The sequence below is a fragment of the Pelophylax lessonae genome (genome assembly GCF_965119305.1).
Source record: "Pelophylax lessonae genome assembly, chromosome: 4".
NCBI lineage: Eukaryota > Metazoa > Chordata > Amphibia > Anura > Ranidae > Pelophylax > Pelophylax lessonae.
The window spans coordinates 533,644,490-533,716,578 of NC_138771.1; positions in this window are offsets into that span (position 1 = coordinate 533,644,490).

Below are 72,089 nucleotides of genomic sequence, written 5' to 3' on the forward strand. Positions count from 1 at the left end.
GTCCTTGAGTGGCCCAGCCAGAGCCCAGATTTGAACCTGAACATCTCTGGAGAGATTTGAAAATGGCTGTGCACTGGCGCTCTCCTTCCAACCTGATGACGCTTGAGAGTCCCTGCAAAGAAGAATGGGAGAAACTGCCCAAAAATAGGTGTGCCAGGCTTGTAGCCTCATACTCAAAAATACTTGAGGCTGTAATTGGTGCCAAAGGTGCTTCAACAAAGTATTAAGCAAAGGCTGTAAATACTTATGTACATGTGATTTTTTTTTTTTTTTTCTTTATTAAATTTGCAAAGATTTCAAACAAACTCACATTGTCATTATAGTGTATTGTTTGTAGAATTTTGAAGAAAATAATGAATTTAATAAATTTTGGAATAAGGCTGTAACATAACAAAATGTGAAAAAAATAAAGCGCTGTGAATACTTTCTGGATGCACTGTATATCTATATTACAAGCACCAACAGATCAAATGCTTTTCAAATCCACTGGTAAGTTACAGAAAAAAAATGGTACTTCAGTGGATACCAGCAGTGTGTTGCCATCTTGGGGAATTGTGGTCATCTATAAAATGAGCCTTTTAATAGCTGCCCTTGAAGTTTTCTCCTGACAGTCACATCCCATTATCATCATTTTCAGCCCTTAGAATATGTAAACAGGAGCACAAGCTATGCTTGTAAAAAATAAGAAAAAAAAAGGCATCCAACTAAACGCTGAAGTAATGATCTGCACAAAACAACACAATCAGCAAGGATAGCTCCTAACTGTCTCTCATTTGGAGGCATTGTCTCTCTTTTGAGACAAAAACCCTCTGTCCCTCATGCAGCCTCAGTTGTCCCTCTTTTTGGTCTAAGCTTTTTATCCAGCCTCTATATAACTGCATTTATTTTGAAAAGCCATAAAAATTTAGTGGTAAAAAATGTTTTTGTGTGGGTTAGCCAGTCATTGTCTGCATATTAGATCTTTGTGATCTGTGTATCCCGGGCCTTGGCAGGGATGTGTCCTTTACCTACATACCGTTTGTGCTAAAATGTGTCACATACAGAGTGCTAGTGTAACGCTCCTGCGTTTTACGTATGATGTGGATTTTCAGCTGCAGAAATATTCCACTTCAGTAGTCATGTAGAGAAACGCTGAGACACCATTCCCAACTCTCAATGACTCATCATATGTGGATGATCTCAATTCAGCAAGTAAATACACACACTCAATAAGATGTTTCCTAGAGTGACTTATGTATATAGTAACACAGTGATGATAGGCTGAAGAGACAGGTTGGGTAGAGATGGTAGATGACAGACACTTGAAAGGAAATGTTCTTGAAAGTAAGATAGTAGCAGATGGGATGCAGATAGGTTTAGCAATCATGTATGGTAGCAGATGACAGAGTAGCAGGTGGACATACAAGAGAGATCAACCCAGTGCAAGAACAGGTAGTAGTAGGCTCAAGAGCTAGCAATCTTAGATAATGCAGATGTAGTAATAGTCCTTAGTATGCAGAGCTAGATAGTGTAAGCTTTAGTATAAAGGTTATAGAGGTTTCCCCTGTGGGGTACTTATCACTAATAGCAATGTAGCAGAGGAGAGGTTCGGCAAGAGCGGATGATCCGGTAGCGGGATACAGGGATCAGCGCAGCGTGGTTCCGACAGCGAGGTATGCTTGCAAGCATGAGAGCTTCAAGACAGGTTAGCATCAAGGCACAAAGCAGTTTGAACGAACACATGTGAGTGAGAGCCGGCGATCTAAATAGCCATCCAGTCCGGCGCTCAGTGATGACAGCATCAGTCTTAAAGGTGTATGCGCACCTTACCAAAAGAGAATGGTGGGGCGCATACACTTATGAACGAGTAATTAGGGTACCCAAAGGTACCAGAACATTACAGCTAGGAAGCACTCTACACTTTAAGAGGGCACACTGAGCATTACGTTTACTAATGTGTACAGTATGTGGCCATTTGTTTAAACCTGTTTTTTGAACCAGTTGCATGGTTAATGAAATCACATTTTATTTAATTCTGCTAGTAATTTTCCATCTGAGTATTTTTAATAGAACAATATTCCCTAATCTATACCAAGTCCATTTGTAGAGCCTTGCTTTGATAGAGAGTAAGGTCTGCATCCATTAAAGAGATAAGAAAAGCAGCACTGCATCCAGGATATGGCTAATAGCACCACTAGAGTATTTACTCTGCTCTTATTTTATGCCAGAGTCACTCTGCAAGCTCCAGAGCAAATATTTGCCCAGAGATTGATAAGGCAATCACCTTAACATTAATTTATTTTGTTAACACATGTTGTACTTTTTTATTGCTGTTAATGTTGTAAAGCTTGAAACGATGAAGACAAATTGGACAGAGTGCATTCAAGTATAAGACTGTCATCAGTGTGCCATCAATATGCCTGTTTCCTCTTGACTGCTAATCACACAACTAAAGAGCACCCTTCTATAGTCTATGCTTCTGTAGCTAATTTTCCTATGATCAAGCCTGTGTGTATACTTCGGAGAGCAGTTGAATATACTGGGACAATATGATTGCCCATAGGGTAACACATTTTCCAAGTGCTGCAGATCTATCAAATACATATCAGTAGACTGGTGATAGAGGTAGAGGAGAGTGACACGGGCAGACCCTGTTGACTCTAGTTACATTGGGGGGAGACAAATAGGGATCAGGACAAGATTTCTTCTGTAAGAACTCTCACATCTCCTGCCACCATTGAAGTCATTGCGTGATTTGGCCTTTTTAGGGCTACTGAGTGATTTTTCATTTGTAGCCACAGATGGAGAATTCATAAAGGGTGTCATAGACACCAAAAGTGTTGGTGCTTGTGCCCGATTCTTGTATCTGTCAGTGACTGAGGTCACCCTGGACACTCCTTCCTCAGTGCACATCTACTCTCCCTCCATCATAGCTCCCAACTGTCCCTGATTTGGAACAAAGTCCTTCTGTCCCTCTTTCCTCCTCATTTGTCCCTCATTTTGGTCTCATCTATATACTTGTGTATGAAATTCACTTTTTATCTTTGAAAAAGTGTTTCCCAGTGCTAAACCTTTCATCTAATTTCTAATTTGCTCCATACCCAGCCACTGGACCAATCACACTGACAGGGGAGTTTTGTTCTAGGGTTGGGCAGAGCCTATTGGAGAACTGAGAAACAATCAGGTCCACTTTATTCCTGATTGACAGCCCAAAGCAGTGGGTGGATCCTTAGCTGCTCTTCAGTCCATTATTGGTTTTCAAATCTACCCGCTGTCAAGTGCTTTCAATCAAAAGTAAAGCAGACTTGACGGGGAAGGTAATACAATTTATTTGGTACATTGTAACAGTCCTACTCTTGCTGCTCAACTGTAGGTCTCATTCACACTGGCCATGTTAAACCTGAGTTTAGATGCACACAAAGGACATCTATACAATGCATGTAATGATTTTTCAGTGATGCCATTCACACTGAACGTTTACCTGCATATAGGTGCAAATTGAATTTTATGCATCCAGGATTTAATTAAAATAACAAAACACAGCTTAAAAGCTAGTGTGTAAATGCATGTAAACACATTTATAGATTAATACTTCCACGCAAGCTGAGCTATCAAATCCCAATTGAACCATCAGATTTTATCAGATAAATATATTCCAGATGCACAAAAACAAAATATGCTTAATGAATAGATTATTTTTTTTTTTTTTAAAGAAAAAAAATCCTGTCTTTTAACAGCAACTGCAGAGCAGAACCCTTGCTGTCTGTGTGGAAACAGTGGTCTTATTGCAAAGGTGTAATCGTTCCCATACTGAATTAGTCCTATAGCTCTGCAATGAGCAAAGCTCATGTTCCCCATTGATTGGAGAGCTCTGGTTCTGATTAAGGGTGTCAGAAAAGGCCTCGCCATGTTTCCAGACACACCCATATGCGCATGCGCCAGCCAATAACGAGCTGAACAGATGTGGGCAAGCCGCGCATTTGTCACCAAGGCTGGCGCCAAACTGCCTATTTAAACAGAGCTTCAGCACTGGCTTATTGCTGTTTTGTCTACAGTGTTCTGATTCCTGCATTCAACTTCTGATCTTGACCTGGCTTGCTCCGTCCATTTCTGTCTGCTACTTGTCCTGACTCCTGGCTTCATCTCGAATTCTGTCTCTGCCTGCTGCACCTGTTGATCCTGCATCCGTTGCCAATTCTGCCTGTGACCCGACTACGCTGCTGTCTGCCGTATTTGCCTGATCTGTCCGTCTGTTACCGACACGGCTTGTCTGACCCTGCTTCCAGTTCTTCCAGTCTGCTACAGATCCTTCAGTCTAGCTCTGCATCTTCTGGCACCTGCTTCCTGCTGTGCATCCACAGTCTGTCTTCAGCCAAGCCAAGCCAGTCAGCCTACTACCAGCTATCCTGCCTGCACGTTTACCAGCACAGACTACTGGACTGATCATAGGCGCTCTTACCCCACCGTGCTCCAGTGGCTACTGTGTCACCACCAGTGGCCCTCGAGCCGGAGCTGTGCGAGAGGTCTTCCTCCGCACATCAGGCTCACCAACCAGGTACATGACAAAGGGGCTATGTCAGACCTCTACAAAGAGATCACTGTTTGCCCACAGAAGGTAAGGCTCCCCCTCTGCAGCAATAATACATAACATGTAGCAATCAAATTTAAATCTAAAACCAATATTTTAAAAATCTTAAAAATATCTATATAACATAAAATGAAGACTGACACAGTGCTTTAACATATCACCATTTACAAACAGTCCCTCCTTTTTCCCACATAGAACAATGAATGTATGATTCACATATGTATTAAATACACTGATTACAAACATGGGATTGAGAATGATGCATTCTGTAGACTTAGGGGCTGGAGTGAGAGCCTTGTCTACAAAAATTATACAGGTAGTAATTATAGATACAGTATGGCACAATGTAAACTCCTGTGTGTACATATCACTATGTCACTTTCATATAAAAGGAAAATAAACCATCATATCTGTTAGAGGTAGGTGTATATATGGGTTAGGGGGTGAACTACCATCTGTTCTGTTCTCATTGGCATCATCCCAGTTAGTATAGATAAAATGAAAGAGCACAGAAAGGGTGGGACTTTACATTTGCCTCTGAGAACACACCACATAAAATATATTATTAAAAGTACAAAAATATTTATTAGAGTTTAACACATCTTAAAATGCCTCACGGCATAAAAACATGAAATGTCTACCAAACAGTACAAGATACATATCATGAAGGCACAAGAGTACATATTTGTGTTCAATATAAGCTTGGTCTGGTTGACGTGTCAACTCCCGCTTTTTCAGGACCATATAAGCATGTATAGTATATTACTCTTAACTGGAAAAATTAGACCGAAAATTTTAATACATGTATTATAAACATGAAAGCATTATGAACAAATACCTTAAAACCATTCAAGGCATTATATACATATACATGTATGCTAACCATAAATATATAAATGTATTATATTCAATGTCAATATTCAGTGGATTGATGGACCCTAACATGGATAACAGTAAATTTACAATAAGATGTGGGTGTAAATTTTACCTTGAATAATGATATGTAGCTCTTGTATGCCCCATCAAATAAAATCAAAATTGCCAAAAAGAGGTCTCCAGGCGAAGGTCATGCCTACCAGCCCATAGGAGTAGCCTAACACTATATGGAACAGATAGCATAAAGGAATCATTTATAAAAAATATATATCCCATAGTATACATACTTAACAAAGAGTAATTGCATAGATATATCTGGAATAAGGCATCGCACCATATGAGTGAAGAGATGTCTGAAGGTGTAATAGGAATGACACAGTCCAAAGCCATACATCAAAATAATACGATGTATATAGGGACTGGATATAGCTAAACCACCTGCTACACCTTACATGGCCCAAACGACCATCCCAGGTTCTTAAAAAGGAAAAAAACACACAAGATACCTGAGGACATATGTAATAAGGGTAATCCCCAATTAGTCCAGATACATGCAAAGATACCAGATACATTTCAATGATAAGGTAAAGCTTACCTCCAGAGAGTCAATTACTTGGCACCCAGAGCTCATGCTAGACAAATGTTGGAATGGAAGAGCAATGGCTATATATGTCCAATCACCCGCAAACTCGGAAGTAACTCTGCAGTGACACCAATGTGCGGGCGCCGCTGCGGGGGCTTTGTTCTAAGGTAAGTATTATATAATGAGCTAGTATGCGATGCAATTAGTTAGTATTAGGTACAAAAGCTGAAAACACCCTTTTGATGCTCATGTGTACTAAGCCTAAACAGAGCCTTTTTACTAAATTTAAGAAATACAAACAAAAGATAAATCAGTGATAATTTAAAATTACTGAAATAGGAAGTGAATGCTTCCCAGGAAAGAGTCATTCAAAGTATGAATCATGTAAAGGGCAAAGGGAAGCTTTTACAAAAATAATCTTACTAGTATTTGCCACGTAAAGGCCACAGAAGACTGACAGCAGCAGACTTAGTAAAACAGTCATAAGAAATGCTAATTACTACAAGGTCCTAAATATGAGTCAAGACACCCTTGTCCAAGGTCAAGGAATACGTCCTCTTGCAGTAATATACTCTGTGCAGCCTAGCTGACTCAGAACACAAATTATATCAATACCCAAGCTTTCATCTGTATGCAAACAAATTCTACTTTAAACAAAAATATCGTTTGCATTTTAAGCAGGGCTTTTTTTCTCAAAGACTACGTGCACTCCCCCCCCCCCCCCGCTTCAGTAATTTCTTGTCTCCACCCACTAATTACCTCTGAGCACCATCCCTTGGTTCCACCCCTACCTACGTCCCAGTACTTCACCTTTCAGAGAATACCAAACCAAGTATCATTTTGTGGTGAAATGTAACTGTATGGAATTTGTTATTAACAAAAAAAGGAGGAACGTAGATCCCCAGCAGCAATAACCCCCCCCCCCCCCAGCAACAATAGATCCCCCCAACAGCAATGGACCCCAACAACAATAAACCCCGGCAGCAACAACAGTTTTCCCAGCAGCCAGCCCAGCATCAATAGACTCTCCAGCAGCCAGTCACAATAGACTCCTCTCTCAACAGTAGATCCCTTCTAGCAACAATTGACCTCCCAGCAACAAAAGCCCACCCAGCAACAATAGATCTCCTAGTAGCAACAATAGACCTTCTCAGCAACAATAGACTACCGCCCAAAAATATATGCCCTCCAGCAACAGTAGATCCCCTAGCAGCCAGCAACCACAGGCCTCACTCAACAGTAGATCTGTACCAACAACAATTGACCCCCCAGCAACATGACCCACCCCCTTCCCAAAAGATCTCTTAACAGCAACAATAATAGACCTCCCAAGCAACAATAGACCACCAAACAAAAATAAATCTCCTCAAGGAATAATAGATCCCCCAGCAGCCAGCATCAAAGAACCCTTCAGGACACCCCAGAACCCCTTGCCATTACATACATTCAGTGCTTGAGGTGCCGGAACTGCATTCCCCCCCCCCCCCCGCATTCCCGCTGAAAAAAAGCCCTGATTTTAAGTAAAACTGTCATAAAAGTAAAATTTCCTTGCCCACCCTGTTCCATTGAACTCATAAAAATATTACCTTGTCAAATACCTATATGTCTGATCTTTGCAAATTGTAAAGATCAGAGTTTGGGTAGTTTCATCCCCATTTTCAATAAGGATTACGTGACCCTGGTTAGGTAGACGTGTGGCTAGCCACTTCAGGATTCTGCCACAGTTGTTTCTCCAGTCAAGGTAAACCTTTAGTGGAATAAAGAAGATCAAAGGTCAAAAACTAAAAATTCAATATGTGATAGGATTTAGTAGACTTTAAAATAGGTCTGTCTTTGTTTGTAATGTAAATGCAAGAATATAGTGAAATGTACCTGCTCCCCCTCCAGCTTGTCAGCTTCCTTTATTGTGGGTGACAACACAGCTTCCTCTCCTTCCAAATAGTTCTGTTGTCCTCTTTTGCCTTATGTCATTATTCAAGGAACTAAAAAAAAGGTAAGATGGTCCCAAGGGGTTTGAACGAGGCATACACATATAGGGAGTAAGCACAATAGAATGTAATATTATGTATAGAAATTGGGAAAGTTCCCCTGGGGTGGGATTTTTTAGGCACAAAGAGTTAAACAAATATATTTGAAATACTAATATTTTATTTAAACATAAGTATACAAAAATATGAAGTTTAAAAACAAATGCAAGCAACAAACATTATGCCATCACAGTAACCAACCACATAATACAAAGGCCAAAACCCGACGCGTTTCGAAGACTGTGAATCTTCTTCCTCAAGGGTGGCTCTGAATAGTATTCTGTTAACATAAAATGTAGTAAAAACATGGTATATATAATCCAAGAGAAAATACAATTTTAAGAGTCCATATAGAGATTGATGGCTCAATAAATGCTTTTCGTATATAAAACACATGGTTGACTGTACATGGGATATATGACGCTTGCAAAGGCATTAAAATCAATAGGTTAGCCGTAGTCTAATTGATAGTGCCTCACTTATCATGAACGGTATAAGTAATAATATTATGTGTAAAATAACCTTTTTTTATTTTATATATAATATTACATTCTATTTTTCTCACTCCCTATATGTGTATGCCTCGTTCAAACCCCATTGGGACCATCTTTCCTTTTTTTTTTATACTTACCTGGGGGGATGGCATGACACATATTTAGCCTATACTGTCATCCACATACCTTGTTTCCTATATTATTCAAGGAACTACAGCGCGGCACTGTGAAGTCAGTGGGGGGTGTTGCTTCCTTTCTTTAGAAAGCCCTAGCATGTCCGTCATATTTGAAGACACACCAAGCCTCCGCCCACTTCACGCCTATCTCCCACCTATGCCACTGCCAACTGCCCACTAAATCTAGGGAACTGTAGTTTCCTGTGGGAGATGCAGATGCTAGCTCTGCAAAACTCATCCCACCATCACTATCAGGATCCAGCAGCAGAGATGGGGGGTCGGGTTAGAGCAAGCAAACCCAGGTGTATGCTGAGGTAATTATGGTTTTATTTATGATACTTATTAAAATGTGGCACTTTCATGAGCTTTATTCCAAGTACATAAAAAGACAAGGCGCCTCTAAGTGCAGTAGGCTCTGAGTATTTATTAGGTTAAAAGCATAAAAGCACTCACATTTGGTAAGTATGACATGGGCATAGCAAAGATCTGTCTGGAGTCTGACGAAGGAGCTGAGCTCCGAAACATGTAACCGCCCACCACCCGCTCTATTGGACACCAGCCGCTGCGTCCACATCCTGCCTTCAGGAAATCTCATGCCAACCAGGCTGAGACACAGACGAAAGGACGCATCTACAGGAAGCGGATCATCGGATGTCCCCATTGCAACCACTCAGCACAGCGGATAGGAAAACTCCAGACAGATCTTTGCTATGCCCATGTCATACTTACCAAATGTGAGTGCTTTTATGCTTTTAACCTAATAAATACTCAGAGCCTACTGCACTTAGAGGCGCCTTGTCTTTTTATGTTTATCACTTTCAGAGCAGCTTCTCCTCTCCAGTGCTGCCGAAGTGCAGTGTCTCACCTAAAGCCTGCTGTATTCCACGGAAGCGCCCATACAACAAACCCTTTATTCCGAGTACACTAAAAATACAGTATGTAGGCTGCCTTTAGTTGTACTTTAACTAGTGTTTATTTGTTAACAGAATCTCAAAAATGGGTCCAAAGCTTTATTCAGCAATAACATCATTACAGTAGATCACAAGGTTTCGGAGCCACTCCAGTTCACACTTTATAATTAGTTCCAGCAAATATTTTTTTACCTTTTGCGATAAAGGTTTTACATGAATAGATAAAAGCTGCTCATTGTAATCACCCCTGCCAGTGATGGCCTCATCCATGTAAACTGATATATTCTGCTGGAGAGTTTGTGCTGTGAAAAGCAGACTTGGCCATATCACCAAATGAAAATAGAAGAAAGAAAGCCAGAAAAAGGAAACTAATGAAGCCATCACATCTAAGAATTGGTAAGCTACAATACTGTATAATAAATGTTTGCTTTTGGGTTTAATAACGAATTAATGCAAATAGGGTGTGTAACTGACAAATAAGTGAATTACCAGGACATTTACATTCTCTGTTATCAATTACTCTGAAACTCCGTTCATGCCTGATTCCGGGCGGAATCACTGCAATTCTGCCCGCGATTTCAAATTGCTGCAAAACGTGGGATGCATTAGCGATACAATTACTTTTTAATGGCACCCCAATTGCGCTTGGATTTTGCAAATCGCACTGCAATCGCAACGCGTGACGCTTGTCATTTAAAAAGGAACATGAGCTATTTTTGGGCAACAGCATTGTGCGATGAGATTTGCCGTGATTGCAGCGCAATTTATCTCGCGACAATCATGGAAAAATGGAGGCGCAATTTGGGTGCCATTAGGAGGTAATGGATATTGCAAACCTGTCCTGCAATTTGCAGCAACTTAAATCGCCGGCAGAATCGCTGTGATTTCGCCCACAATTTCAAATCATCAAGTGTGAACCGAGCCCCAGTGTTTTTTGTAGCATGCCTCCATTTTTTCTTTCAGCATCAAAGTCTCTTGGGTATGGATGAGCACCTTTTTTTTCAATTTATGGGGACTTCAAATAAAGCAGTGATGTTCATTACATGCAATTAATTAATGACGTCTGTTAGGCCTGTGCCACACTGGGGATTCTGTCATTTCCATGTGTTGCTCACTTGGTGGCTGGATTATCAAGCTATCACTCCCTCACTGATGGAAATATTAAAGAATGTCACTTACCAGAGGTGGTTAGTTTGTGAAGACAACTACAAAATATGCAGCAATTTAGCAATGTCCCTGTAATACGTGGCAGTTTCCAGTACTGCTATTCATTTTCTCTGTTATCAAGCCTACTGCTCTAGTCTGGAGGAATGAAGTCCAACATACACCATATTACCAAAAGTTTATCTATATAGCTATCTGATCCAATCCTGCCCACAAATTCCAGACGGATGGTAGTTCTATTTTCTATCTGTCTAATGAATCGGATGAAAACAGGCCTGGCAGTCCATTTTTACCTGATTGCCCCATAGAGGAGAGCAGAACTGTGTCCATCTCCACTCTGCTTAGTGAGCAGTGACGGACCTGTCATTCGCCTGCTCAGAGGGGATCACAGGGAGCATTCCCCCGCTGAGCAAGTGGAGTCCGCCAAATGGAGGCGCCCATGTGAAAGGGACCTTAAATCATTTTCAACAAAATCTTATTGAACATTTTTTTTTTTTTTGTTGTACAAGAAAAATATATAGAACATACCCTAACTTTTATAGTCCCAATTCTCACCCTTTCCCTCCCACTTTTTCTCAGCCATGTACAGCAACAAATAGTAAAACAAATAGAATAGAAATAAAGATGTTGTCATGGTGTATGTAGCCCTATCCACGTTGGAGTCCTGGAATTGTTTTGTGATTTCTCTGCACACCTAAAGATGGCACACCTCACTCTCCCAGCACTTACGGACACGCCTTGAGGTATTTCAAAGGAATTATTAGGCCAAGTATAGTCTAAAAGAAGAAAGAAGTATCAAGTGCACCTATACAAACAATGAAAAAGATAATAATGCTACTCTGAGAGATATGGTTAAACACCTGCTGTTTCAGACTAAGAGTAATTAACAAAACTGAACTGCATGAACATAGCAACAGTATATAAAGACAGTACTAACTTGTTATAACAGTCCCAGTTTTATCCCACTAGCCAGTGATTGATGAAAAAAAGAAAATTGTTGGCTGCAAAATTGGGGCCCTTGAAGAAAGCAAAACAACTCCCAACAGACATCAAATTAACTTGTGCAATGTCAGTCTCTTACCAAACCCAGGGTCTCCGGGCATATGCTCTGATTCAGTTCAAGAACTCGGACAGGGATAAGAGTTGCTGAGATATTCCGTCTTTTCCTTCCTTACAGGCAGTAGGAGTGCTCTGCAGTACAATCTGATCTCACCAGGCATCCAAATCACACCTCACACCCTCACAGGGAGAAGGTTCCTAGTCTCTGAGGCAAGGTTCTGTGCGATGAGTAGTCTTTTTGCTCTCATCCGACTGCAGTCAGCTATGGCAGGGTTACGTTCAGCCAGTAGCCCAGTGTCTTTATTTATTATTATTTTCTTATTTATTTATTATGTTCTCCCCTGATAGCTTTAAGACTGTCCTTTCCTTTTCTCTTAGCAGTCTGCAGACACATTTCTTGCTCTGTTGCATCAGCCTATCGCTGTCCTCCAGGATCGATCCAGACCCAGACAAGATGGTTGCCACCTGCTCTTGAGAAACTCCAAAGACGAGCATTTCAAAATGGTCTTCTTAAGGATGGTTGCTGCGCTTCTGCATTAATGAATATTCAGTTTAACCCTGTCTACACTTCAGATAGATAATACAGTAACAACAAAAAAAAAAAAGAAGTTCTGCAGCAGTTATAAGCTACATTCTAGGTTACATGTATATAAACAATTCACTAATAAAGAACATAAATATGAGCAGTGAGCTCAGCAGGAAGGCTCCACAGAAATGGATATTGCATAAGAACTAAATAATGTCTACTGTCAATCTTAGTGCCAGTTCACCCCACAAAACGTCCTCCTCCAAATCCGTTCTGGAGTAGCATTTTTAATGCTTTTTTGATGGTTTTTTTTACCGCATTTCCGTATAGTTCTTTGCAGGAAAAAAGCAGCATGTAGTACTTTTTTCTGGAACTGAAAAGCACTGGAATGCACTGCGCCATTATTAACTATGCTATCGGAACCCAAATTACCTACTTTCCATGATTTTTTGATGCAGAAAAATGCACTGGACTGCATGTGGTGTGAACAGAACCTAAGGGAGAATGAGGGTTGTAGAAGTCCAGAACAAGGGTATTCATGTAAGCTGAGGATGAACTCTAGAGACTAACTACTAGACTGAAAAATGTATGTCAAGTTCTCCATTCAGAGGGACATATGACTGTATAATGAGTCATCAGGGCATCATCAAATCCGTCTGGTTTAACTAAAAAAATCTTTGAATAATTAATGATGTAGGAGCCAGTCTGAGAATAGAGATTAACCTTCTTCATTTTTTTTTTTTTTTCCAAATCCATTAGGACAATCTCTCTTGTTATAAATAAGGTTCTCACAAGTCAAAGCTTTATTGTGTGCATCTAACCACATCTAGCAGGGTCCAGCAATACATTTTTGTGCTTAGAACAATAATCCAGTAGTAGGTATATGGGAATCCATTAGTAATATTTTCTCATCCAGGTGACCCACAACACAGGTCCTAGGTCAACGCTCAATCTTAACCTTAGCAGTTAATAATGGTAGCAAGGGCTTTTTTCCTCAGAAAAAAGGTGCAGGAACTCAACCACGACCCTGTGTTTACAAGTGATAGTGATGAGCAGGGAGCAGAGGGCCTGAGCCGAAGGTGGTGGAACTGAGTTCCACCAAGTTCCAGCTGAAAAAAGCCCTGATGGTAGCTATATCTCCCATCAAATAGCTGAATAATTTTGGGTACCCCTAGAACTTGTGGATAAGGTCACCTGTGCTCTCCTACAGCGAGTGCATTCAGTAGAGGATCTGCACGCATATCTAAATAGATGCTGGTGGGTGCTATATGTTCTATGCAGGTTGATGAATTGAGTTAGTATTTTGAGAAGGAGACAGGTAGGTAGATAGGTAGGTACAGTCTACAAAATAAGCAACTATTGATATCTGTAAGAGACCCCAAGCCTTCCTCCGATTTGCTTTTACAGTGTAATTGCTTTTTCCTCTAAGAATTGGAGAGGGTAACAAATAACATATACTTGGAATACGTCACATTTTGATAAGAGCAGAGCAGAAGAATTGTTTGGTGATGAAGTTTAAAGGTTTTCGCCCCTTGCTGCCAAATAAAGTGGTTCTAAAGACAGAAGTTTTTTTACATTAAAAAAACAAAATATCAAGTAAACTGTGCCACAGAGAAATTCTAATCAGTGCCTGCAGCTGTCAATGAGGAGCAATGAAAAACTCCCAATATCAAAAATAACCAACAAAAACAACACTGACTCTGATTATCCTGTCATTACAAAAAAGATTAAAACAATATGTAGCAAATGTGAAACTAAATTACAAATATTTGTGCAAACAATTAAAAAATATTAACAAAGTAATGTGCTTATTCAATCAACATGTGTTAAACCAAATTCCTCTTATATTTGTGCAATAATCCCATAGAAGTCCACTTAAAAAAAACTTTTTTTAAAACGTGTAATATGGTAATGAGAAAGTGTCTTTATATAAAAGCTTTTACCAAACAAAAATAAAATCGATTGTCCTATATTTGATCCACGTGTCAATCCTTTAAAGTGATCCCTCACCATCCATCAATCCACGGCACCGTATGCTCTAGGTCGGCGGTCACTAAATGGCGGCCCGCGGTCCATTGGCGGCCCGCGCGATGCTTCTGCCCGGACCGCGAGCCCGCTACCTAGGTTGAGTCCTTCCCCTCCTCGCTGCGACTCCCGGCTCCCGGCTCCCTCGCAGCCGGTGTCCTGTCGGGCCGCCGCGCGAGTAGGGGGCGTGACGTCACGTGCGCGTCCCGCCCCCTGCTCCTGACTGCGGCTCCCTCACACTCGGGCAGCGAGCTAGGGCGTGACACTATGTGCACGCCCCGCCCCCCTGTTCGCGGCTTTTGGCTCCTGGCTGCAGTTCAGGACTTCAGGTATGTGGAGCACATTTTAGGGGCATATTTTGCCATATTTTGTTCTGCTCATTAGAGTGCCCCATAAAAAAAAAAAATGTGCCCAACAGAGTGCTCCCTTGACATAAAATGTGCCCATCAGCGTGCCCCTTATTTTATGCTAAGGGACATGCTGATGGGCATATTTTATGTTAAGGGGCACTCTGATGGGCATATTTTATGTTAAGGGGCACGCTAATGGGCATATTTTATGTTAAGGGGCACGCTAATGGGCATATTTTATGTTAAGAGCAACGCTGATTTAAATGTTTTGTTTTGGCCATCAGAGTGCCCCCTAACATAAAATGTGCCCATCAGCGTGCCCCCTAACATAAAATATGCCCATCAGCGTTCCCCCTAACATAAAATATGCCCATCAGCATGCCCCTTATTTTATGTTAAGGGTCACGCTGATGGGTATATTTTATGCTAAGGGGCACACTGATGGGCATGTTTTATGTTAAGGGGCACTCTGATGGGCATATTTTATGTTAAGAGCAACGCTGATTTAAATGTTTTGTTTTGCCCATCAGAGTGCCCCCTAACATATAATGTGCCCATCACCGTGCCCCCTAACATAAAATGTGCCCATCAGCGTGCCCCCTAACATAAAATATGCCCATCAGCGTGCCTCTTATTTTATGTTAAGGGTCACACTGATGGGTATATTTTATGCTAAGGGGCACGCTGATGGGCATATTTTATGTTAAGGGGCACACTGATGGGCATGTTTTATGTTAAGGGGCACTCTGATGGGCATATTTTATGTTAAGAGCAACGCTGATTTAAATGTTTTGTTTTGCCCACCAGAGTGCCCCCTAACATAAAATGTGCCCATCAGCGTGCCCCCTAACATAAAATATGCCCATCAGCGTGCCTCTTATTTTATGTTAAGGGTCACACTGATGGGTATATTTTATGCTAAGGGGCACGCTGATGGGCATATTTTATGTTAAGGGGCACTCTAATGGGCATATTTTATGTTAAGAGCAATGCTGATTTACACGTTTTTTTTTGCCCATCAGAGTGCCCCCTTAACATAAAATGTGCCCCTCAGAGTGCCCCCTAACATAAAATGTGCCCATCAGAGTGCCCCCTAACATGAAATATGTCCATCAGAGTGCCCCCCTAACATAAAATATGCCCATCAGCGTGCCCCTTATTTTATGTTAATGGTAACGCTGATGGGAATATTTTATGTTAAGGGGCATGCTGATGTGCATATTTATGCTGTGGTACACACTGATGGGCATATTTTATGTTAAGGGGCACTCTGATCGACATATTTACGCTATGGGGCACACTGATTTGATAAGACATACGGTGACTACAATCTTCCTGAGTCAGCACCGACTTGAGATTCGGACCTCGGCCCAATGAAAATTTTAGCGACCGGACCTCCTTGAATTTTAATTCATTACCCCTGCTCTAGGTCATTCACCAAATGCAGTTGCTAGTCTGTCATATAAACTAGCACCCACACATAAGGGCAGAGATTTCATCCACTGCACAATTAGAAGAGAAATTTACAATTTCTTTGATTTTTTATGATAGAATAATCAGAGCCAGCACTGTTTTTATTGGCTACTTTTGATAACGTTTGTACTAAAAAAAAATACAACCTTTAGAATCACTAAAGGTACTGAAAGAAGCTATTTTGAGGGGTTCTAAATTCCTAAATTTAGGAACCTTTTGAGGACATTAAATAGCAGTAAATAGTATATGTTTAGAGTCTTCCAAAGATGAAATCCTTCTAATTTTTCTACCACATTTAAATGCTGATTACTCCACAATGAAGTAATGAGGTATTATAACCAGCATAATACAGCAATGTTGTAGTAAAGTTCTAAATTTTATGTTGAGGCACCAGGGTTGGACAATGGAGTTGGTTAGAGAAGTTGCCCACTTTTGGCGCACTAGAGAGGGGGCCATGCCCACCACATGAAAGCGTGATCGCCTGGGTTGTATCTTCTTCGATGGTGGTCCCCTAACCCTCCCAAGTTGTAACTGCAAGGCCGAAAAGTAGTCTTTTGGAAGTTGAATATTTTTAACTTGATTCTGGCCTGATAATTCTTCTTTGTAAAGTCTCTAAAAAGAAGACTAAAAACTATTTCTGGGAGATCCAAATATAATTATTTAAAACACTGTGCATAGTAACTGGAGCATCCAGATCTTTTTAATTAAGTTACATCTGCCAGTAACTAAAAGAGATAGCTGTCACGGTCTTGCACATACTTGGAAGATAGAAAGCAATGGGCTCAAGTTAGGGCCAAATACAAATGAGGGCTGTTGGTAATGATAACACCTACATTTTGCTCCACTACTTAACAATTTTGACCATGAACTGGTAGCGTTTGATTCATGGAAACCAGGGGCAACAGAGTGGACTTATCCCAATTGACTGTCAACCTTGAAAAGGATCACAATCGGCTGACTAGTGAAATAGGAGCAGATAGGGATTGCTGAGTACCTCCGAAAGAAAATAACACCTCTTCCATTTATTTTCTAGTTTGTCAACCCTGTGAGGTCTTTGGAAACCCATGATGGACATTCTTGCTGCCAATGCTAGGGTCTTTATTGTAAGGCTAAAGAGCAAGGACTCTTGAAGGGCACCCTTGACATGTGCCTTACTCAAGTAAAAAAAGAGAATTCATTGTTAACTAGAATGTGCAATTAGTTTTGGTCTGAATAAAAACTCAAACTAATGTTTGGTTATTCAGAGATTTACATGTATCTGAATTAAATAGTAACCAAGTTAGTTGAAATATGTTTCAGTTCTGTTCGTATATTCGTTTTCTAACTAATTCCAAATTTTCGGAATGATTCGAATTTTGAATTGGTCGTAAAGTGATTGATTCAAATTCTGTGTGAAAAAAAGCTGGTTGTTAAGGAGCGGGAAGCCTTAGTCTGAGAAGCCTGCTGCAACTTCCTTAACAACCAATGACTCATCAGCTCTCAGCGGGTTTCCCCACTGACAGCTGAAATGGAAATAAAAGAATGCAGGCAATGAAATATTCTGAAAAAAACCCCCGCGCCGGCAGACGTCGCTGTGGTGGGATGGAGTGCCACCCTCTGCGGAGTTCTTTTCAGCGGAGCCTCTCTGGAGAAGAATCACCGAGACCGGACAGAATCCGCTTCTTCCTGTGGAGGGAGAGCCCCGGTGTAGTGTGTAAGAACTAGCCGCTACCTATATGGTGTCTGTCTGTCCTCTGTCTGCACACTATGGGCAGGAAGGTGACCCTGGCTACCTGTACATTGAATCAGTGGGCTCTGGACTTTGATGGGAACCTGCAGAGAATATTACAGAGTATAAAGATTGCCAAAGAGCAAGGAGCTCGATACCGGCTCGGGCCAGAACTGGAAATATGGTATAAAGATTGCCAAAGAGCAAGGAGCTCGATACCGGCTCGGGCCAGAACTGGAAATATGCCCCGTCTCTAAATTGCTGCTGGAGCCTTGTCAGTTTGCATGTGGTGCGATTGTCCTCAGCCTGGCTTTTAGAATACCGTATCTGCACCCTGCTGGACTGTATGTAGAGATCGCCTGGAAGTGATCTTCAGACACTGGATTCCATGTGGGCCACTTTCCAGACTCTGCTCTGGTAAATATTAGCTGTGGAGCAATGTTATGTCCAGGTTCAACAACAAACTGGACAGGTTTATCTACAGGTACAGGGATCCATTCACTCTCTGGTTGCTGACTTTAGTCCTCAAGTATCCCCAACAAGCCATGTCATGGAAATTTCCCTTAGGACCCACCCAGAAGTGCAGCAGTCCTTGCCACCCTTCTGAAATGAAATCTGCGTTGGATGGCTTTTCAGAGGATGGTTGGCAGGTGACTGAGAGGTGATATATCTCTCTGTTTTAACTTTAAAAAGCCCCTTAATTGGGTGGGTGGTTGGGGGGTGGTAAAATATTTATCAAAAAGATGAAACACCATTGACATTAATTTAAAGCATGTGTGGAGTGTGTGGGTGTGAAGGCCTCAGGAAGACCCAGTGCCTTATTTAGCTGCGTGGATTCAAGAGGTCCCCCATTAATGATGGAATATAAATATTCATATATAATATGTCCACCTCTACCCACTAACTTCTTTCATCTCTTATGGACTCCTGTGGTGAGATATGGACTCTCCTGCTTCTCCTGCTGTAGAGGTCTCCTTTGTGATGCAGTACTGTCCTGAAGATAAATCCGGGAATTAAGACCCCTCATAATGCCTATGGCAAGTGGGAGGAGCTGTGAACACAGCCATTGAGATTTTGTACCCAAGGGACAGAATAGAACTAGTCAATTAACCCGCCAGCATCTACCAAAATGGAAATGTCATTTTCAAACACTAACCCTTCAGCTGAATGAGAACCTAAAATGCATCATTTTATATTTACTATCTATGATATAAAATTGTGAAATGTTTAAATAGATGTCTGGTTTTCCTGTCAAAAAAAAAAAAAAAAAAAACCCCGCGCCAATTTCTTTTTTTTTTTTTAACGGGGTCCCCCCCCCAAAGTCCATACCAGACCCTTATCTGAAGGGCTCCCTTCTCCTGAACTATACCAAGCCACATGCCCTCAACATGGGGGGGGTGCCTACCCCAAAGTACCTTGTTTCCACGGTATTGGGGACAAGGGCCTCTTCCCTACAACCCTGGCTAGCGGTTGTGGGGGTCTGCAGGCAGGGGGCTTATCGGGATCTGGAAGCCCCCTTTAACATGGGTGCCCCCCAGGTCTCAGTCCCCCTCTATATAATTAAGTATGGGTTACATAGTACCCCTACCCATTTGCCAAAAAAGTGTAAAAAGTGAGTAAAGACACAACATGAGTTTTTGACCAAACCTTTATTAAAAAACAAAAAAAATGTCCCCTGGTGTAGATCTATTGTCAATTATGCACCCGTCAACCGCCTGCTCCGCCATCTGACAATTCTTAAATAACTAAGGGGCGGAGTCACCCAATAATGTAATCTAGTGACCCCGCCCCCTTGTGATGTCATCGACCCAGCAAGCCATTTGTTTTGTTTCCATTCTGCTATCAGTGAGGAATCCCACTGACAGTAATGAGTCATGGTTGTTAAGGACGCCAGCGGCCGCCCACTCCCTAAAGGAGTTGTAAAGTCAGGAAGGATTTTTATTTTAATGCATTCTATGCATTAAGATAAAAAGTCTTCTGTGTGTACCAGCCCCCCCAGCACCTCTAATACTTACCTGTGCCACCTCGGCCATCCTGGGACTCTCCTTTCTGATTGGCTGCGGCTGTTAATCAAAGTCAGTAAGCCAATCAGGAGAGAGAGGGGGCAGGGCCGAAAAGCAGCTCTGTATCTGAATGGACACACAGAGTGCCCCCATAGCAAGCTGCTTGCTATGGGGGAACTCGATAGGAGGGAGGGGCCAGGAGCAGGGACAAGGGACCTGAGAAACCAACTGCACAGAGGAGGTAAGTATAACATGTTTGTTATTTAAAAAAAAAAAACAAGACTTTACAATCACTTTAACAACCAGCAATTCTGATTTCTGAATATAAAAAAGGAATGCCGAAGGGGCAGAGTCACCCAATGGTGTCATCGACAGAGGCAGGCTGGGTTGATGACGTCAGAATGGAGAGGGGTCACTCCGCCCCTTAATTATTTAAGATATTTTTTATTTTTGGGGGGGGGACACACTGTTTTTTTTCTGAATTTTACATTCTCAACATTCTTTTGTTCACATTTCAGCTGTCAGTGGGGAAGCCCGCAGACAGCTGATGAGTCATCGATTGTTAAGGACGCGGCAGCCGGCTTCCTGGACCACTCCTTAACAACCAGCTATTCTTCACAGGCCCGACAAGCCCCTTGTGTAAAAAAGAAAAGTGCGCTGGTCTGTGATAAAGCTGCTACCAGAAAAAATGGATAAATAGTGTAAATGTGAATGGTGCGCTAAATCCAAGTAAATATGAACAACTCAATGTGCATAAATTAATATGACCAAAATCATAAATATAAAAGTCCCAAATCCAACGTGATGTGACTCCTCAAATTATATATTCTGGTGATATAAAATTGTTGACAAATGGTGATAGGTTCAAATGGTGACTTTGAAATCCCTCCACCTGGTGAAATTCCTCCTTACCGGACGGATATGTAGTAAGTGCAAATCATGAAATATTTCAAAAACCAATTTCTTGTGCCCACACAAAAGAAATAGTGCTCTTCACCGTGCATGCAATAGCCAAAATCGCCTCTTACCAGAACGGTATAAAAACAGCACTCTGCAAACTCATGGGGATGATCCAACTGCCTCTTTGGGCTCTTTCACACGGGCGTTCCTTTTTTTTTGCCCGATCAGGTCCTTTTTTTTTTGTAACGGACACGGATGACACTTGTGTCATCCGGTCCGTATGTCCGTTTTTCATCCCATCCGTTTGCGGATGAAAAACTGACATAATGCATGTCTATGTAAATACGGATGTCTGCGGATGACACCACTGACATCCGTTTTTGCTTCAGTTCCGTTTTTTGAAAGGAAGAAAAAATAGGGTTCTCCTCCGTTCAAAAAAACTGAACTGAACTGAACTGAACTGACAAAAAACGGATGTCAGAGGATGATCATCCGATGACATTCGTATTTACATAGAGATACATTATGTCTGTTTTTCATCCGCAAACGGATGGGATGAAAAACGGACATACGGAACGCCCGTGTGAAAGAGCCCTTTCCAAGTAGATCAATACGGTCAGTTGACAGGGTTCAGCAGGGTTAATCTCAACATCTCCAGCCTGCATTAATTCCTTTTCTTCTCCGGTAGCTGCACCACCTTCTGGGCCACTGCTTTGTGAAAGAACATACACACTGCAAGCTCTGGTGGTAGACAGGTTTGGCATCATAAGGTGGTGCAGCTACCGTAGAAGAAAAGGAATTAATGCAGGCTGGAGATGTTGAGATTAACCCTGCTGAACCCTGTCAACTGACCGTATTGATCTACTTGGAAAGAGGCAGTTGGATCATCCCCATGAGTTTGCAGAGTGCTGTTTTTATACCGTTCTGGTAAGAGGCGATTTTGGCTATTGCATGCACGGTGAAGAGCACTATTTCTTTTGTGTGGGCACAAGAAATTGGTTTTTGAAATATTTCATGATTTGCACTTACTACATATCCGTCCGGTAAGGAGGAATTTCACCAGGTGGAGGGATTTCAAAGTCACCATTTGAACCTATCACCATTTGTCAACAATTTTATATCACCAGAGTATATAATTTGAGGAGTCACATCACGTTGGATTTGGGACTTTTATATTTATGATTTTGGTCATATTAATTTATGCACATTGAGTTGTTCATATTTACTTGGATTTAGCACACCATTGACATTTACATTGACAAGCCCCTTGCCATGTCATAACTATGACAAATCAGCAGGGAGCATGAGCTTACCTAATTGCAGAACTGTAGGTCTGACTCAGTACGGGGTAAGAGTAGGAGTAGAGTAGGAGTCCCATTTTGTAGCTGCTGGAAGAGGACAAGCTTTTTTTTACAGCTGCCTGGAGTTGGGCTTTAAGAAAGATTTTTCTCTCACACAGTTTTTTAATAAGGGACCAGTATGTCTTTCTTAGATCTGATTTTAGTAGGAATCACTGCTCCACCATCAAACAAGCAGTATGGACAAGTCTACAGATAAAGGTTGCATGTTTATGTTGCATGATTATCACAGTATACATTTGTGTGAATAATGTAATATTATATTACCTAGATCCAAAAGTGACAGTTATATCATTTACAGAACACCAATCACAGCTCATTCATCATGGGGATTGATTCCAGAACACAGGGACAACTGCTCATTGATTGACTGCTACACTCCCCAACCATTCAAATAAATTCCAACCCTGCAGGCATTCAAATAAGAAACCAACAGATCTAAAAGGTGTTGATATGAAATTATATTAAATGCTATGAGATGTGTGCTCAGAGTAATGTATAATATTCTGCATTGTATAAAGTAAGCAGTGAGCTGAAAATGTATAAAATGATACATTTCTGAAATAATAACTACATTTAGACTTAACACATTTATAACAATATCCACACCTTAATGCATTGTGCCCAGTGTCATAATGTACCTACATTTATATATGTTAAAATATAACTAAATTGAACTTTTTTAAAGTTTGGGTAGAGTAAAGAGGGATTAGAACACCTGTCAGTTTTTATTGCTGTCCGTGTCCAAATTTGGGAGATTCACCCTCGCTATTTGCCATGTTTACCATTATCATTGGAAGTGAAAGTAAAAGAAAATCCCATATTTTGGGTTGTGCTCACAAAAGTAGATAGAAGGGAAATCTTCCATTTGGGACACTACTTCTAGTGTTCTTGGTGGATATATACAAAAAGGAAGTGGGTATTGGCCCTGCTCTATGTTACCTCTATGCTGCTCTATTTTACTCACCAAATATTTGGTGAGTGTGATACCAGGAGGGGGGCATGCGTGAAAACACTGGGGTTCACTGCAAGTCATCGTTCTAGCCTGAGTTTAACAGCACCATTGTATGTCGTTTCACTGATGGCACTACAAGGAGCAGCAAATCCACGGGGAGAGTGGAATTAAAGGACACTATACACTTTTTATGAACTTATAGGATTCCACATTTATTTATTTATTCATCTAACATGCATGAATGATATTGCAGAGTCCAGACAAGCCCCTTGCCATGTCATAGCTAGAGCTCACAAATCAGCATGGAGAATGAGCTTACCTAATTGCAGAACTGTAGGTCTGACTCAGTACGGGGTAAGAGTAGGAGTAGAGTAGGAATCCCATTTTGCAGCTGCAGAAAGAGGACAGGCTTTTTTACAGCTGTCTGGAGTTGGGCTTTAACTACTATACACTTTTTATGAACTTAAAGGATTTCACATTTATTTATTTATTCATCATATGCTGAGTTTTACGTATGACCATTGTACATGCAATTTCAGCACTTGCATTTTTGGTGGATTTGCACCAATAATGTTTTGCTCAGATTGTGAACTTTTATGTTAATTGAATTGAAAAAAAATGTGCATATTACTGTTTATCATGCATTTTGCACAATAGGGGTAGATTTTGCACATATATTTTTTCACATAAAGCACATGTTTCTTTTATGGATATAGACATTTAATTTTTTTATATATTAGATTTGTATAGAATGTGGTGACTATTTTAGTTTGAAGTGCACATAGAGTAGTGACACATTTTTATCCCTCTAAATATTTTATCAATTGGTATTACTTAGGTGGAAGCTAAATTGGTAGTAGTACAGTAGTTCCTACTACTGTATAAGACATCTAAGCAGATTTGATATAGAAGTCAATACCCAGAGGTAACATAGAGGTAACATAGAGCAGCGCCAATACCCACTTAATTTTTGTATATATCCATCTCATAGATGCCACTCACTCAGGTGGTTAGTCCTAGTAGGGGCAGCAGCTATACATTAATTAGATCCATAGCACGGAATTACAAACCTTAATCACTAGTGATCCTGGTGACAACCTGGGATCTCCTCACTTTGGAGGGATTTCCTCTCACTTTCTGTTTTGGCTTGGGGCAGGAAGTGAAAAGAAATCTCCCCAATGGTACACACATGGTAAAAAAAACTGACAGGGGTGTTAACCCTCTCCTACTCCACCTATGATATAAAAAAAAACTTCAGCCTTTAGTTCTACTTTACATTATATGCTAAACAGTTTTCTTTAGCATAATGGTTCTGATGGGAGTATTGTTGGGTATGTGACGAATTTTGGCTCTCATAAGGTAAATACAGCATTTTTGGGGGTTAAGGCTAGGGTTTGGATTAGGGATTTGTTTTAACATTAGGGTTAAGATTTTAATGGTTGTGTTAGGTTAAATCTAAAGAGAATCTATAATGATCTTAGGTAAGTTTTATTTTTAAAGTTCATAAGTTTTTAAAGGTATGTTTTCTATTTCAGAAGACAGAAGGTGTAAATGCACCATATGCACCACATATATAGAGCCAAGCCACTATACTGAAAGGTGAATATAGAGTTTTAGCTTAAATTCCTCCTGACTACACTCCTCTGATATGTTTTGCCTCATGCATGGGGCTTAATCATAGAGTTCTTAAGACCCCTTAAGTTGCTTTAGAAGCTTCCCAAGCTAATATCACCTCTCAAGCAAACTAAACCGCGTCAGTTCCGGTCTGGCGTGATGACGTCACAAACCTCGCCCTAACATGTTTTGTTAGCATTCAGACGGAAGGAGGGAAGAAGAAAAAAGGAAGGGAAAAAAATGGGAACAGGATATCGGACTTTACTGGTACAAAGAGGGAGAACTATACACATATAGTAAAATATCTACATTTTTTGCACATTATCTTTTAACCACTTAAGCCCCAGAAGATTTTACCCCATTCCTGACCAGGGGGTTTTTTTGTGATTTTTTACTGCGTGACTTTAATGGACAATTGCGCGGTCATGCGACGCTGTACCTAAACGAATTTCACATCCTTTTTTTTCCCACAAACAGAGCTTTCTTTTGGTGGTATTTGATCACCTGTGCGATTTTTTGATCATGTGCTATAAACAAAAAAAGAGCGTAATTTTTGCAAAAATGACAATATTTTTCACTTTTTTTTATATGAAATTCCCCCCAAAAAAATGTAAAAATCTAATTTTTTTAACATTTTCGGCCAAATTGTTTTATGCTACATATGTTTGGTAAAAAAAAATCGCAAAAAGCGTATTTTGATTGGTTTGCGCAAAAGTTATCGCGTTTACTAACAAAGGGAAAGATTTTTGTCATTTTTGGTGTTTTTTTTTTAACGAGTAATGGCGGCGATCTGCGATTTTTTTTGCGGTACTGCGACATTGCGGCGGACAGATCGGACCCTTGACTGACATTTTTGACACTTTTGGGGGTACCAGTGACATTACTGCAGTAATCAGTGCTATATATATGCACTGTTACTGCAAAAATGACACTGGCAGGGAAGGGGTTAACTGTATTGGACAGTGAGGGGTTAAGTGTGTCCTAGGGGCGTGATTCTAACTGTAGTGGGACATGGCTATTGGTGTAAAAACAAAGATCAACGGTTCTACATAGTAGAACCGTCTGATCTCCATTTATACACAGGGAAGAATGACAGGCGGCTTGTTTACATAAGCCGCTCTGCCTTTCTCCCGCTGTACCGACGATCGGCGAGTGACCGGCGGACATCGGGTCCGCCGGTCACACGCCCGCACTCCTCCCTGAACGAGCCGAGGCGGGCGTGCGCCTCAGCGGGCGCGCGCTCGCTCGCTATTGGCTCTAATACCAGTGACAGGCGAGCGACGTAGACCTACGTCACTCTGCCTGGCCGGGGCTGACTGCCGCAGTAAATATACTGTGTGCAGTCGGCAACCGGTTAAAAGAAAAGTTTAGGCCATACACCAAGTGATGTAGTAATCACAATATCTATGCTGTTGTTTCCAAGGGGTCAATGCTTTTCACATTTAGTCGCTTCACCAGGACCTAGGTAGCTTGGCAGCACAGACATATGTTATAACACCCTGAAAGCTCCAACAGCAATGGAGGAATAGCACTGTCTATGAAGGTATCAAGCGATATTTTAAAGAGTGTGTATAGCTCCTATATAAGAGGCATTAAGAGTTATACTTGGTTGCCAATTAGCATAGACTAATCTGTGCAGAAAAATCTAACCACTCCACCATGCATAAAACAATTCTCCTACTGGTATTACACCGACCTGTAGTTACTTTTGAAGCATTGTTTTGTCAGCAGTCATGTGATTTCCTTAAAGGAAAACTTTATGTGCATATGCTTGCTTACACTTCAGTACACGCGTTTACGCATGTATATACGCATGTATTTACCCGCGTATATACTCGTGTATTGCAATACTGGCAATGAAGAAGAATTTTACGCTTGTATACACTTAAGCGCCTTTATGTTTATTTTACTCAGGATCTTTTTTGAATGGTCTGACACTAGCAATTGTGTGCACCTCCATCCCTAATTCAATTGCAAAAAAAAGGAGTGCCCAGATGGGACTTTGAATGAGGTGCACGCAATAGTCACTACTATGGAATAATGAATGTATTTGTTTATTACAAAAACATAACGAAATATGAACAAGTACCGACAAGTAACAGATGTCAGATATTAATGCATAACATGATCAACATGACAGGATTACAGAGCAACATATACATGAAGCAATAAACTTAGTATATAGCTTAAATTGAGTAAAAACATACAATAAAAGTATAAGGGTTAATACACAGGCCAATGAGCATCAGTGCAAGGCATATGTAGCAGTAATACACGAGTAGAATGTCTTGGATTAAAACTCAACAGATATCTTGTATAATTTTCGACACGTTTCGTGGGTCTGTTGGCCCACTCATCAGGAGTGAATAAATATGTAAGCCTGTCAAAGACAATAGTGCACATGTTATAGAATAGCCAGCAACTATGGAATATCAACAAGCGTATGACCCAAGTGGGGAAAACCATACTTACATACAGCTAAATATAACTAGTGGAGGGAATGCTGTCATGTGGTGGAAGTACCATAAGTCTGACCCGGGAGCTGAAGGGACAAGGATTGGCGGCAAAGGGATGGAGAGCCAGGCGATAAGACATGTGATATGAAAGTATGATGATAGTAATGTGACACCAACTGAAAAACGCATAGATAAAAATCTCAGTGTTAAAAAAAATGTGTAAACTGTATCACCTAGTGATCACAGAAAAAAGTTGTTTTTTTTTGTAAAGAAGATCCTGAGCATAAAGATCTGTAAATTCTCACGTCTGTGTGCAACTGACCCTGAGCTTTTTATTTGCATAGAGCCTCATGGGCTAGACCTTTTGGCCGAAACCAGGGCAATTTTTGTTACCAGGCTGCAGGGCCTAGCCAATGCACCAGTACTAGCACTTATTATTTTTACATATAAAATCAGTAGTGCAGTGCTGTGTTACAAATAATGAGATATAAGTGTCATTAGAAATCATAAACAAGTGTCATAAATAAACAAAAACATAGGAAAAAATACATAAAGTGTAAGAATGATATAGTCATCAAAGTAATCCAAAAGGAAACAAACCTGTGCAGGTGCAAAGAAAAGAGTCCAACAAAAATGTAGAATCTTCCAACAATCCCACAATGGCACAGAACCCAGTATGTGAACCCACTCAAGTCCACCTGTGAAAAAAACAGAAATCAACAGCTTACCAGAAAAAAACATAACCATTACTTGTCCAGCAAAGGGTCAATCAGCACTTATGGAGGCCACCCTCCAGCCAATGGATTACCACTGCTCCAGATTCTTGAACTGCAATGTCATTTAAAAAACACAAGGGGAAGCACGTCCATAGTGTAAAATCCCATAAAACCTTTTTTAAAAACAGCTTTTACACTTACAACACAGCAGGGCCAGAATTGGCTTCACAGCACATATACGAGTAAATTCAGCGTTCCTATGGGATGTCCTGATTTGATTCCGCTCCACCAAATAGTCACACTGGCATCACTTCCCAGGGGCCCTAACTGACGCGTTTCATCACAGATGATGTTGTCATGGGGATGGACCACCTTAAAGCGGAGTTCCGGCCATCCGCTTGCTTTTGGTCACCTGTAAAATAAATGGATATTTAAGTTTTTTTTTTTTTCTGTTTACTTACTTTGTTATTGAAGAAAAATATACTCATCTTCCTTCCACTTCTTCCCTCGGCAGCCGCGGCCCACGCCGTCACTTCCTCTTTGCGATGATTCCTGGGAGCTGAACGTCATCGCTCCCAGGAATCAATGCGCCGGCATCGGCCCCGCTCGTCACTTCCAATGCGGCGCCGCATTCCCTGCTAAACAGCTTCTGGGCATGCCCAGAAGCTGTGGAGGAATGCGGCGCCACACCGGAAGTGACGAGCGGGGCCGGTGCAGGCGCATTCTGGGAGAAGAGGACACGGAAGAGGACGCAGAAGAGGATGCGCTGGCTTCAGCTGCCCACATCTGAGATGGAAGCGCTGGAGAAGAAATTTTAAAGGTAAGTATTTCGTTCTTGCAGGTAAGTGCGACCCGGGACAGTTCAGAGGCTATCCATTGTGGAATGTACTAGCCCTGATTGTCCCGGGGGTATTTTTATTGAAAAATGTTTTTCGTGGCCGGAACTCCGCTTTAATATTTTTACTTATTTATTTTCTCTTTATGTGTGCCACCTTCACTCACTCAAGTGTTGGTCTTCAGGGCTTCCCTGAAGTCTGTGGGGGATGCGTGCTGATTAGATTTCTTCCTTCACTGCCTGGAGGGGGTCTTCGCGAGAGCCTCCCCCCCCAGTACTCACTGGTTGACTTCGGCTGATCATAAGAGGAGAGGGGTTTGCAAAGCCTTTTGGCTAAGTTTACCTTAGTGTGCCTTACAGGGCTGGTGCAACCTAAAGGCAAGGTAGGTGCCAGCCTAGAGCGCACATCACTGGGGGGCGCCAGAGGTGCCTCCTCCTCATTGGCCAGCTGTGTGGGTTAGGGACAGAAACTCAGTGTCTCTCCCCCCATCCAGGAGCGCAGATGGTGGATCCTGGCACCCCAGTGCCACGCCCCTGGCATTTCCTTCCCCGCTCAAGCCAAGGGGATTGTACACAGCAGTCGCTGCATGGGGGACAGACGGCTGTCAGTATTCCTTCCCCGCTCAGCCTGTCAGCAGCGCAGATCAAGAGAAGGTGGCCAACACTGTGTAGCCCAGCCCGCAGATGCTTGTTCCTGATTGGCCAAAAAGAGGACCAATTATAAGAGGGAAGAAGAGCATCATAGGACATGCTGGCTGAACTGAGAGGGAGAAGGGCAAGCCTGAAGCCAGGAAAGGAGAAATTATCAAAGTTACTGATCTGGGAAGAGACCACAAAGTGGCCAGAGAGAGAAGACCACGAGACTGGAAGCAGGAGAGGGAGCTCTTTTGCCTTGCCTGCTGGGTGAGACATCAAGGCTTGAGAAAAGTGGTGACCCTTCCTGCCAGCAAGCTCCACAGTCAGACGTGGGTCAACAGTCACAGACACCTCATTGGCTACACTCCAGCATTTTTGCGCCCCCACAGCTCCTGGGTGGGATTCATCCTCAGCCGAGTTCATCATTTTATGTCACCATGTTTTGCAAGATTTGAGCTATATTGTAAGTTGATTGGAGTTGATTTTTCCCTCTCCTTTAACCAGTATACCACATTGGTATTTCTTTGATATACATATTTTTTGCAGATACGCTTCATATACTTCCTTCTGATGAAGTGGAATACAGTCCACAGAAACGCGTTGGGCCTACTTTGATGCAGTTCTATGATTCATATGTACCTACAGTCATACTATTTTATTACTGTGTGCAACAATGGATGTATCAATCTGTGAGTCTGGGATATGTTTACTAGCTTATATGTTTTAATTTACTACTGATATTTTTATCTTGATTATATGTCATATGTATTACTATTGCAACAATAAACATGTTTTTTATTATGTTTTTACTTTATCGGCCGTATCACACACCTCAGTTAAAGTCTCAAATTTTCCTTGTTTTCAACCTCATTGGCTGCATGGACACTCGGGGCACCTCCAAGCACATCTATACAGGCTTTGCAAGCTCCACAGTCAGACGTGGGTCAACTGTCGCAGACACCTTTTTGACTGTGTGGACACTCAGGGCACCTCCAGGCACATCTATAAAGGCATTGCTGAGGTTGCCAGTCAGGCATCCTTCAAGAGCCTGTGCCACAGCATCCCATTCCTTTGAGCTTTGGTGAGCGGACGAAAGCCCACCCTGCGCACACCTTAAAAGACACTGCTTGCTGACACCTTTACCCCATCTCTGTTTATGAGATCTCCCAAAGGAAACACTTTGCAAAATGCTGTTCGCTATTACACAGCAATTCCTGTCAGCCCTTGTTAACCTCCCAGACCGTTAAGAGGTTTATGATGCGGGGGGCGGGGTATGGGGTGGAGCCAGAGGTGGAGCCAAGGGGGTGGAAGAATTAGGTTTCATCTAGGGTGTTAAAAATCCTTGCACCAGCTCTGGTGCCTTACCCCCATCAGGAGTCTGGTGCCATTGGGGGGGGGGGGTTAGCAAATGATCCTTCCTTTTTAGGAGGGGACTGTGACACATCCAAGGTGCACTTTTTTGTTTTTGTGTGTGTGTTTTGCGCACCATGGGTTCATAGGAGAAAAAAAGGATGTGATCAGTATGTATTTAACTCACATGTATCTCACATACTGTACAAATTAGGTACTTTAGTTTGTAAGAACCTTAAGGGGGCTAAAATGAATGTACAATATGGAAAACACTGCGTAAATTGGTGGTGCTTTATTATTACCTGTAATACATAAAATAATAAATGTAAAAATGTATTGAGCACTGTGATTTGGGTATTGCAATGTTTTATGACAACATAGAGAGATGTGATCATGCCTTTGCTATTACAAGTGTGATGACATTTAGAGCTTTGTAAATGAAAACTGGATGAGCTGAATTATAAAAAAAAAAAAAACTGGAACAAAAGAGGAACATGGGTACTGCCAATATCAGACAACTATATTTAGCGTCCATTCTCAAAACCTACAGAGGGAATATAAACTATGGAATCAGATTATTGGTCGTGGTCAACACCTCCACTTCTAAATGCTAGATTGTACTGCCTATAATCAGTAACTAGTTCATAGCTCCTGTTCTGGCTATAAAATAAGAATCTGATTGGTATAGGCATGTTTCCTGGGACATCATTGCATAGAGAATATACATCAGTACTGATGTCACTGTACATGCTAGTAGATTGATAAATCTGTATGTTTATTTTCTAGGACGCGTAAGTAGCCCCCACCCCCGGGGTAAATCCAATGATCTGCACGATGCACGTCCAGCAGATTATGCAGTGATATTCTGCAAATCCTAATGTAATTGGAAATCCATCTCATTGATTTCAGTCCTTTCAGAAATTAACAAAAAGGTCCTCAGATTTCTGCCAAGTATTAGTGTGGGATTATTAGAAATAGAAGAAGCCTTGTATTTCTCATGCAGAGATTTGTGTGATGACAGAAGGATCATTTACTGAGTAAATTATGATTAGCTATCACCACTAATTGTGAAATAGTCCATAGTGGATTTTTAAACTGTCACTCCCACTGATCTCTTATTTGAAAGGTTAGCTCCCCTTTCAAACACAAATCCATTTGTCCTGCTTGCCTCCACTAGTGTCCCTTTTTAAAGTGTATCTACACCCAAAAACAAAAATGACAGGTTCTGATCTGTCACTTGTATTACCACAGACCAGCAAACCTGCTGATACATGTAGTTCCATAGGTTTAACATGCAAGATTCTGCTGTTACCTGTTATCCCACAAGAGTGTTCAAGACTGATTATTTAGCTGATGTTGCTTCAGAGTTACATAGTTTCTCAGGTTGCAGAAATACACAGTCTATCTAGTTCAGGCTATAGAAAAATTGAAGAAACAAATAAATAGAAATCCTCACTTACAGAACCATATACTGTACCCACAGTGGATCCAGAGGAAGGAAAAAAACCCACTAAAGCATGGTCCAATTTGCTCCAAAGAGGAAAAAAATCCTTCTTGATCCTTCAGAAGACAATCAGATATTCCCTGGAACAACAATCTCTGGTATTACTTTTTTTTTTAAATCAGTGAGTTTTATTAAAGTTTCAGTACAATACAAAAAAATTTGTAAAAACGGTAAAAAGAAAATGGAAACATAAACTGTACAGGTAAAGAGGAGTAAACGGCAGTAAAAAGTTCAACAATATGCATTGAGGAATGGCAATACCAGTCACCTAAAGGAATGACACATGAGTGAGGGGCAGGCGTAAACAGTACTACAGGTTCGTATCTGGACATTGGACCCATCTATCCCAAATTTTGTAAAATTTGTGGGGGCACCCTCTACACTTATACAGGAGTCTGTGGAAGGGAAGGACATTATTGACCGCTTTGAGCCAATTCCCAAAAGTAGAGAGGCGGCTCCTCATCCAATTTCTAGCCATCAGCTTCCTAACAATAAACAGTGATTCCTGTAGAAATGTAGTAGTGAATTTATCCATGTCGGCATCCAGGTATATGCCCAGGAGGCACTCCTTAGGGGTAAGCTGTAGAGGAGATCCCATTTTGCCATGAAGGAAAGTGACAACCTCTCGCCAGAGGCCCTGTAATTCAGGACAGCTCCAGTGCAGGTGGAAAAAGGTGCCCTCCACGCCGCCGCACTTCGGGCATTTAGGGTCAGAGTCGGTCTGGTATCTCGCTAGTCTAAGGGGTGTGAGTCTGGGTCAGTCAGTCTGACAGTTTCGGGGAGACCAGCTGACATGTCTCGAGTGCGTCTTCCCACTCCTCATCCTCTATAGGTCTAACATTCCGTTTCCAACTAGTCTTAAGAGCATATGCGAGCGTAGTGGAGGGGGACGTGTGGCGCTCCAAGTAAAATATGGAGATAAGGTGTTTAGGTTCTGTGCATTTAACAATTTCTAATGTCCGAAAAGGTTCAAGTCTGGGTGGCCCATCCATGAACTGAGAACGATATGCATGCCCAATCTGTAGGTATCTATAGTGCATAGGATTGGGGAGGGAGAATTAATCCTGCAAGGCTTCAAACGATTTCAGCCCATTGTCTGTCAAGATGTGTTGTAGCAGGAAGATACCCCTCCCACTCCACAGCTAAGGTTCAGGGATCGGGAGGAACTCACGGAGGGCCCAATTGTGCCACAGGGGGGCAAGGTCATGCAGTGGAGGACTCTTGAGTCTGTCCATGACAACTTCCCAGATCCGACTGTAGTGATACAGGAGGGACCGGGAGAACATGTGCTCATCCGAGCCAAGCACGCCTCAAAGTATGACTGATAGTGGGTCTCCAGATATTTGAGCCCACCTGGGGCACAACAGGAACTGCTCCCTGTCAGTTTTATCAATGTGAAATAATTGGGACAACTGCGGCACCAAGTAGTACAAGTTGAAATCAGGGAGGGCTACTCCTCCCAAATTGGAGGGATTTTTAAGTTTGCGCCAGGACATCTTGTGTCTACTAGATCCCAAAACAAAAGCTTTAAGGATTCCATCTGTTTGAAGTATTTAAGTGGTAAGTATATGGGAGAGTGCCACATCACGTACAGGACTTTAGGGAGGAGAACCATTTTAATCAAATTTACCCTCCCCATCACCCCCAGGGACAATTTGGACCATACCTGGATTTTGGCCTTGATCAATGGGAATAAAGGCTGAATGTTATCCTGGACATAATCCTGAGGGTTTGCCGTCACCTGAATTCCCATGTATTTAACATTGCAGGGTTGGATTTGCAGGAGCTACAGCAACGGGATTTTCATCTAGGGGAAGGATCTGAGATTTGTCCCAGTTTATCTGGAGGCCTGAGAACCGACCATATCTTTCAATCAAAGATAGAGCCGCCAGGGCATAGAGCAAGGGGGATAAAGGACACCCCTGCCGAGTGCCCCTCGAGAAGGGAAACTCCGCAGACGTCCAACCGTTAGCTAGAACCTTTGCCACTGGAGCACTTTATAGCAGTTTCACCCACTTAATGAAGTTGGGGCCAAACCCATAGTTCTCAAGGCATGCCCACAAGAAGGGCCACTCTACCGAGTCAAAAGCTTTGGCCGGTGACTAAGGTGACTACAACCCTGCTGCCAGCTCCCTCATGCAGTGCTGTATCTTGGCCTAGGCCAACAAGGCCCAGGCCTAGGGCGGCACTTTGCAGGGGGGCAGCAAAAAAGCTGCTCCCCGCACAAATAAATACAGCCTCTTCCTGGCTCCCGCACGAAAAAATGGTCCCCACCGGCTTGTGCTACACTTTTAGTATAGTGCCAATCTTAGGGGGCAAATTGGGCCGGAGGGCAAGGTCCAGGAGGCAAATCAGTCTGGCACCCCCATAAAGCGGTCACACTGCTACCTGCCGGTATGATAATCCCAACCGGTTAGGACATTTGGACAGACCGCAGGCCGCCGACCACACTTAACTGGCCTGACAGCCGCCAATGCTAATGAGCGTGGCACTGCAGCCTAATGCTCCGCCTACCCTCCCCTGCCCCCAGGTATGGCAAGCATCATGTCAATAATATAATTTTATTTCTTTAAACATCCTTGTCCTTGAGTGAGCATACTGAATTGCTTCATATACAATTAAGGCTTTTAATTGTATATGATTTCAATAATATTTTGGACCTGCTTGTTTACTGGATTAGTAAGATTACTCCATTTTATAATATATTTGGACTTGTGTTTGCTGCCACTGATTATTCCACATTTTTTTTATAATGACTATGGACTTCCTAGTCATTATACAAAAAAGTGATATAATCCTATGATTACAATGAGTGGCAGCAAACACAAATCCAAATATCTTGAAAGAAAGGAGTAATCTTACTAATCCAATGACATAGGGCTGTGCTAATGGGCACTGATGGCCACTGATGAGGCTGTGCTGATGGCCACTGATATGATTCACTGATAGGCTGCACTGGTGGATGGGGTTGCACTGATGAGGCTGCATTGATATGCTGTGCTGATGGGCATTAAATGAGGCTACACTGATGGGCACTGATAAGGCTGCACTGATGGGCACTGATAAGGCTAAACTTATGGGAACTGATGAGGCAGAATTTATGGGAACTGATGAGGCTGCACTGATAGACCGTGGTTGTGGTCTGTGGTTTACAGATGACAGGGCGGGTCATCAACAGGTGTGGACAGGAAGGAGTGGGTCATATTTAAATTAGGGGGTGCACAAGTTTAGTCAGGCTTAGGGCAGCACAAAACCTAAATACACCACTGCCCTCATGGTCTGCCTGAAGGTTCGTGAACAACCGGCGGAGGTTGAAGGAGGTGTTTCTGCCAGGAATAAAACCTGCCTGATCAGGGTGGATAAGCGAAAAGTATGACCTGATTGAGGCGAAGGGATAAGATTTTAGCCAGGATTTTGACATCTACTTGTAATAAGGAAATGGGGCGATACGACTCTGGGAAATGCAGGTCCTTGCCTGGCTTGGGGATGAGCACGATTAAAGCCTCACACATGGAGGGGGGCAGGGTAGAGTCCTCAAATAGGGAGTTGAACAGTGAGAGTAGCTCGGGGAGGAGAAGCTCTGAGTATTGAGCGTAGAATTAAACCGGGAGGCCATCAAGGCCCGGGGATTTAGATCTAGGGAATTTGGACACGGCTTCCGCAATTTCGTCCACGGAGAGGGGTGCTTCCAGGATTGCAGTCTGTTCAGTCATCAAAGTCGGAAAGTCAACGGTCTGTAAAAAGTCGTGCATGTCAGTGCAATCTGCAGGGGCCCTAGAAGTATAAAGTGCACTAAAAAAGGAGCGGAATCGCTCCGTCACCTCCCCCGGGTCCGATATCATATTGCCCGTCTCATCCCTGAGAGTAATTACTACTGGTGGTCTATCCTCACAACAGACCAGGTATGCAAGGAGTTTCCCAGCCCGTTCCCCGTGCGCAAACAGTTTTTGTTTCTGAAAAAATAATTTCGTCTTCGCCTTCTCATAGTCCAGTTGGGTCACTACACTAGAGGTCAATTTATACTGTGATTCATTTGCCGGGGTTGGGTCAGATAAGTATGTACGTTCGGCCGTGGTTGGGGGGGCCGTTGCCCTAGAGTATGCCTCTCAGCAGCACCCGCCTTGATGGCCTTTATACGAGAAATCAGGGTGGTTCTAGCAAACAATTTGAATGCCTCCCACACTGCTGCCTGGGAGGCCGTGTTGTCATTCTCAGCGAAAAATTGCAACCAGCTACTCTCTATGTTGCTCTCGTCTGCCATCAAGGCAAGCCAGGCCGGGTTCAAGCACCAAGCTGCTGGAGGTCTACTGCGGGGCAAGGACAGGAGAATCCAATATGGACAATGGTCTTACAGGGTCCTGGGGGAGAAATCCGCCGACTGCAGTAGAGGGAGCAGGGTCTGAGACAGTAGGATCCGATCTATGCGGGACATAGAGTGGTGCGCCGCAGAGAAACAGGAGAATCCAATATGGACAATGGTCTTACAGGGTCCTGGGGGAGAAATCCGCCGACTGCAGTCGAGGGAGCAGGGTCTGAGACAGTAGGATCCGATCTATGCGGGACATAGAGTGGTGCGCCGCAGAGAAACTGGCAAACCTGGTATGGGACAACAGTGGCTGTTGCTGGGAAGGATTATGGGACCTATCTAGAGCGGGGTGTAAAACATTATTGAAGTCCCCTAACCAAATCGCAGGCATAGTTGGATGCTGTGACATAAAAGCTAGTCCATCTAGGATTATAGCGCTGGAAAAAGGCGGGGGCACATAAAAGGCCATGATCATCAATGGTTCCCCAAAAATAGAGGCCCGGAGAACACATATCTACCCTGAGGGTCGACTTGAGATCCAAGGAGTTGGAAGTGTACCACCAGTCTTGGCCACCAGAATTGCCACACCCCTAGAGTGGGAGGTGAACCCCGAATGGAACATCCAACCAACCCAAGGGCGTTTGAGGGAAAGCTGCATGAGGGTCTCAAAGCTGCATGTGTCTCTACAAGAATCGATATATCTGCCCTTAATTTTTTCAGAGTGTTAAAGACAGCCGTCCTCTTAATTTTGTCCCTCATAACCCGGGCATTCCACGTTAACAATTTAAGGGTGGCTATGTCAAGGGTATTAGAAAATGTGTGGCAGATGTTCCCAGGATCTCAGTCACTAGCCCTCCGACAAAAAAAGCAACACAGTACACACAAGTATTCCATGAGTCTGAATCACATACTATAAAAATAGAGTGGTATTTGTACCTTAGAATCATTTGTACATTCCTGAATCCCCCAACGCCCCCACCCTGCCCTGCACCAACCCCAACTTGTGCTGGCTTAATCCCCAAAAAACCCTGTGCAAAAAGGCCCCCTTGCAACCATAAGGGGAGTGTAACAAGGAAAAAAGGCACCCTGGCCGGTCCACAAAAGGTGCAAAGGACATGAAGGTTCACAGATGAATAACGTATGGTAGCCAGGGAATAAAAGAAAAACAGAGATCGCAGTAGGCAACAAAAAAACAGGGCCTGTACACCTGCCGCAGCAGGCACAGGGGGCGGAAAAAAACTAGTTCGCTGGGCAGCAAAGCCTGTAGGAAGGCAAAAAACCATGTGGGAAGGGGGAGTAATCCCAACCATGGAGCCGGTATGCTCCATCGCTATATCATGCTGGAATGGGGCCCATGGGTCACATCAGGGGGTGAGGAGAAATCTACACCAACTGTTCCGAAAGGATCCATAGTCCTCCTCCTCCTGCAAGCACACACGGGTTGTCCAACAGCAGGATGTGGGTAAGGCAAAGAAGACAAGTCTCTGTCAATTGAGGTAGAAGGTCACAACAGGATTGATCCACGGACAAAACATCAAGGGGAACATAGGTGAAAGTAACAGTAGGGTCTAGTTGGAGAGGGGATGTCAAGAACTTGTTCAGCCTCGGGCCTCCGGGTGTTCCAGCCAAGAGATGATTCAGGGTCCTCAAAGAAATTAGCCCAGTCTTCCCCCTCCACCCTAAGGCGGGCCGGGTACAGCATGGAGTATTTGACGTGCTTGACTCACAGGCGGCACTTGGCCTCAAAGAAGCTCTTGCGGCGCTTCTGGACTTCTGCAGAGAAATCTGGGAAAATGGCTACCCTGCCATTTCCGATAGGGATGTTCCCCTTCTCTCTGGCCAAGCGCAGTATGGCATCTCTAATTTAAGAATTTTGCAATGAAAGTGCGTGGAGGGGCTCCCTGTGGCGGTGGGCGTCCTGAGAGACGGTTTGCTCGCACCACCACGAATGTGGGTGAGAAAGAATCCCTGCCATAGGTCTGTATTAGCAGGTGTTCTAAATATGAAGAAGGGTCTGCACCCTCAGATCACTCAGGGAGCCCTATAAACCTCAAGTTGCATTGGCGTAGCCTGTTCTCCATATCATCTTGCTTCTGGACAATAAGACTTACTTGCTGCTGCAGTCTGTCAGAGGAGGGGAAGGAGTCCTCCATATCACTAATCCTATGTTCAGTCTCAGTGACCCTGTCCCTCAGCTTCTGCATGTCTTGTCTTATTAAAGAGATGTCTACCTTTACCTCTTCCTATTTTGTTGTCAGCGTGGCCTGGCAGGTGGAGATAGCCTCCAGCACTCTAGCCGTGTCAGGTCCCCCGGCCACCCCCGCCTCCTGGATCGGATCGGCGCCATCTTGGGACGAGGCCTCCTTCTCCTGCCGGCGGAACAAAGCCAGTTTCGCCGCGGCATCAGAGGCCCTTCTCAAGGATCTTGAGAACGTCACCGGATGTGACGAAACGCGTCAGAACGTGGACCGCACAACGTGACTCACCATTGGAACGCAAGCCGGATTTACCTCCGCTCGCCACTCTGCATGGTCACACTGAATGTCACGGACATCAGCATAATAGATCCGTTGAATCGTTGTTAAACCTTGCTATTTCGGGAATAAATCTTGAATTTACAATATTACACTATCTGGAGTTTTATCTTCTTTCCATTTATAACAACCTGAGCTGCTTTATGGAACAGTGAGGAGGAAAAAACCATCAGTGGCATAGGAGGATCTTAAAGGGAACTTGCCATTAAGCGTGATTGGTCTCAATATTATAAGATATATGAGACCGACTACATTTGGTAGGTTACCCATCTTATAAATTACTGCACGGAAAGAAGGCTTCAAGCATCTGCACTTTACCAGTCACTATTTGTATTTTTGAAAGAGCACTTGCACATCTCCTAAGAAAAGGATTTTTCACCAATGTTTTACTCATCAATTTTTCATATATTTATATTTTGATAATCTATATATATTTTTATACACAAGATGGATTTTTATTTTTCTATATTTACTAATTAATTTACACATGGATTTGTTGATATTGGACGATTGATTGGCACAAGTAGTTTGCACACTTGCACTTTTATTTGTGAATTTACAAATTTATGTATTACTATTGCACAGATTTATGTTTTATGTTTTATATTTTAGCAAGCGCTGTAGATAGCCCTATTTTTTAGGACTATTTCTTTCATTTGTCACTTCTGAGAAGTTTTCCTGACACATGAGATAAATTTGTGATGGGGAGGGAGCTCAGACATGGCTTGTCTATTCACAACACAGCTCTTCTGCTGTGTGGAGGGGGGTTGTGTTCCTTTCCTTCAATCAGCTCCTATACACTGTAAAGCCTAGTACACACCATGAGTTTTTTCGTTCAACCCAGCGGGTACATAAAAAAAAAAACTGTCAGCTCGGAGCTGCTGGACTGACTATGCGAAGTTAGTACAGCAATCTCCCCCGCTAAGCTATTGTATTGTGTTCTGACAGGGGGATCCCCCGCCAGAGCACTCCGATCAGTGCTCTTCGCCATTGGCTGAGAGCGCTGAGCAGCAGTCGGTCGGCTGCTGGTTTTCCAGGGTGCCATATATGCAGTCGAATGACGGCCGTTTTTTTTTTTTGAACAGGCCAATGTCTCCTGACAGGGTATACAGGGCTAAAGGCTCCGTTTACACCTATACAGTTTGCTTTTGATCCATTTCTGCAGTGCTTTTTGCTGTACGTTTTTGCACACGCAATTCTACTGCAATTTTGTCGCGTTTTGCGTTTTGCATTTTTTATGATTTTTTTTTGGCCAATTTGTTGTTGGGCAGATTAAAAACGCAAATTGCAACAAAATTGCAGGAAAAACACACTACATGCTTTTCTGCAGCTTCTCCATTTAAGTCTATTAAACCAAAAAAACCATAGGGTTTTTTTAGTTCCGTTTTGCGTTTAAAAAATGTCTCATAGGAAACCATGTTAAATTAACAGTTTTTTTTTTTTTTTTTATTCCAAATAATTTTTATTACAGTTTTTTACAGTTATACAACATACACGTAAGAAAATACAAACTACATACTCAAAAAAAAAAGAAAAGGGGTATACCAGATATCTTACAGTGTCATATGTAAGGCAAACTCCAGTCTGTCAATATGCATTAGAAAACTACAGGAAATCCATCAACATCAGAACATTCCACAGCAACCTTTATAAACCCACAGACATAATTCACATTGTCATACACAAAGGGTGCTCTCTATTCTACTACCTAAACAGCCATGTTATGATAGTCTAGAAAAAGCCAGAAAAGATGGAGCCAGGCCTGGAACTGATATCCACTGTTCCCACAGTTTACAAAATGTATTCAGTAAACCCCTTTTACTGTAGATCTGTCGTTTCAACAAAAGAGTGTCATTTACCTGGAATCGCCACTCTTCTAATGAGGGTATACTAGGTATTTTAGTGTTAAAGTCTCAATTGGGAATACCTCCTCATCAAGATAACTCAATAAACAGATCTTAGGATCCAGATAAATATGAATACAGTAAGCTCCACTGGTTGTGGTCACCACCTCTCGCCAATATCTGACCAGTTTGGGACACTTCCATAACATGTGTAGTAGGTCAGTTGGCACTGTGGGCATTCCGGGGTATCCCTCCTGCTCCACTTGAATAACTTTACTGGGGGTCCTATATGACCCATATATATATATATATAAAATAACCAATTGAGACAAGCATTGTGCAGATGACAAGGATACAGAGGGCACTCTCTCCAAAATATTGTACCAATACTCATTTGATATAACACCCAGGTCTGTCTCCCATCCTCTTCTACCAGGACTCACAGAGATATCTTGATAACTCATCATTAGTTGGATATAAAGGGGAAATAAGACCTTTTTTCTTTTTAGCCACCACCAAAGAGGTCAAGAGTGATATAGGTCTTATAACTATCCCGGCACGTTTAGACTGAGCCTGTACCACATGCCGTAATTGTAAGTATTTTCAAAAATCATGATGAGGCAATCGGTAAGACTCCTGTAAATCCTGGAAGGACCGCAAGGCATTTTGACAATACAGCTGGGATGATGTATTGAAGCCCTTGAGAACGCCAGCATTCAAACCCCTCCAGTTTACAATCTTCTTCATAATGTCTATTCCCCTAGAGTAGTGAATACTCTGATGCCCCTTTATATTTCATTCTATTTCTCATTTCCTGCCAGACTTTACTCATAAGTATCATTAAAGGGTTATAAAGGGAATAGGCAAAAGTTCCTGATTCTAGCTAAGCCAGAAGAATATAACAAGAACAGTGACTCAAAAGCAGGGCCTGTATAGGGTCTTCCCCATTCATCACTCCCAAACTGGTAAAATGTTGCAGTTGGGAAGCTATAAAATATAATCTCGGTTCAAGCACTGCCAATCCCCACCTGTCCTTAGCACTCTGGAGGGTAGAGAGTTTAATCCTGGGGCATTTTTTTCTCTCATAATAGCCTGAAAAATAGTGATTCTATTTTTTTTTAAAACCATTTGAGAGGTATCCATATAGGTGAATTATGGAAGATATAATAATTGAGGGGCCCAGATTATTTTTATAAGATTTGCTCGGCCCACCACCGATAAAGGCAGCTTAGCCCAAGAAAGGCTTTTAAATTTAACAAGAATGGGGGCCAAATTATATCGGAGGTAATTCTCTACCCTAGGATATATCCATATTCCAAAATAATTAAAAGATGACACAATTTTAATTTGCTGAGCCTCTCTGAGTACGGACACATCTAAGGGACATAAAGATTTATCCCAATTAATAAGGAGGCCTGAAAATGCACCAAAAGTTTGTATAAGCATCACAAGGGAAATTAAGTATTTATCTATATCCTCAAGAAACAACAGGGCGTTTTCCTCATATGGGGACATTTTTTAATTCCTTGGTCCTCTTATAAACCCACAAATATTATTAGACTGTCGAACAGCTTCAGCTAATGGTTGGATGGCCAACGCAAAAAACAGTGGGTACAAGGGGCATCCCTGCTGAGTACCTCCTGATTATGAGAAAAATTCTGACACCAGACCATTTATTTGCATGCAGGCCCTTGGTGTAGAATATAATAGCTTGACCCATCCTATGAATCTATCGCCAAGTCCAAACTTCTCATGAATATGTCCACTTGACGCTGTTGAAAGCTTTCACAGCGTCGAGTGACATAATGGTACTCTTCCCAGGGTTGTTTGATGGCAGCTACATGTTTAAAAAGAGTCTCCTCAAATTGATCGATGTGGACCTCGCATGGATAAAGCCAGACTGATCTGGATGGATCAAGCCCTGCATAACCCTGCTTAGTCTCAATGCAAGAACCCAAGCCAAAATCTTAACGTCTGCTTTTAAAAGCGATATCGGTTGGTAAGATTCCAGGGCCAACAGATCTTTGCCCGATTTTGGTAGCACAATACTACAGGCATCATTAATAGAGTCTGGAAGTTTAAAAGATTCCAGAGTCTGGTTGAGAACCTTTAACAGTTCCTGGCAGCAGGACATCCTTGTATTGTGTGTACACTTCTGATGGTAAGCCGTCAAGGCCCGGGGCCTTGTCTTTTGGGGATTCTTCCACTGCCTTAGCAAGTTCCTCTTATGTCAGAGGGGTATTAAGCTCTACTCTGGCTATATCGGAAAGAGAAGGCAGTTTAAAAGGTTTAAATATTCCCTAAGGCGTGATATAGGGTAGTCAGCTTTACTCTGATATAGATTACTATAAAATAATCCAAAGGAGCTTAGTATTTAATTTTGATCATGGGAAACAATACCCGCTGGAGCACAAATAGAGGAAATAAAGTTGGTGTTATCTTGAGAGTTCGCTATTACCGTTAACATATGGCCAGGTCTCTCACCCTTCTCAAAACCGCGGCATCTGGAAAGAAAGCGAGAACGATCAACCTTATCCAAGGTTGTGCGTCTATGCAACAATTGTGCTTCCTTCCAGGCAGAGCGGTTAATTCTAGGCTTAATTTTATCTAAAGTAACTAAAATAAGGAAGTGGTCTGATAAACCCCTGGTCAAATATTGTATATTGGACACCCATGGAAGAACTGAATCTGTACCCAATGCTAAGTCTATTCTCGATAGAGTCTGATAAGTACTGGAACAGCAAGAATAGGCATACGACAACAGATTCTTCAGGCGCCATAAGTCAAGTAATCCCAATTCCCTGCAATATCTATAAAAGGGAGTGTCTACTTGAGGACTCGCTGGATATCTATCCATACTGCGGTTAGATACACTATTCAAATCCCCCATGATCAACAGGGGCATCCCCTGGTTATCTGCAAGAAATGTGCCTATCTGGCGTATTACCTCACTATTGTAAGGTGGAGAAATGTATACAGTCCCCAAAATGCATTTTGAAGAAAACAGTGTACATACCAATAAAATTAATCTACCCTGCAGATCCATTAAGGTTTTCCTGCAGGAAAACTGAAGTTTAGAGGATATTATCTAGCAAAAGTATAGTACCTCTAGCATAAGCAGAATATAACGCATGATACTGCACAGGGTACAATTTACTCTGCAATAGGTTAACCGTATACTGAGTTAGATGCGTTTGCTGCAAGCAAACGATTGAGCGTTTTAGGACACAAAATGTTAAACATGGCTTGTATCTTAATAAGATCCTTTCTTCCTATATTATTCCAAGACAATATTGCAATTTCAGTAGTCATCATCAGCTTTTATATATATGATCAAGTACTAATAATATAGTGGTGACCCTAATAAGTCATCGTAAAATTAGAAAGGAAGCTTGGACATTTGTCCCTACAAATAATCCTAAAGACAAAGCACACTGTAAGAAAATCATATAATGTAGCATATAATTAAAACAAGCACAAGATACAAAAAAAAAAACAAAACAAAAAAAAACAAAAACCAAACACGCATCCTGAAACAGTGGATGCTGGACAAATTCCTGCAGCAAGATGTAAAGGGGAAAAATAAAATTTCCACCCAGGCTTGCAACTGGGCATAGAGCCCCATAATGAGAGGGTTATTTGATTGTACTGTATATATTGCAATTAACTGTAGTGTGTTTCTGAAAAAAGCACCAAAAAATGCATAGGTGTGAACCAGGCCTAACTACAGCCTCTCCACCCCATCCTCTGTGCTCCTGACAGATGAAGAAAGATTTTTAACACAATCTGCCCTTTTGAAGGGGTGTAGAGAAAAGAAGGCTGCAGACAAACAAATAAAACCCTTGTAGGATGATTTGTTTAACCTCTAAGTATCATCTGAGGCTGTTCACTTCACTGGGTATATGTGAGGGTTTACAACCACTTAACCACTTGAGCTCCTGAAGATTATGGTGTGGGTTACCCCCAAATCCATACCAAACCCTTATCCGAGCATGCAGCCTGGCATGTCAGGAAAGGGGGGGGGCAGAAAAAGCCCCCCCTGAACTATACCAGGCCACATGGCCTCAACATGGGGGAGGTGCCACAAAATGACATTGTCCCCTTGTTGATGGAGACAAGTGTCTCTTCCCCACAACCCTGACCCTGGCCTAAGGGCCTGGTATGGATGGGGGGGCACCCCATTTTTTTTCGTTAATTTTTCATTGTCGGAAATTCTTTTTTACATTCAGCTGTGACAGCTGATGAGTCATCAGTTGTTAAGGAGGAGGTTGGCAGATTCCCGATCCACTCCTTAATAACCAGCTATTGTTAAAAATGGCGGTGGCCGCTGGCTCCAAAAAATTGCATCTAAACTGTATCTGGAAATTGCAGCTTTATTACCACCTTACACACATATATGTGGCGTCAAGGAAGCAGACTTTCTTTCTTGGTGTGGCTTTTATGCGTAACTGTGTCACAGCTCTCACTGTTGGCTAAAGCCTAGTATACACGGGCTGAATGCATCGTCTGGTTCAAAAGAAACTGGCCGACATTCGGGGCATGTGTACTGCAGCCGGTCCGACAGAAGCCGGCTTCTATCAAAGGTGCATGACCGAAAAAGGTCTGCCGACCTTCTCCTATTCAGCACTCTCAGCCAATTGCTGAGAGCACTGACCTGAGTGCTCTGGCAGGGGGCCCTCCCCTTGTCATAAAACAATAGAACAGCAGGGGAGATCGCTGTACTAATGTCGGATACTTAGTGCAGCAGCTCCTCCTGAGCTGTCATTTTTTTGTTTTGTTTTTTCATTTTGGATAGAGCAAGGGAGGGTTATAACCCATGTCCAATTTTTTCTTTTTGGCTTCTGTGTCCCAAAAATGTCCTTTCACTTCTTGTACCATAGCCAAACAAGAAGTGAGAGAAAATCTCTGCAAATTAAGGGAATCCCTTGGGACCCCCAGGTCACCAGAACTAGTGTCCCCATTGGAAGATTTCCACTCTATTACTTTTCTGGGGACATCCCAGACTTTGGGATTTTCTTTTACTTTGACTTTTGCAGCACGTGTGTTTGACTTTTCCCAGCACAGGTGTGTACACAGCAATTACCGCAAATATACGGCCACTTGGTGCTAAGGACCAGGTGCCGAGGGGCCACATATTTGTGTATGGCCCACACTAAGGGGGTTAGGAAAGGGGTTAAGAAATGTCACATCGAGAGTTCATTGTTTTTAGTGTATTGGTAGGCCCAAAGACACTCTGATCTATAGAGAAAAATAATGAATATAAATAGCTTTCAGTTCATAAAGGCCTCTCGCACACAAACACCTAAAAAGTAAAGTTTTTAGGCATTCAGGAGATTTTTATTTAACTGATCTAAATGCAGCCCATTGATTTTATGGGCCTGTACATATAGCCATGTAAACTTGAGCTGCGTATAGATCCATAAAAAAATTAAAATAAATTTAAAAATCTGCATTGCTGGTCAGCATTTTTAGGCATGTATACACGCAGATACACATGAATATGTGCAATTCCCTTGAGTACATGAGAATACACACAAATATGTACATGTGAATGCCCATCCTCGTGTTTTGTCTGCCAGGAATATCTGATGTTCACACATTAGTACTGTTTGCAATCTCCCTTACAGCACACCTCCTGTCCATTATCTTCACACTTTCCATTGCAGGTTTGAAAAAAAGCTCCTGTGTGTAATTTGTTGCTTTGGCAGCCTTAGACATGGATTTTTCCATCTTATGAAATATACATACAATAACCAGGTGAGCAGAAAGTACATGACGCCAATAACGCACAGTTCTAATATCTTGATGCATCAGATGAAGTTTCTTAGATTAATCCCTTAATCACAGAGCTCTGCGTTTTTTCCTTAATCCCGTTTATGATTCTCTAGACATTTGTGGGTTTTTATGATAGTAAATGTCTACGTATCTTTTTTGTTTGAGCTGTCAGGACTCTTCAGCAATTTATACAGAAAAAAAGGGCGGACGTTTTTCTATGTATAGGACGTGACCAACTGCACATACGTGCAATAGAGCGGACAGGGAAAGTCGAATGAAAAAAAAAAAGTGGATTAGCTCATGGTCTGGTGGCCGACAGAAAGCCAGAGGCTGCAGGCGGCTCAGACCCATGCACGCTAAGAGAATGTGTATTGTATGGGGCTTCAAGATATTCAGCACTATAGCACTATATGGGGAGCTGCTGAGAGCACCTGCAGGAAAATTCTACATTACACCCAACTCTGTGGCAGGCAGACTGTAATATGTACAACTGACCCATACTTTGCTATATAATTGCTACAAATAAAACTATTTTAACCCTATAAAGGATCATGTTTTAAACAAAATTGCATTTGCAAACTACAGTGAATCCGGAAAGTATTCACAGCGCTTCACTTATTTTCACATTTTGTTATGTTACAGCTTTATTCCAAAACGGACTCAATTCATTATTTTCCTCAAAATTCTAAAAACACTACCCCATAATGACAACGTGAAAGAAGTTTGTTTGAAATCTTTGCAAATTGATTAAAAATAAAAAACAAAAAAAAATCACATGTACATAATAAGTATTCACAGCCTTTGCTCAATACTTTGTTGAAGCATCTTTGGCACCAAATACAGCCTCAAGTTATTTTGGGTATGATGCTACAAGCTTGGGGCACCTATTTTTGGGCAGTTTCTCCCATTCTTCTTTGCAGGACCTCTCAAGCTCTATCAGGTTGGATGAGGAGTGTCGGTGCACAGCCATTTTCAGATCTCTCCAGAGATATTCAATCGGGTTCAAGTGTGGGCTCTGGCTGGGACACTCAAGGACATTCACAGAGTTGTCCTGTAGCTATCCCTTTGTTATCTTGGCTGTGTGCTTAGGGTCATTGTCCTGTTCGAAGATGAACCTTCGCCCCAGTCTGAGGTCCAGGGGGCATTTTAGCAGGTTTTCATCAAGGATGACTCTGTACATTGCTGCATTCATTTTTCCCTCCTTCCTGATTAGTCTCCCAGTTCCTGCCACTCAAAAACATCCCCACAGCATGATGCTGCCACCGCCATGCTTCACTGTAGGGATGGTATTGGCCAGGTGATGAGCGGTGCCTGGTTTCCTCCAAACATGAAGCTTACCATTCAGGCCAAAAAGTTTAATCTTTGTTTCATCAGACCAGAGAATTTCGTTTTTCATGGTCTAAGAGTCCTTCAGGTGCTTTTTGGCAAACTCCAGGTGGGCTGCCATATGCCTTTTACTGAGGAGTGGCTTCAGTCTGTGCACTCTACCATACAGGCCTGATTGGTGGAGCGCTGCAGAGATGGTTGTTCTTCTGGAAGGTTCTCCTCTCTCCATAGAGAAATGCTGGAGCTCTGTCAGAGTGACTATTGGGCTCTTGGTCACCTCCCTGACTAAGGCCACTCTATCCCAAACATTTAGTGTTTGGGATAGAATGGCCTTAGTCAGGGAGGTGACCAAGGACCCAATGGTCACCCTGACAGAGCTCCAGCATTTCTCTATGGAGAGAGGAGAGGCATGGCGGCCCACTCTAGCAAGAGTCCTGGTGGTTCAAAACTTCTCCCATTTACAGGTGATGGAGGCCACTATGCTCATTGGGACCTTCAATGCAGCAGAAATGTTTCTGTACCCTTCCCCAGATCTGTGCCTCCATACAATCCTGTTTTGGAGGTCTGCAGACAATTCCTTGGACTTCATGGCTTTGGTTTTAGCTCTGAAAAGCCCTGTTAAATGTGGGACCTTATATAGACGTGGGGGGGGGGGGGTGTGGGTGCCTTTCCAAATCATGTCCAATTTACTGAGATTACCACATGGGGACTTCAATCAAGATGTAGAAACATTTCAAAGACGATCAGTGGAATCAGGATGCACCTACGCTTAATTTAGAGTGTCATGGCAAACGCTGTGAATACTCATGTACAATGTGACTTTTTTTGTTTTTTGTTTTTTTTTTTTTTTTTTTATATATTTCTTTATTAAATTTTCCAGGTAAAAAATTATTTACAACACTCCAATCGCTGGAGATTTTTTTCATATACATTTTACACATATTACCTTTTATCCCTTTTTTTTTTCCCCCCTCCCTTCCTTATCCCTCCCCCCCCCCCCCCCCCGTCTCTTCTTATCATTCGACTCCTATTATTTCTCTGTATTCCCTTGTGTCCTTAAACTCTTGCCACTCATCCCAAATCTCCTCTTCATTCCCCTGTTCCTCCTCCTCCCAGGTCCTCAGCTGCTCCAACTTTCTTATTTTCTCTACTTTTAACAGCCAATCTTTCCTGGAGGGGGCCTCTTCTTTTTGCCAATTAAAGGGAATCAAGCTCTTAGCTGAGTTTAATAAGTGAGGGAGTAATGTTTTTTTATATTGCTTCACTGACATATGGGTTCCATGAAACATGCATTTCCAAGGATGCAAGGGAATATCTATTTTAGTAATTTTACTTATTAATTCTATAACTTCACTCCAGAATACTTTAATTTTTGGGCACTCCCACCATATATGGGCTATAGTCCCTACCATCTGACATCCCCTCCAGCAAAGTCTTGAACTCTCCAACTGAATTCTTCCCATCTTATCAGGAGTGTTGTACCACCTTGTGATCAGTTTATAGTTCATCTCCTCCGTGTTGGTGTCTATCGCGGATTTATGTACTAATTGAAGGCTCTTATCCCACTGTTTGTTGTTACTACACGGGCCGAGGTCTCTTTCCCATTTTTCTTTTAATGATATTCCTCTCTCTTTTGTTATTGTTAACAGTATTTTATACACATTCGAAATATTATTTATCATCTTATCCTTAAGACATAATTGCTCAAAAGGGCGGAGGTCGTTTATATCTCTCAATGGCTGCGGTAGTGACAATGTGAAGTGCTTTAGTTGGATGTACCTCCACTCATTTATCTTCCAGTTTTCTTTCCTTTGTTTCAGCTCCGCCAAGGTTATAATTTTCCCCTTCTCTACTATATCCCCTAATTGTGCTTCTCCTTCTTCTATCCATTTACCTAATTCCTTCTCTTCCCCTGGTGCAAAAAATTTTGTGCCCTGTAACGGGATCAGTGGTGAATTGTGTTTCCAATTTTCTTTTTTATGTATATTATCCCAAACCTTAATAGCATGTCTTGTGATTATATGCGTGTTAGTGTCCAGATTTCTAAATCTCTCAGGTATCCATATAACTTTTGCTAGGTGTGTACCACTCATCGTGCTTTCTATTACAACCCAATTTCTATCATTATTTTTTTTTGTCCATTCTATCACCCTTGTGAGTATTGCTGAAAAATAATAATTTTTAAAGTCGGGTAGGGCTAATCCCCCTTGTCCCTTACCTTTACATAGTGTAGTGTACTTTACCCTTGGCTTTTTGTATTTCCAAATAAAGCGGGATATTAATCTTTTAAGTGTTTTAAAAAATACTTGAGGTAATGAAATCGGAATCATCTGGAATTTATATATAATTTTGGGCAGGATTATCATTTTTATCGTATTTATTCTCCCTATCCAGGAAAAGATTCTCTGGGATAATCTATTTAATTCTGATCTTACTTCATTCAGAAGTTCTAGAAAATTTGTTTTGTAGAGTTTTTCTGGAGTTGGGGTTAATTTTATCCCTAAATATTTAATCTCATCTTTTCTCCAGTTGAACTGAAATTCTTTTTTTAACATCTCCTCTTTTTGTTTAGGGATATTAATATTTAATATTTCTGATTTTTTTTGATTAATTTTTAAATTGGATAGTTCTCCATATTGTTTCATTATTTTAATTATGTTGGGCAAAGTGATCCTCGGATTACTTATGTAAAGCAGGATATCATCTGCAAAGGCAGATACCTTATGCTCCACATGTCCCACCTTTATGCCCCCGATGTCCACACTATTTCTAATAGTTGCCAGTAGTGATTCCAAAGATAAGACAAATAACATCGGAGACAAGGGACATCCTTGTCTTGTTCCATTGAGCATTTTAAACGAGTCTGACAAAGTTCCATTGACCTTTACCTTTGCAGTTGGTTGATTATACAAAGTTTTGATCCAGGCCAACATTCTAGGTTTTATTCCCAACTCCACTAGGGTGTTTATCATGAACTCCCAGTCTACCCTGTCAAATGCTTTTTCCGCATCTATTGACAGGAGTAGACTGGGAGCTCTGCTTTTTACCATATGGTCTATCAACAGTATAGTTCTTATCCCATTGTCCCGTCCCTGTCTCCCCGGGATGAATCCTACTTGATCATTGTGTATCCACTCCCCCATTAGGTTCTTCATTCTAGTGGCCAAAATTTTTGTGAATAATTTAGTATCAACATTAAGTAGGGAGATGGGTCTAAAACTAGAACATAGTAACGGGTCTTTACCCTCTTTCCGTATAACTGTGATTGATGCTGACAGGGCCTCTCTACTCATCTCGTACTGAGTCCCTATTCCGTTTATATATTCTTTAAATCTTGGGATTAAAATGTCCTTAAATTTTTTATAATAACCTATGGTAAACCCATCCGGTCCTGGGCTTTTACCTAGGCTCGTTTCTTTAATGGCTCTCTCTATTTCTTGTTCTGAGATTGGTCTTTCTAAGAATGTTAACTTTTCCTCATCTATCTTTGTCAGTCCTGCGTCTACAAGGTATTTTTTGATTTTCTCCCTCCTTTCTGTTTCATTCCCCTGTATCTCACCTTTCTTTACTGCATAAAGATTAGCATAGTAGTTTTGGAATTCTTTGGATATTCCTGTCGTTGTTTGAATTATTTCCCCATTTTTATTTTTAATTTTATCTACAAAATTTTTTCCTTTCTTCTTTTTCAGGATTTTTGCTAGGTTTTTCCCAACCTTATTACTTTCAATGTATTTTTCTTTTATACATCTTTTCATTTCCTGCTTTATTTCCTGTTCTAGCAGATCTTTCAATTCTTCTCTCTTCACCTCAAGTAAATTATTTATTAATATATCTTGTGTATTTTTATGTTTTTGCTCTAATTGATGTACTTCTGTCATGAGCCTAATCTTATCTTTTATTCTTTCTTTTTTCCTTTGGGTCCCCTTTGAGATAAATATGCCCCTCATATAAGCCTTATGAGCTTCCCATACTATGTCTTTTGGTGCATCTTTTGTATCGTTTATTTGAAAATAGAATTCCAACTCTTTCACTATTTCTTTTTCCCACTTTTTATCTCCAAAAATCTCCTCATTTATTTTCCAAGCATCCATCCTAGGTCGCTCTTTCGCCATTTTTATTTTTACCATAATGGGGGTATGGTCCGACCAAGTCTTGACCCCAATCTCTGCCTCGCTTACCCTTTCGATCCACCTATGTTCGATTAGTATATAATCCAATCTTGAGTATGTTCCATGTACACTTGAGTAGCATGTATAATCTCTATCTTTCGGATGGAGAATTCTCCAAATATCTGCCAGTTGATTTGTAAATAATTTTTCCTTTATTTTCTTTGCCTGTACTTTATTTATCCGTAGGGTTTTTGATGTGGTATCTACTTTAGGGTCAAGGCAGAGGTTGAGGTCCCCTGCCAGTATGACTCCTCCTTTTTTAAACTCCATTAATTTTCCCAGTACTTTACCTAGGAAGTCTACTTGTCTCTCATTAGGGCTATATATATTTACTAGTTTTTGTTTTTAATAAATTTGCAAAGATTTCAAACAAACTTCTTTCACATTGTCATTATGGGGTATTGTTTGTAGAATGTTAAGAAAAATAATGAATGTAATCCGTTTTGGAATAAGGATGTAACCTAACAAAATGTGGAAAAAGTGAAGTAAATACTTTCCGGATTCACAATTTCCCTGACCATTTCTCAGGGCTAATGCTGGCCATACCCATGGCAACATCTAAAGAGACCCTGACACCAGACCATTTATTTCAATACCAATATTCCCATTGGACTATATGTGCATTTAACGTGTGCTATTTAACTGTAAAAGCATTCCTTGTGTAGGCATTCAAAAGACTTTGATGCAACGTCAGAAGCTCCAGCAGACTCAGAGCTGTCACTGAGTCAAACTTTTTTGACAAATTTAGGCCAAAATGTACACTGCTACATGTTTTTGGTAAAAAAAAAAAAAAAAAAAATTTATGTGTATATTGATTGGTTTTTGCAAAAGTTATAGCATCTACAAACTATGGAATGTATACTGGCGGCGATCAGCAATTTATAGCGGGACTGCTATATTACAGCAGATATTCGGACACTGACACTTTTGACACTTTTTGGGAACCAGTGACACCAATACAGTGATCAGTGCTAAAAATCTGCACTGTCACTGTACTAATGACACTGGCTGGAAAGAGGTTAACCATCTAGGGCAATCAAAGGGTTAAATGTGTGCCTAGCCAGTGTTTTGGTGTACTTTGTTAGGTGCTTTTACTAGGGGGAGTAAAAGATTTTATTTCCTGCTTTGTGGGGAAAGAAAATGTATTATTTCTCCGCTGACAGGACAGGGCTCTACTTTGTTCACATAGGTAGAGCTCTGTCCTGAGAAAATGAATGACGATCACTGGGTGCTGGCTGTAATACCTTGGCTGGCAGCTGGGAAATGACATCTGCTGTGTTTATTCACAGCAGGGCCGGGTTGCCGGCGGCGTGCTCCCCCTACTCGGTAAGGTACTAGGTACGTGATCTAGTGCGTGTGATCTATGGTAAACGGTTGTCAAGGGGTTAAAATTTGTGTGAGGTGGAGGAGCTAGGCCAGCACAGACAGAAAATGAGAAGGCTATAAAGTGCAAGGAAGGAGGGGGCTGTCCTAGGGAATTGACTTTCTGGAAGAAGTCAGATTTGCTGGCAAGTTTACAGGCACATTGCAAATGAAGAAAAACATTTTTTTGTAATAAAAAAATGCTGCAAGTCTTTAAAGTGGTTATAAAGTCTACACAATAAACGTCCATGATAGGCTCTCTTATGGGGCAATAGTAATGGAAGTGTGTTTTTTTCAGCAATATAGTCTCTAAATTCCTTTTCCCAGCAGTGCTTCTGTGCAGTCACATGGGTTTTCTTGGGTCTTATTCCCAAGCAGAGGGACTTCAGTAGGAGAGGCTCACATTGCTCTGCTGGTTTAGTTTAAGGAGGGCAGTGGCGGGGAGAGGATCAGTTTTACACAGACCATGGAAATGACAGGAAGGGAGGGGAGATAAGGAGATACGGATGCTGCAGAGAGAGCAGGATGATGGAAAGTCAGTTTACTGATAGGAACACAGGAACAGGCAGGATCGACCAGGTATTTTACTATATGGAAAAGGATAACAAATATTGCAAAAAATGACTAGTACAAAAATAACGAAGAAGGGAAGGCAGGATCAAAGATAGGAAGGATGGATCAAAGGAAGGATCAAAGAAAGAAAGGAAGGTTAGATCGAAACAAGCAAGGATCGAAGGAAGGAAGGCTCAACCTATTGAAGGAAGGCTTGGTCGAAGGAAGAATTGGTCGGTCAATCGCAGGAAGGATCAGTCAGTTGATTGCAGGAAGGATAGGTCAGTCGATCGCAGGAACGATCAAAGTACAAAAGGATCAGTCAATCAATTGCAGGAAGAATCAGTTGATGGAAAGAGAGATCAGAGGATCCTGATGTGATTTTAATCCCTGATTTTTACATTACAGCAGAAGAGGTCCACACTTACATTAGACATTTTTTCTCCCATTTTTAAAGCTTGCCTTTCTTTGGGGTTTGGCCAGTTACGTATCCAATGGCCCCATTTTCCTGGTTGCAGGTTTCTTCTTCACCTTAGAGCCCCACCTGAGCCACCCAGCTTTGCACGTTTTCTCCTGGAAAGCACAGGCAGCACCTCATTTCTTCCACAATTTATTCAATGAGGGGGCATATGCATGTGAACATTGGAATCTGTAGTTCTAAGGAGGATTATCAGTTGACGATGATGATGCAAAAGCACACTAAACAACCAGAACATAGGGAAATGGACCTAAGGAAGTAGGCTGACGCAGATGACATTTTAGACTTTGCTGAAAAAAATCATTTACTGTGATATGCTGATTTACCCTATACAGACTTTATAGGGTTGGATACATTCTATTTTAGTACTACTTTAAATTTTTGATTGTTCTGTGCTTTTTTCTGTAATTTTTTAAGTTGCTGACAGGGTCTCTTTAAATAGCTTTAATCCATATTCAACCAGCTGTGAACTGCAAAAAGGAAGGGAAAGATCAAAGCAGCCTATTGTAACCAATAGAACTGAAAGTGAAAAGCAGTCAAAATTGTTTGTGATAATTACCTGGATCCATTTAGTGCAATATGGTTCAAAGATGAGCTCCAGGCTTACAACTCATACACAGTTAAAATATATAGATGGAGCGGGAAAGGATAACAACTGCCGTCAGAGGATCTGCTGCAGATATTCTTTCAGTTGTGGTCAGGTATGAATGAGTGAGGGGAAACCGACAAGAAAAAAAAAGTTTAATTTTTAAAGTTAAAGTATATATATGTAAACCCTCACCTTGTAAAACAACCCATTCAGTTTAAAATATAAATGAAAGGCAAAACATTCAGTGTTGACATGTGTACACATATCAAAAAAAATATTATAAAAAAAATCGGATTTTTGTAAGATCTTACCGTAAAATCCTTTTCTCTTAGCTCATTGACAGACGTAGTCTTCTTGATTCACAAGAACTGGGTTATGTTGTCTCCGCAGGAGTAGGACTAGGCAGAAAAGAAAAAACGTTCTGGCTCCACCCTAGGGGCAGTCCCAGAGGGTATATCCTCCCTCTCTCTGCTACAAGGCATCAGTTCTGTCACAAAGCAGCAACAGAGAATTTAACCCAACCCAACTCAATGATAGAGGGGCGGGTACTACGTCTGTCAATGAGCTAAGAGAAAAGGATTTTACGGTAAGATCTTACAAAAATCCTATTTTCTCTGTCGCTCATTGACAGACGTAGTCTTCTTGATTCACAAGAACTGGGACATCCAGAAGCAGTGCCACAAATGAGGGGTGGGATTGACAGAAATCAAAATCCAATCTAGAAGGCCCAACCGGTGCCAAACTAGAAGTTTTAAAGGCTCATTATAAACAAAGAATGAGACTCAAATAAAAATTCCAACGGAAAAAAACCCTCGAGGTAGACCACTGGTCTCCTCAAATGGCGGCCTGCAAAACCTTGCGGCCAAACGAGGCATCAGACGATGCCATTACATCAACTTTATAATGTTTTGTAAAGGTATGCACCGACGACCAGGTAGCCGCCTTGCACACCTGGACCACTGACGCCTGATGGCGAAAGGCCCATGACGCACTAAGTGCCCGAGTGGAGTGCGCCTTAACAGGGAGCGGGGGCTCCCGACCCTTAATAGAATAAGCCTGTACCACCATCTGTCTGATCCATTTGGAAATAGTCGCGGCAGATGCAGGCAACCCCTTTTTGGGTCCATCCGGGACCACAAAAAGTGAATCCGTCTTGCGAAACGAGTCTGTCGTTTTCAAGTATACCCTGATCGCCCGGACCACATCCAAGGAGTGCAAAGCAAACTCCCGAGGATGACTGGGCTTTCGACACAGGAAAGGTAATACAATTTCTTCATTCAGATGAAATTCTGAAACCACTTTTGGTAGGAAGGATGGATTCGGACGAAGAACCACCTTATCTCTATGAACCACCAGATATGGGGAACGACAAGATAATGCGGCCAGTTCTGACACCCTGCGTGCAGAAGTGATAGCCACCAAGAAGGCCACCTTCTGGGACAACGTAGGTAGAGGAATCTCCCTAATATCTTCAAAGGGAGGTTTCTGAAGAACCGACAATACTAAATTAAGATCCCAGGGTGGTAACGGCGCGCGCACTGGCGGAGCCAGATGTCGCACCCCCTGGATGAAATTCCGCACCAAGGAATGAGTAGTCAAAGGCTTCTGAAAGAAGATAGCTAAGGCTGAGACCTGACCCTTGATAGTACTCAAGGCCAGTTTCTGCTCAACCCCTTGTTGCAGAAAAGCTAATATTCGACTAACCGAATAAGACCGTGGACGGAACCCCAGAGGTTCACACCATGCAATGTAGGACTTCCATGTGCGATGATAAATCTTTCTGGAAGTCGCTTTCCTTGCTTTAACTAGAGTAGGAATAACTGAAGCTGACAAACCCTTGTCCTTCAGCACCTGGGTCTCAATAGCCAGGCCGTTAAAGCCAGCGATCATAAAGCAGGATGGAAGATCGGTCCTTGAGACAGTAGGTCCTCCTTGAGAGGAAGTCTCCACGGGACGTCCGCCACCAGTCTGACCAAGTCGGCGTACCACGCTCGGCGAGGCCAGTCCGGAGCTACCAGGATTACTGGAATTCCTTCCTCCTCTATCCTGCGAAGAAGTCTTGGCAGTAACCCGAGAGGAGGGAAGGCATACATTAGCTGGTATTGCCCCCACGGGGCGATCAGTGCGTCTGCGGTCTCTGCTAGAGGATCGCGGGAGCGAGCCACGAATCTCTGTACTTTCCTGTTGAATCGTGATGCCAACAGATCCACATCCGGGGTGCCCCAACGTAGGCACAACTGGTGGAAAACTTCTGGATGGAGGGACCATTCCCCCTGATCCAGAGTCTGACGGCTGAGATGATCTGCCTGCCAATTTTCCACCCCCGGAATGAACACCGCAGAGATCGCTGGAACAAATCGTTCCGCCCAGCGAAGAATGCAAGCCACTTCCTTGGCCGCTCGGACACTCTTGGTGCCCCCCTGGTGATTGACATAAGCCATGGCCGTGGCGTTGTCCGACTGGATCCGAACCGGGCTGCCCTGGAGCTGCTCGGTCCAGTGAATCAGACAAAGTCTGATCGCTCTCAGTTCCAATACATTTATCGGCAACCTGGATTCTTCCGGGGACCAAAGTCCCTGGACAGATAACTGACCGAGAATTCCTCCCCATCCGGATAGGCTGGCATCCGTGGTCACTATCGTCCAATATATTGGCAGAAATGACTTTCCCTGGCTGAGCATCGGAGACCGAAGGCACCAGACCAGAGACTCTCTGGTCTGTTTGCTCAATCGGATCCGATTGTCCAGGGATTCTGGATTCCGATTCCATCTGAGAAGAATCTCTTGCTGAAGAATTTGGGTATGGGACTGGGCAAATGGGACTGCTTCGAAGGAAGCCACCATCAACCCCAGAACCCTCATGCAAGTTCGAAGAGAAGACCAGCTGTTGGATAGTAACAACTGGACTGCTGATTGAATCTTCCGGAGTTTCCCTACCGGAAGGAAAACAATTGTCCTGACTGTGTCTAGAATTAGACCCAGATATTCGAGCCTCTGGGTGGGAACCAGAAATGACTTTTGCTGGTTCACCAGCCACCCGAATTCCTGTAAAGAAATTATAGTAATTTCTATGTTTTGTAGCAGGGTCTGAGGAGACTCTGCATGAAGCAGGAGATCGTCTAGGTAACCTAGAATCGATATGCCTCTTTGGCGCAGTAGTGCCAACATTGGGGCCAACACCTTCGTGAAGACCCGAGGAGCCGTGGCGAGACCGAAAGGTAACGCCACAAACTGATAGTGGTTCTCTTCTACGGAAAAGCGTAGAAACCGCTGATGTCCTGCGAAAATGGGAATGTGAAGATAGGCGTCCTTGATGTCTATGGACGCTAGGACATCCCCTGGATGCAGGAAGGCTGCTACTGTGCGAATGGATTCCATCTTGAATTTTCTTATGTTGAGAAAGGAATTGAGTGCCCTTAAGTCCAGAATTGGACTCACTTTGCCCTCTTTCCTGGGTATTGTAAATAGGTTTGAATAAAATCCCTGAAAACGTTCTGTCCAAGGAACGTGGACTACCACTCCTTGTTGTAGTAAATCCGTGACTGCTCTCCGCAGATCTTCTAGACGATCCGGGGATAGTCGGATATTGGAAGGGAAGAATCGCGCCGGTGGGAGAGATCGAAACTCGATCTTGTACCCTGACCTTATGACTTCGCAAACCCACTTGTCCGGGATTCTGGAAAGCCATGGATCCGGGAACCGGCGAAGACGTCCCCCCACCCCAGTTATGGGTGGGGGCGCACCTTCAGGCTTTGGACGATTTATCTTCAGGTCTGGAGGGGGCGGGCTTTTGCTTGCCCGACCAACGTCCCCTGAAGCCTCCTGAAGGAGCTTTGGAGGACTTAATTTTTTCACCCGCGGGACGAAAAAACTTTTTGTGAGCAGAGAAAGAAGGCCCTCGTCTTTGACGAGGTCCTTTACCTTTAACATTTTGCGGTAAAAAGGTGCTCTTTCCTCCCGTGAGATCCTTAATGATCTCATCTAAGTTGGCTCCAAATAGACGCTCTCCTAAAAAGGGGATATTAGCCAATGCTTTTTTGGAACCTTGGTCGGCTAACCAACCTTTTAGCCACAGTGTACGCCTGAGAACCACTGCTGAAACTGATGCTCGCGCCAATAATGGAGTGGCGTATAACGCCGCATCACACACAAACTGTAACCCCTGTATCATTTGTTCCAACAAATCTGATACCGCCTGAGGGACTTCTTCTAAGTCCCGGCGCAACCACTTGGTCCATTCAGTTACAGTCTGCGAAACCAGTCCAATAGCAATTATTGGTCTGAAATCTGATCCAATCAAGGAAAACATGGTGCGAGACATAGCTTCTATCTTGCGATCCACTGGATCTTTAAAAGACGGGGCGTCTTCTAAAGGAATAACCGTGGCTTTATTCAATCTAGCAATTGGTGAATCCACCACAGGTGGTTCTGTCCATTTCTTAATGAGGGTTTCCTCAAACGGATAACGCCTGTTAATGCGTTTAGAAATAGCAGAAGTGCGTTTTAGCAGACTCCATTCTTCTTTGATTGGATTGCCAAAACATTTGGGCAATGGAAAAACCTTCGCTACTTTGATGCGTTTTTTAGTCCCAAAGGGGATTTCAGTTTCAGCTATTTCCGACGGAATACCCTGTAATCTTAAGGTTTCTTGAACAGATACAATGAGTGCGTTTACCAACGCTTCCTCTCGGGCTATGGCTGATGCCGAAACATCCTCCTCACTGTCTGAAGAGACAGTACCCGATACACCAATCCCAGATGAAGTAGCTGCAACTGCAGAAATAGGCTCAGATTCTGAATCCGAAGTTTCAGATAATAAGGGGTTAGGCAGGGGTCGCTTTCTTGCGCCCTGTCCCTGACAAGCCACTTCCACCCGGGACACAAAAGTTTCCATAATAGCTGACAATGATTCAACCGTCAGTGGGGTGCTCGAGGATCCTGCAGACACCTCGAGGGGATCCGGTGGAGATACATGAGTGGCAGGGTCCATGTTAATTCAGGACACCTTTGCCAGAAAAAACAAAAACTTTTTTTTTTTTTTAAATAAAAATACCTCTTTTTTTTTTTTTATGTGTATCCCCCTAGCGCAATAGCGCCCCTCAGAGTACCTGCTTCTCGATCCCCACAGAGAGAGAGAGGGACCCTCAAGGCTCACCACCCGATGCAGAGAAGTTTCCAACCAACTGCAGTCAGCGTCTGTCTTTTACAGACTGGAAAGAGCTGTGTTAGTTTTCCCGGGTAGAAGGACGTGGCTCCGCCCCCTGTGTACGCCTTCCGGCGTTCCCAGCTCTCCACGAGGTAGCTGGGCTCATCAAACATGGCCGCCCCCATACAGGAGACAATAGACTCCAAAAACATGGCGGCCGGCGTGACCTGAGGACATTCATGCACCCGGTCTACGGCAAAATGGCGGCGGACTGCCGAAATCGTTTTTCCCAGCACATCCACCTGCATCTCTGCTAAATGGCGGTTTATCGATCTGCAGGAGGTACACTACAATTAAGGTAGGATTATACCTCCTATGTCTGCTGTAATACTACAGTCTGCTGGGTAGAGTGTTAGCTCTCAAACCAAGTCCACTTCCCACCAAACACATGCTGTATTTACAAGGGGGACTTTTAGTGTCAGACAGATACTGACCATGTATGGAGGGGCCCATAATTCATACTGCCTCATAACGAGGAAAAAAGGGAACGTTTACTCACCATACCGAACCGACAGGCACCCTCTCTTCACAATACCCTCTCCACCGGGGTGGGGGGTTGTGGACCACTCCGGACGCCTCGACTCTCTGGTTCCTGGCGTCCAAGCGAGACTTTTAACTCGCAAGGTCAGTCCCTCCAATGGGACTCCGTCGCGGCCGACCCAGCGCGGAGCTCTGGTCTGCACGCGCTCGTAGGCAGAAACCGGGGTGACCACTGGATCTCAACATCCAGCCCGTCGCCGGGCCCGCATACTTACTTGAATGTGTCGCGGCCGACCAAGCGCAATGCAATGGTCTGCGCGCGCTCGTAGGCCGGCTGGGGTGACCACTAGTGTCGCCCAGTCCGGCGTATTTGCTTGAAGATCTCACAGGAAAAAACACTGGAGAAAAAACTACCTAAAAAATATTTTTTCTAAAAAAAATCTTGCCAGGACCAGAGATCCCAGCAAGGAACTTAGGTCCTTACTCCTGACTAGACAGAAAAAAACTGATGCCTTGTAGCAGAGAGAGGGAGGATATACCCTCTGGGACTGCCCCTAGGGTGGAGCCAGAACGTTTTTTCTTTTCTGCCTAGTCCTACTCCTACGGAGACAACATAACCCAGTTCTTGTGAATCAAGAAGACTACGTCTGTCAATGAGCGACAGAGAAAAGTTTTTTCTTTTTTATAAGTGATCAAATATCCTCTGTTCTCAGCTGCATAGGGATCTTAGAGAGCTGGGGGAGAAGAAACAGCAGTCCACTAGCCTTCTCAAAGAATGGCTGTGTGTGTGTGTGTGTTGGGGGTTTGCATGTCAGCACCAGTCTGATCATTGGACAGGAGCAGGCTGAGTTTTTCAACGATGTGCTCTCATGTCTAGTGTGGTCAGTTTTTGATAGGAAAGCAGGTGAACTGGTAGGAAAACAAGATGTTTCACACAAAGGAAGCAATACAAAGAGAACAGGATACTTTCATACAAGTACATGGTACAGCAGGCACATTTTAGGAATATGAAATGTTGGGTTTATATATTTTTTAGGTAGGGGGATGCTAGAGCCTCTGCCAGCTTTTTATTGTTGTTAGTTTTTTTGCTGGAAGAGGCGTACTTTTCAATAAAAGACAATTCTGGAGCACTTCATGCTTCCCTCTGCTGATCAGCTTTAGGGCCCTTTCACACTTGTGCAACCAAAAAGTCACGCAATTTTGCCACGATTTTGCCATGATTGTGACTGGACTTGAAGCAATGCCTGTGTATTCTTGAGGTCTATGGACCTCAAAACGCATCAAAGTCAGACCAAAGTAGTGCAGGGACTACTTTGAAGTGCTTGCGACTTGAAGTTGCACCGATAAGAACGGCACTCATTGGAAATCATGGAGTATGACTTGTCATGCGACTTTGCAGTCTCAAGTCGCAGGACAAGTCGCACAAGTGTGAAAGGGGCCTTATGGAGATTCTGATTTCATTTTCCAGCAGGAGCTGGACCCTGCCCACACTGCCAAAAGTACCAGTACCTTGTTTAATGATCATGGTATCACTGTGCTTGATTGGCCAGCAAACTCGCCTGACCTAAACCCCATAGAGAATTTGTAGGGTATTGTCAAGAGGAAGATGAGAGACACCAGACCCAACAATGCAGATGAGCTGAAAGCCGCTATCAAAGCAACCTGGGCTTCCATAACACCTCAGCAGTGCCACAGGCTGATCGCCTCCATTCAACGCCGTGTTGATGCAGTAATTACCACTTTCTGTCTGCCCCACACAGATTTACTGCGGCAGGGCAGCTCGGCTGCGCATAATTACGTAGATCTACGTGATTAGACACAGTGGGAGCCAGACCGCAGGAGGAGCAGGCTTGATCGCCCCTGGCCTCCCACGCTCTTCGGGGGAAACTGACAGGAGAGCCGCCTGCCTATGTAAACAAAGCAAGCAGCTCTCCTTTCAGACAGGTACAGTGAGATCGTGTGTCACAGCTAAGCTGAAACACCGATCTCTGTGTGCCTTTCACAGAGCCACCCACAGTTGTAAATTTGCTGTCCCCTCAAAATAACTCAACCCACAGTCATTATTGTCTAAACTGCTGGCAACAAAAGTGGGTACACCCCTAAGTGAAAATGTGCGAATTGGGCCAAATTAGCCATTCATCCTCTCCGGTGTCATGTGACTCATTAGTGTCACAAGGTCTCTGGTGTGAATGGGAAGCAGATGTGTTAGATTTGGTGTTATCACTCTCACTCTCTCATACTGGTCACTGGAAGTTCAACATGGCACCTCATGGCAAAGAACTCTCTGAGGATCTGAAAAAAAGAATTGTTGCTCTACATAAAGATGGCCTAGGCTATGAGAAGATTGCCAAGACCCTGAAACTGAGCTGCAGCACAGTGGCCAAGACCATACAGCAGTTTAAAAGGACAGGTTCCACTCAGAACAGGCCTCGCCATGGTTGAGCAAAAAAGTTGAGTGCACGTGCCCAGCATCCTATCCAGAGGTTGTCTTTGGGAAATAGACGTATAAGTGCTGCCAGCATTGCTGCAGAGGTTTAAGGGATGGGGGTCAGCCTATCAGTGCACAGACCATACGCCGCACACTGCATCAAATTAGTCTGCATGACTGTCGTTCCAGAAAGAATCCTCTTCTAAAGATGATTCACAAGAAAGCCCGCAAACAGTTTGCTGAGGACAAGCAGACTAAGGAAATGGATTACTGGAACCATGTCCTGTGGTCTGATGAGACCAATATGAACTTATTTGGTTCAGATGGTGTCAAGCGTGTGTGGTGGCAACCTGATGAGGAGTACAAAGAAAAGTGTGTATTGCCTACAATAAAGCATGGTGGTGGGAGTGTCATGGTCTGGGGCTGCATGAGTGCTGCCGGCACTGGAGAGCTACAGTTCATTGAAGGAACCATGAATGCCAACATGTACTGTGACATACTGAAACAGAGCATGATCCCCTCCATTTGGAGACTGGGCCACAAGGAAGTATTACAACATGGTAACAACCCCAAACACACCTCCAAGACGACCACTGCCTTGCTAAAGAAGCTGAGGGTAAAGGTGATGGGCTGGCAAAGCATGTCTCCAGACCTAAACCCTATTGAGCATCTGTGAGGCATCCTCAAACGGAAGGTGGAGGAGCGTAAGGTCTCTAACATCCACCAGCTCTGTGATGTCGTCATGGAGGAGTGGAAGAGGACCCCAGTGACAACCTGTGAAGCTCTGGTGAACTCCATGCCCAAGAGGGTTAAGGTGATGCTGGAAAATTATGGTGGCCACACAAAATATTGACACTTTGAGCCCGATTTGCACAATTTCACTTAGGGGTGTTTACTCACTTTTCTTGCCAGCAGTTTTGACATTAATGGCTGTGTGTTGAGTTATTTTGAGGGGGACAGCAAATTTACACTGTTATACAAGCTGTACACTCACTACTTTACATTGTAGCAAAGTGTCATTTCTTCAGTGTTGTCACATGAAAAGATATAATAAAATATTTACAAAACTGTGAGGGGTGTACTCACTTTTGTGAGATACTGTACATTTAATTCTTATTCTCTTTTTTTCTTATATCCAGTATTTTCTACTTATGCTGCTGTTATTGTACTTTCTACCTTCACCTTAGATTTTCCTTTCACTCCTTCCCTCTGTGGAAGAAATAATACATATTTGTAAATGGTCTTTGTTAGCATCATAAAGCCTCGTACACACAATGAGAATAATCGTCTAGTATTTTTTTTTTTGCATGCTAGTTTCATATTGAAAATGAAGAGGCTACTCAACTTACGAAAATTCTCATACGACAGAATACTACTTCAGAAGTGATGTCATGTATTGCATTGTAATGTATTCTTTCGTTTCTGAACATGTGAAGTCTTGTTCTTCCAATTTTTTTGGAAAGAATACTGTATTGATTAAAGGAAAATCGTGCAAACCAGTATCATAATAAACAAGCAAAAAATTGGGGGAGCAAACCCTGAACATATATATCTAAAGCCGGTGCAGCTATGGACCAAGCAACATGTACTGTATATTAAAAAAGAATAGCGCACACATGCAAAAGAAATGACTATCAAATATGGAGACAATCCATAAATAAAAATGGGGATTTAGTCCCACCATATGGCCATATCGTGCTCAAGCCCACCACTACGTCAAAGTACCCCATTGTCAGTGGGTCCTACACTATCCATAAAAAAGGATGAATCCAGCCTCTCTAACCCTTGGAGACAACACTCCTTGCTGGGAAAGATCTTTTGTAATAAACCAGTATCATGCATGAAACATTTTTGTGTCTGTCCTTTCTGATAATTTTGGACAAACTGTCTCTCAAAAGCTGTGTACTAATGATCAGATTATCGTACAATGGTTTAGAAATCGGTATTTTTCATCCGCTTTTCTAATCGTGTCTACTAAGCTTTAAGACTGGTACGCCGTGCAAGCCCTATTGAGAGGAAACGCGTCAGAGCAAGGAGGAGCCGCGCTGTCACTCACATCGCCGCGGCTTGCACTGCAGGCAACCACGGATCACAGTATCTACAACCAGGCAGATTGTGTCTTCATAAATGTAAGTGCTCTACCTTATTTTTAATAAAATCTTGGGGATAATGCACTATCGGCCTCCCTCTGTTCTTGCTCCATTTATGAAAAATACCTGGATTTCGAATCGAGTGTGTGAGCCAGGAGACCTCTATCCTATCCATTCAAAAGGTGTCAGGAGAGACAGAAGGAGTATACCTCGAAGCCCAATATATTTTGTATCTGGTAAGAGGCCCCATTTACCTAAAGGTGTGGGAATTGATCACTCCTATTTGCTCCGTCACAAGAGACTCTCCCTTAACTGGTTTCTGCCTTTTCATATGCCCTATATACTGCATTTGCTGGTAAGAAACAAACCTGTGAGGTGGTGGGAAACTGTCACACCCTACGTTAGATCACTCTTTGTTTTTCCAGCACTAGTTCATTTATCGTTTTCACATTTATCACATCCAGCACCTTTGGACTTTGAGTTGAATATTTTGGAACAATTGCTTCACTCCCAATTTTGGGAATTTGCATCACTTTCACATCATTATATGTATAACTATGATGCAGACATGGGAGTAAATCACACATGTGCAAGTCACAAGCAAGTCTCAAGTCTTAACCTTCAAGTCTCAAGCAAGTCCCAAGTTAGTGTGGCGAAAAGCAAGCAAGTCAAGTAGAGTCCCTGCTAGAAGTCAAGCAAGTAAAGTCAAGTCATTTATTTTGGTCAAGTCACAAATCAAGTCAAAATACTGATCTACCCCAATTTTCACCTTTAAATCAGTTAAAAGTCAATGGTCAGGAAAGGTTTTGTTTTATTTTCAACATTAACAAAACTGCATAGTGCTTTTTTCTTGGCATATTAAAGAAACACTTTGATTGCCCAAAAAGCTCAAAATCCTTCGTCCGGTCATGTTTCAACACCACAGTCACTAAAAACATGTTAAGTATTGTTAAACAGTCAGTGTCCTAAAAATCAGAACATACTGAGGTATTTTAAGTGACTGTGGTGTCAGAAACATAACAGGCATTAATTTTGCTTTAACACATCTTGAGAAAATGCAAATATTTAATAACTTAAAAAAAGTAAAGTCATTTCCAGTCATATGTCTCCAGTCAAAGTCAAGTCTCAAGTCATGAATATCAAGTCAATGTCAAGTCGAGTCTTTTATTAGTTTTAGTCAAGCAAGTCTCAAGTCCTCAAACCGGTGACTTAAGTCTAACTTAAGTCAAGTCATGTGACTCAAGTCCCCCACCTCTGCTATGATGTATAGTTTTGATTTAGACATCATGAATATTTCTGTATGATGTTTTTGTGTGGTTCTCATCACATTTATATTGTTTACATAACTTCACAATAAGCGCACCAGACTATTTTTACTTATTTGCATTCTAGAATTATTGGATCTTTGGTTGCAGCTCACTTTTTCACATTTTCCAAATAAAAGCAATAAACTCCTACCTGTCAATGAGTCGTTTACAACAATGGGCACCCTTAGGTATCTGGAGGTAGTTTCACCGTATGGAGGCACAAGAAGAGATAGAACAAAGCACTGACTATATTTAAAATCACAAACCATATAGTAGAGTTCCTGGAGTTTTGGGGGACCTTGCACCTGTTCCTCTCAATTCCTTGCCTACTGTTTTCTCCCTTCTAAAGCTGGCCATACACTGGTAGATTGTTAAAAAAAACTTATGTACCAAAATTCTTAGTACATTTCATGAATGTCGTTTAAACATGCTTCAAATTTTTGTTGACTTTTAACTATTCTATTTTGGAGTAAATGGAATTTCTTCACATATACAGTGGGTACGGAAAGTATTCAGACGCCCTTAAATGTTTCACTCTTTGTTATATTGCAGCCATTTGCTAAAATCATTTAAGTTCATTCTTCTTCCTCATGAATGTACACATAGCACCCCATACTGACAGAAAAACACAGAATTGTTGACATTTTTGCAGATTTATTAAAAAAGAAAAACTGAAATATCACATGGTCCTAAGTATTCAGACCCTTTGCTGTGACACTCATATATTTAACTCAGGTGCTTTCCAATTCTTCTGATCATCCTTGAGATGGTTCTACACCTTCATTTGAGTCCAGCTGTGTTTGATTATACTGATTGGACTTGATTAGGAAAGCCACACACCTGTCTATATAAGACCTTCCAGATCACAATGCATGTCAGAGCAAATGAGAATCATGAGGTCAAAGGAACTGCCTGAAGAGCTCAGAGACAGAATTGTGGCAAGGCACAGATCTGGCCAAGGTTACAAAAAGATTTCTGCTGCACTTAATGTTCCTAAGAGCACAGTGGCCTCCATAATCCTCAAATGGAAGACGTTTGGGACGACCAGAACCCTTCCTAGAGCTGGCCGTCCGGCCAAACTGAGCTATCGGGGGAGAAGAGCCTTGGTGAGAGAGGTAAAGAAGAACCCAAAGATCACTGTGGCTGAGCTCCAGAGATGCAGTCAGGAGATGGGAGAAAGTTGTAGAAAGTCAACCATCACTGCAGCCCTCCACCAGTCGGGGCTTTATGGCAGAGTGGCCCGACGGAAGCCTCTCCTCAGTGTAAGACACATGAAAGCCCGCATGGAGTTTGCTAAAAAACACCTGAAGGACTCCAAGATGGTGAGAAATAAGATTCTCTGGTCTGATGAGACCAAAATAGAACTTTTTGGCCTTAATTCTAAGCGGTATGTGTGGAGAAAACCAGGCACTGCTCATCACCTGTCCAATACAGTCCCAACAGTGAAGCATGGTGGTGGCAGCATCATGCTGTGGGGGTGTTTTTCAGCTGCAGGGACAGGACGACTGGTTGCAATCGAGGGAAAGATAAATGCGGCCAAGTACAGGGATATCCTGGACAAAAACCTTCTCCAGAGTGCTCTGGACCTCAGACTGGGCCGAAGGTTTACCTTCCAACAAGACAATGACCCTAAGCACACAGCTAAAATAACGAAGGAGTGGCTTCACAACAACTCCGTGACTGTTCTTGAATGGCCCAGCCAGAGCCCTGACTTAAACCCAATTGAGCATCTCTGGAGAGACCTAAAAATGGCTGTCCACCAACGTTTACCATCCAACCTGACAGAACTGGAGAGGATCTGCAAGGAGGAATGGCAGAGGATCCCCAAATCCAGGTGTGAAAGACTTGTTGCATCTTTCCCAAAAAGACTCCTGGCTGTATTAGATCAAAAGGGGGCTTCTACTAAATACTGAGCAAAGGGTCTGAATACTTAGGACCATGTGATATTTCAGTTTTTCTTTTTTAATAAATCTGCACCAATGTCAACAATTCTGTGTTTTTCTGTCAGTATGGGGCGCTATGTGTACATTCATGAGGAAGAAGAATGAACTTAAATGATTTTAGCAAATGGCTGCAATATAACAAAGAGTGAAAAATTTAAGGGGGTCTGAATACTTTCCGTACCCACTGTATAACTCATAATTCATATTATACTATGCCAAATTTATTTGAAAAACATTTTTCATCCTACTCCTTTAAATTTTTTCATCAATGATTAGGAAAAAGAACGACTTTCCTAGTGGTAGTAAAGTCCTCACTGTTTACCCCCACTGTTTTTTTGTACCTGCAGGTGAGTCTAAAATAAGGCTTACCTGTAGGTACAGTAAATATCTCCTAAACATGCACCGCTTAGGAGAAATTTTCTATAGTAGCAGCCGGTGACACCACCGACGCATGCGCACTGCACTCTCAATGGACTGTGCGCTGTCTATTGAGAGAGCATGAAGCTTGACCAGTAAAGCAGCCGAAGCCCGCAAACCTGGAAGGAAGACCGGTTGAAGATGGAAGCCCTGTCAGCAGTGACAGCACACAGCTGGAGGGCTTTGTTCTAAGGTGAGCATTTCATAATGTGCTATTATGCAAAGCATTATCCTGCAGGGGACCATTTTTTGGGATTTTTTGCGGTTTACTACCTCTTTAAAATGAAAAACTTCGAACCTAATTCTACTAGTATGAACAGCTTTACCCTTTCTCCCTTTGCTCTTTTGAATTTTCTTGGTTGTAAGCAATTCAATGACGTTATATATGTACAATTTGAATATTGTTTTTTTTTTTTTTTTGCATAGGCACTGATATAGCCACACCTCTACACTATATTACCAAAAGTATTGGGACACCTGCCTTTACACGCACATGAACTTTAATGGTATCCCAGTCTTAGTCCGTAGGGTTCAATATTGAGTTGGCCCACCCATTGCAACTATAACAGCTTCAACTCTTCTGGGAAGGCTGTCCACAAGGTTTAGGAGTGTGTCTATGGGAATGTTTGACCATTCTTCCAGAAGCTTTTTTGTGAGGTCAGGCACTAATGTGGACGAGAAGGCCTGGCTCGCAGTCTCCGCTCTAATTCATCCCAAAGGTGTTCTATCGGGTTGGGGTCAGGATTCTGTGCAGGCCAGTCAAGTTCCTTCACCCTAAACTCGCTCATCAGGGTCTTTATGGACCTTGCTTTGTGCACTGGTCCAAATCACTTGGTGGAGGGGAGTTATGGTGTGGGGTTGTTTTGTAGGGATTGGGCTTGGCCCCTTATTTCCAGTGAAGGGAACACTTAAGGGGTCAGCATACCAAGACATTTTGGACAATTTCATGCTCCCAACTTTGTGGGAACAGTTTGGGGATGGCCCCTTCCTGTTCCAACATAATGGTGCACCGGTTTACAAACAAGGTTCATAAAGACATGGATGAGCGAGTTTAGGGTGGAAAAACTTGACTGGCCTGCACAAAGTCCTGACCTCAACCTGATAGAACATCTTTGGGATGAATTAGAGAGGAGACTGTGAGCCAGGCCTTCTCGTCCACATTAGTGACTGACCTCACAAATGCGCTTCTGGGGGAACGGTCAAAAATTCCCATAGACACACTCCTAAACCTTGTGGACAGGCTTTCCACAAGAGCTGAAGCTGTTACAGCTGCAAAAGGGTGGGCCAAATCAATACAGACTAAGACTGGGATGCCATTAAAGTGCACGTGCGTCCACTGTCCATCCAGTCCTGAGATTTACACAGCACTACAACACTGCATATTCCTTCCCAAAGATCAGATTTTTTTCCGCAGCAGGTAAGTAACATTTACAGGTCATGCCTCTCCCAGCCTATGACTGGACAGTAAATAGAAAATCATCAGATGGTAGGGTTCATCTCTCTGTCACTCTACTTTCTCCTTCTATTAGTGTGATATGACATGAGTGCCACTGACTGGCTCTCTTTTGTTTGCTTAATCTTAGTTTCTCTATGCAGTGGACTGAAGAACACTAATACCAGGTAAAACTCAGGTATATAACACATTTGCATATAGAAAATAAATTATCTCTCCTATCAACATGTCCCTTTTAACACATGCGCACTGCAGTATAGCTGATTGGCTCCTTGTCCCGTTTCACCCTCTTACAGTCTGAACTCTGCTGTACAGGGACTGCAAGAGGCTGGTACCAGGTCAAATTCAGGTTCTTACACTGCTTGTATCTAAAAAATAAAAATATATTGATATATTATTGAATACAGATCTGCACTAATGTTTATCTTTTATATTTGCCTGGACTTCAATAAATAGGTAAAACTATAAAAATATATTCCCATATTCCCTCTTACAACAAGAGCTTAACAATAAAGATAACAGTACATGGATATATGTCCCCTCTTACTCCCTGGTGTTATTTCTGAGTTTATGGTTGTCACAAATCACATGGCTTCAAGGACAGAATCTCAGAGCTAATTGTAGCTGCACTAAATGAGGTCAGTGGGTTTCCACTTGGCAGAGATATCAATAACTACAGTATGACCTGCCAGCCATGGATATCCTCTTCCAGCAGCTGGACTCACACAGCTGCACACTATGTCTCTGCATTGAGAGAATACTCATTATCTTAAAGTAGACTTTACACGAAAATTGAAGGACTGCTTGGATGGCAGCTCTATTGCACCTGTAAAAAAAAGTACAAAACCTGTTGCAAAATGATGTTTTTTGTGTTTTTTATTTAAATAAAAAAATACTTCTGATAATTCCAGGAGTCATCGATGACTTTACCGGGGCTCATCGCCAGAAGTACCAGAAGTGCTCAGTACAGGAACATATTCTCACACAATTTCAAGCACCCATGTAAGCAGGTGCCAAATGTACTGTTTGGTTACTTTATTAGTGAGCTGCTGTTTGGTATTGTTGGGGTTAACTTGTTAGGTGTGCCTGCCATTTGGCCTGTGAAGCACCCTGTAGTGAGGTTACTTAAGGGGAGAAGGTGGATCCTGTGAGGCACTTCTTTGGCGATTGGTCATGGGACATAGGTATTAGGAGGACCATACATGGAAAAATGTAGTGTTGCACCAAAGTTTCACACTATTTCCCTCAAAACATCTTTATAGTCAGTGCTGGGACAAATGTCACTGGCGGGAAAAAAAAGGCCTTCCAGTGTGGGATCGGTGTAACAGTTTGGGCTTCGGCCATGAGGGGCACTAAATTACACAATATTAGTTACCAGAATGTAAACACCTGAGTAAGTATTAAAACCCTAGCATGCCGTTCCCCATGCAAACCATACCCAGCTCTCCTAATATGCAGCAGTAAAGCACAGTGATGTCACTCACAACTCTTAAGCTGGATACACACTATCCAACTTTTGTGGTTAGATTTCCTTCAGATTTACCTTTTCTATGTAGTGCAAGTGC